General features: G+C 32.4%; 4 protein-coding genes across 7 annotated transcripts in view; 3 read left to right on the top strand and 1 right to left on the bottom strand.

Annotated features, from left to right (window-relative positions):
* Positions 1 to 5,595, top strand: part of LOC101501286 (uncharacterized) — a 10,011-nt gene extending 4,416 nt beyond the window's left edge. For 2 of the 3 annotated variants that reach the window (XM_012715869.3, XM_027334985.2), the window contains 9 exons: positions 1 to 556; positions 955 to 1,506; positions 1,993 to 2,748; positions 3,157 to 3,829; positions 3,950 to 4,113; positions 4,354 to 4,446; positions 4,524 to 4,581; positions 4,687 to 4,842; positions 4,926 to 5,595. The exon at positions 1 to 556 is cut by the window's left edge. In XM_012715869.3, coding sequence (XP_012571323.1) covers positions 1 to 556; positions 955 to 1,506; positions 1,993 to 2,748; positions 3,157 to 3,829; positions 3,950 to 4,113; positions 4,354 to 4,446; positions 4,524 to 4,581; positions 4,687 to 4,842; positions 4,926 to 5,476 — 3,559 coding nt within the window. In that variant the 3' untranslated portion in view covers positions 5,477 to 5,595. Of the gene's footprint in view, positions 557 to 954; positions 1,507 to 1,992; positions 2,749 to 3,156; positions 3,830 to 3,949; positions 4,114 to 4,353; positions 4,447 to 4,523; positions 4,582 to 4,686; positions 4,843 to 4,925 lie in introns of those variants that run through there. The other variant, XM_027334986.2, reaches the window with a different exon arrangement.
* A 3,548-nt stretch (positions 5,596 to 9,143) lies between these two features.
* Positions 9,144 to 11,434, bottom strand: LOC140920526 (uncharacterized). The gene is made up of 4 exons (XM_073368814.1): positions 11,165 to 11,434; positions 10,919 to 11,056; positions 9,816 to 10,465; positions 9,144 to 9,597 (listed from the first exon to the last, which is right to left on the bottom strand). The coding sequence occupies exons 1-4, from the start codon at positions 11,432 to 11,434 to the stop codon at positions 9,144 to 9,146; spliced, it is 1,512 nt and encodes a 503-aa protein (XP_073224915.1).
* A 24,486-nt stretch (positions 11,435 to 35,920) lies between these two features.
* LOC101500967 (disease resistance protein SUMM2) lies at positions 35,921 to 55,668 on the top strand. The gene is made up of 2 exons (XM_012715851.3): positions 35,921 to 36,239; positions 48,693 to 55,668. The coding sequence occupies exon 2, from the start codon at positions 48,745 to 48,747 to the stop codon at positions 49,735 to 49,737; it is 993 nt and encodes a 330-aa protein (XP_012571305.3). The 5' UTR covers positions 35,921 to 36,239; positions 48,693 to 48,744; the 3' UTR covers positions 49,738 to 55,668.
* A 2,254-nt stretch (positions 55,669 to 57,922) lies between these two features.
* On the top strand, positions 57,923 to 70,108 carry LOC101500233 (uncharacterized). Of its 2 annotated transcripts, XM_004500295.4 has the most exons (13): positions 57,923 to 58,057; positions 61,547 to 63,767; positions 63,852 to 64,594; positions 64,993 to 65,544; positions 66,031 to 66,786; positions 67,198 to 67,858; positions 67,979 to 68,142; positions 68,383 to 68,448; positions 68,529 to 68,645; positions 68,746 to 68,805; positions 68,973 to 69,030; positions 69,136 to 69,282; positions 69,366 to 70,108. In XM_004500295.4, the coding sequence occupies exons 2-13, from the start codon at positions 61,547 to 61,549 to the stop codon at positions 69,935 to 69,937; spliced, it is 6,117 nt and encodes a 2,038-aa protein (XP_004500352.1). In that variant the 5' UTR covers positions 57,923 to 58,057; the 3' UTR covers positions 69,938 to 70,108. The 2 variants fall into 2 exon arrangements, with proteins under 2 accessions (XP_004500352.1, XP_004500351.1); XM_004500294.4 differs by having other exon boundaries at positions 61,547 to 64,594.
* The last annotated feature ends 1,981 nt before the right edge of the window (positions 70,109 to 72,089 follow it).

The raw sequence follows: 72,089 nt of genomic DNA, 5'->3' as shown, positions 1-72,089 counted from the left end.
ATTGGAGGAATGTCCGATGTTGATCTCCTTATTTCAACAGAAAAGTTCTCGTAGTCTAGTGTTGTTGGAGAAGTTGGAATTAATTGACTGCAAAAGACTTGAATACATAATAATAAATGAAAGAAAATGGGAGGAATCAAGTGATGATGATAATGATAGCATGAGTCGTGGATCATTGTTTCCAAAATTGAAAGTTCTTTATATTGAAAAGTGTCCTAATTTTGAATTAATACTTCTATTTCTCTCTGCTCATGATCTTCCGGCACTAGAATCTATCACAATGCAAAGTTGTGATAAGTTGAAATACATATTTGGCCAAAATGTCAAACTTGATTCCCTAAATCAAATGAAGCTTGGTAGTTTACCAAATTTTATCGATATTTTCCCCCAAATTTTTTCGTCTATTAAGGAGCCATCTTCCATTTCTAGAGACACTTCCAAGTCACAAACACAATCACTTCCTATCAAAGGCAATATATTTTCATGGATAAGTACTGCATGTACTAAAATACCGCCAACTTCTGACGATGAACAGCAGGATTGCTTAATATCATCGGTAACCCTCTCACCTTCTTTCATGCTATCTTTTGCTGCTTAATTTATAACAAACTTTTTATTCTTATTTTTTATTAGATATTCATTACATCTGTGCATATTAACAATCTTAAATATAAAGTCTACTATTACTATAATAATGAATCACCTATTACGAATAAGTAATAATAATACAATATAATGTGTATATTTTTAGTGTCAATAGTATTAGAAATTAAATACTATTTTATAAAGTAAAAAACTTGATGCATTAAATTAATTATAGATAATGTAAGCCACTCTTTAAGACTTGTATAAGAGAAAATTTCGTATAAAAATGATATATTTACATTTTCTTTAGTTTTATTTTCGCACACTATGAGATTGTTTAACTTCCTTTTTAATTGGTTTACATTATAGGAATCAAGTTCATATTGCCTCAACTATAACATATGGGAACATGTTCAATGTTTTTCAAGACAATCACAAATCTTGTGCAATATTAAAGATATTCAACTGACTAATATTGCGAAGATAAAATCAGTATTTATCTTGTTTATTGTTCCAAGAATGTTGCTGGAAACATTGACAATTGAGAATTGTGATGAATTGAAGCACATCATAATAGACACTGAAGATCATGACAGTTGTAATAATAATTTGGGCAATGTCTTACCGAAATTGAAAAATCTCAATGTTAGAAATTGTGTGGAATTGGAATACATATTTGGACATTATGTTGATGATCATCAAAACCACATTGAGATTCACATTCATCTTCCAGCATTGGAATGTCTCGTGCTTCAGAATCTGCCAAGTTTAGCCGCCATGTGTTCCAAACAATATCACATAACATTTCCACCTTTGAAAGAACTTGAATTCCAAAAATGTGATGATGTTGCTTTCAAATCTATTGGCGATTTCTTAACTCATCATTCGATTACAAGATCTGTAGACCGTACAACCATGAAGGTATCGCTGTTTCCATATATCTTTGTTGTTTGTGAAATTAGTCAATGATTTAAATCTTACTTGCACAAATGACATAAAAACTAATAGCCCTATCAATTACTTAAATCTGTCACTAGCATCCAGCCTTGGTGGCTTAATGCATGATGGTTAACACAAAGTATTCTATATTACTGGCTAATTTGTTAAACTATGTAACTTTTGCAAAAGTGTGAGCACCAACATTATTTTCATATAAAAACAATCGAACCAAGAAATTATTCATTCCTAACTAACTTAACTATTAATTATTTAATGTACAAAATTGATATTATTTTTTATTTATAAATAAAATAATGGATGACGGCCAAAGAATAATTTTATAAAGCTTTTGGTAAAAGGAAATTGTATTGTGTCTGTTAACTTTGTTTAATTTTAGAAATGTTTTTTTATTGAATTTTAGAAACGTTATTATCATAGTGGTAATTTATTTAATGTACGTAAATGTAGGAGTTGAGTGGGAACGTGGAGTATTTTCAGAAATTGGAAATACTTGATTTAAGTGACTCCAAAATAGAATATATCTTTTGGCTCGATGAAATAGATGGACAAGAAATGAATACAGGGTTGACATATATTAGCTTATATAATATGTCTGGTATGACATGTCCTTTTGTGGGTCCCAAAAACTATATTTTCCTCAAAAGTCTTACACAGTTAGTTATAATGCATTGTAAAAAATTGGAAATTGTTTTCTCCACATCTGTATCAAGATGCCTACCACAACTGCAATATTTAACAATAAAAGAATGCAAAGAGTTGAAGCATATTATTGAAGATGATTTGGAGAATAAAAAGTCCTCAAAGTTTCCGTCTACAAACCCATGCTTCCCAAAGTTAGAAGTGCTTTATGTAGTAAACTGCAACAACTTGAAATGTATCTGTCCAAGCTCCATGTGTAAAGACTTTCCTAAATTATATCACATTGATGTTGAAGATTGCGTGCAATTGGAATACATAGTTGGACCCTACAGTGATGATCATCAAAACCACACAGAGATTCACATTCATTTTCTAGCATTGGAATATCTCTATCTTGTCAATCTGCCAAGTTTAGTAGCCATGTGTCCCAAACAATATGGCACAACATTTCCATGTTTGAAACTCCTTAAACTCAATAATTGCTCCAAGGTTGATATTAAATCTATTGGTGATTTCATAACTCGTCATTCGTTAACAAGATCTATGGACGGTGCATCCATGAAGGTATTATCCCTCTTTCCTTATATCTTTGTTTTTTTGTGAAACTATTACATGATCTTAATTGAATAATTGAAGAAAAATGATCAGATATACACACTCACATTACAGTTTAAATGGAATAATACATTATTATGTTTACACCAGCCCATCAATTTTAGGATTATGGAATAAGTGTGAAAGTATGTGTATGATTTGTTGTCTAAACCACATATTGAGTAGTAGTGTATGTTTGTTTTCTTCTTTTGAGATAACTAACTAACTAACTAACGTTTAAGGAAGGGTAATCATGTACTTGGGTCAATTGGTGCTTATCACAATTCCTCTTATCTCATGTGTCTAATTTGAGCTCTATGATACTATTTTGTTACTCTTATTTTAAGTATGCGCTTATTTCCCATTCATTTATTGCAGGAATTGAGTGGGACCATGGAGCATTTTCTCAATGAAGTAAATGAACAGAAGATGAACATAAAGTTAGAAATTATTGAGTTGCATAGTCTGGCTTTGATGACGTCTCTTTTTTTGGGTCCCAAAAACTCTTTTGCTCTCCAAAACCTAACAAACTTATACATAGTGCAATGTGAAAAATTGGAAATAATTTTCTCTAATTCTATTTTAAGATGCCTACCACAATTGCAAAGTCTAATAATAGAAGAATGCAAAGAGTTGAAGCATATCATTGAAGATGATACGGAGAATCAAACGACGTCAAATTCCAATTCCTTGTGTTCAAGAACATGCTTCCCAAAGCTAGAAGCACTTGCTGTAGTAAAGTGCAACAAGTTGAAATCTGTCTTTCCAGTCTCAATATGTAAAGAGCTTCCTGAGTTAAAGGTTCTGATGATAAAAGAAGCAAATGAGCTAGAGGAAATATTCAAAAGTGAATGTGATAATCAGAAAGTGGAGGTTCCAAATCTGAAAATGGTAGCATTTGTTGACCTACCAAGCCTTTGCCAGAACCAAGGAATTCAGTTTCAGGCTGTAGAAAATCGTTTTGTACAGAAATGTCAAAACCTCTCTCTTACTTGTGATTCAACAACCCACAGTAAAATCAAAATCTTTCATATTTTCGATTCCAACTTAGGTACACACTATTATGTGTCTATTTGAACAATTACAAGATATGATTTGCCATATATATTGTTATTAATTAATTTGCTATATCATTTCAAGATGTTAATCTATAATATTTTGCTATATATAGATTATGAAACTATTACAATTTTGGAGAGTCTATTTGAACAATTACAAGAAGAGTATGAAGGCAGTGATACTGGTAGTGAAGGTCCAAGTACAAAAACCACTAAAGATTTTGAAGCTGAGATTGAAGTTGAAGCAGCATCAGAACAAAAGTTGACTTCTTCACAGGTCAATATCAATCTATTTATTCATACCTGAATACAATCACCATGACAATGTCTTTTAATCAAACATGCTATTTATGAAAATGTTCCTATTACAAAAAATCAAAAGTAATTTGCTGGCCATGTAAAATTCGTTAGATATTCCTCTCCAAATATATACTTATTCAATAATGTTCTATTTTCTTAGTTAGCAATGGATGTAATTAATAGCTTAAGATCACTAATGCTTATGTTCTTATTACAGGAGTTTATGAATGAACAATTAATGGATCAACCATGTTTGATGAACCAACAACATCCACTTGGAGAAATTGATACTACCGTAAAACCTTCTCAGGTAAATTATGTAAATATAGTGAAGCTGATATTACAAAGATTATTATTTGAATGTGATAATATCATTGGTAAATATAGGAACAAGATGTTGATGTCATAGACTCTGTGGAAACTACTAAGACTAATAATGATAAAGGTGAAGATTATTTTGATCAATTTTAATTTCTTAAGTTTCCTCATTAGTACCTATCACCATTTTGATTTTGAATTTCAACTATCTTCTCTCTTATCTTTTGTTCAGTTTCTGTAATTGATGATGCTGTCATAAAAGAAAGCTCAATCATTGAAGAACACTTTCCTAAGGATGATGCTACTACAGTTTCAGAATCTAAGCCCTCTCCTAGCAATAGTATTCCTTTGCCTCTTGCATATCAAACTCCTTCAATTCCTTCTGAAGGTATTTTCTCTTTTAATGTTATTTGTAATGATTTTGTTTTAGTTCTCATGAGGCTTAACTTGTCTTTGCTTTATTATGATTAGGGAACCCTTCTCAAATAATGGAAGACTTGAGTTCTCCTTCTCTAGTCACGTGGGAGCTTGAGCAACTAGTCTCCAATAAGCATTTGAATTATGAGAACTTGTCTGTGTTGGCTGATTTCCTTGTTAAAAATCCTTCAGGACTATTAAGGGATACTTCACTAAGTAACAGATACAAGGGTTATGCCTACAACTGTTTAGCTGAGCTATTGAAATTCCTCCAGACTCAAAGTGTATTGGATGTGTTAGGCTCAAGCCACTCTAAATTTGTTGAGTTATTACAAGATGCACGCAGCTTTGGTTTTGATAAGGATTGGTTGGACGGTGTCGAGAGGCGCGCTTTGTTTCCTGAATTGCAAGTATCTCAAGATGCATTTCAAAAACTATTGGATTCTAAGCAACAGGTTACCAAAGAAGTTGAAGTTTTGCGTTTGAAGATAGACATTTTAAGTCAATGTGTGGAAGATCTTAACTATCAATTGACATCATCTGAAGCTGCTTTGGAGAATATCATTCAACAAGAAGCAACTTTAACTGCCCCTATCGGCTACTAGACTATATATTTTTTTCGATGAGAATTTTTTAAAGTTGTGTAATTTTAAAAAGATAATTTAAATTCTTCTATGTAAATTTCATTGTTTGGATGATAAATTTGAAGAACTTTTAAAATAAAGAGATTTTATAAAGTATTTTCTCAAAGTTAAACTTAAAAAATTTTAAATACAATCTTAAAAGTAAAATTTTAAACTTCTCTTTTAATTTTTAAAATGTGAATTTCAAATTGATCCTTCAATTTTTTAAAAATTTACACATTAGAGGACTATCTAATGCAGTCCTAGTTCAAAAGTGGATGTCGTTATTTTTAGTAAACTTTAATATAATAGTGTTCTTTATTTTTTATTATTATAAAATTAAATTTTTATCAAATAAAGGTCCACACTTAATTATTTTTCAAATTAATCCTTATCTCTTGGTAGTGAGACTGTGTGGAGGTGGTACTCCCGAAGATCCTCCAATGGCAGCAACCAAGGAAACATTGAAAGAAGATAAAGACCAGATCGGGGAATATCATATTCAATCCATTACAGCAGAAGAAGAAGTATTAGGAGCTAGAAAACCGGACAACTCTTTTCCTAGTAACTAATTTTCACATTTGCATGTGGATTCTTGGGTTGACTTTAAACTCGTCGTTTGTTGAAACTTCATTTCATGGGTTTGATAATGGGAATTTTGAAGTTGATAGTGAGGAAAATTGTGAGGTTTTACATATAGGAATTATTGAAACTTGCATTCATTTCCTTAAAATTCATTCATTGTGCATGTGTGTGTTGATGATTATAATGTGTTAAGATGTTGAAAAAATGATGGTGGAATATTAGTGGGCTAACTGGTGTTATCTATATTAACAGATATGTCTAAAACAACTCCCTCTAAATATTCTGATTTGGTTTTAACTGAAATTCCTTCTAAAACTTTCCTCTCAACATTTTGTTTAATTCCGTTTGGAACTTCCTTTGATCATTTTATCTTTAATTCTTCCTAAAACTTTCCTCTGAACATTCTATTTAATTATGTCTGGAACTTCCTCTGATCATTCTATGTTTAATTCTACTATAAAAGGGAGAAAGGAAACTCATACCAACAGGACAATGTGTGGCGGCGACACATAAAAGGATGGAACTAATCATTGTGGCGATGAAAAAAAGGGAATTGCGACGTGATGGCGTGGGACACGCAGGTCAAGCAGCGGCGGCGACCAACTACTTGTTTAAGTTTTCTATCCTTGTTTCTTTTTCGTTTAATAAAAAGTAAAGGATAAACAAATAAGAACATGTTCGTTCAAGCAGTGTTCTTTATTTTTTGACTAGTATCTTTTCATGAGTTAAGGAGAATAAATATTTAAATCAAAATATCAATTATTATAAAGAAACATACATAAAAGTGATTGAAAATTCAACCAAGCAATTCATTGCTTTTTGCTCTAAGTGTTTTTTTTGTAAGACTTTTTTTTCCCTCTCCTTTTATATGTGTTATACTCTCTTATTTATAGTTAGAAATTAGGTTAAGTATTTTTAAAAAACAATAACTCTCATTAATACTCATTAAGGTAAATTTTAACATTTTCAAAAATCTACTTTAATTACTTAAGATATGATTTTTAATAATTACAACAAGTCAAATCACAAACTTAATAATTGATTATTTATTGATTTTCGCTTATTTATTTATTTATTTTAAAAGGAATGAAAAGTCCAAAAAAATTATTCTTGTAGATAATAAAAAGAGCGGACAAAATTATGTGTCAACACTCCACTTGAATTTAAAAAAAGTCTTTATGAAATAGCATCAGACGCTAAACAGATGGGTCTTCTGACTTGAATATTTTCATAGTAAGTAAGATTCAAATTCAACAAAAGTGATTTGTAGTCTTGAACTCAATCTCTAATATCAAAACCGCTCACGACCTTTTTCATAGAATGTATTTTCAAAAGCATGTGCATTGATGTCTTGCACATCTATCCCAGTATAATGAACGCTCTAAGATTTCTGTCTCAAAATTTCATAGAAAGCGGCTTCACTTCCACATTCACATGAGTGAGTCTACCAAGAGTACTTCTGTAGCTAGATACTCCACTTCATATAGAGTAAGTAGTATAGATATCATTAAGAGTTTCTATTACGTCATCTTATCTTTGCTTCAGGAATCATGCTTATCTGATTTATACTAGCACGTTCCTTTCATATCACTTCACCATTTGTTATTATCCATTAAATTTCATTCATGGGATCTCCATTCTTTTAGATTTGTTAAAACAATAATTGGGATCTGCAACTTAGATTAACCAACAAAATAGAAAACAAACAATTGCATAGAAAAAACGAAAACGGAGAATGTTCAGAAAACCAGAAAACTGAGATTGATTATCGTTCTCCGTTTTCTGCAGTTTTGTATAAAACAGTTTTTCTTTCTGCAGTTTTCTAAAATCAGTTTTCTCTATCAATGCAAACGAAAATAAGGAAGGATAAGGGAAGAATAACACCAAGAATTTGCGTGTTCGGTCTCAATTGATGAGACCTACGTCACGGGCAAGCAAGCAAGATTAATCCACTATGAATGATTGAATGTTACAAGATTAAAGCCTTCTCAAGATTGATCTCCTAGTATTTTATCACTGCTTATGAACCAACAATACTAGCTTTTCTCTCAATCTTTCTTTTTTTTCTTTAATCTTCTCTCTCCGATTTTCTATGAATCATGAATTGCATATGCCTCACTTAGTTTTTCCACTCTTGCTATTACAACAACACCCACATTGCTATTACCTACATATCATTCCATACATTATGCTGCCAACTCCACTGGCATAAGGAATGGTACTCATTCTTTGTCTTTCCTCATCAGTCTTAGGTGAGTCTTGTATAGACAATTTGTAATTTTGTCCCAAAGGAGTAGTAACTTATCTTGCCTCATGCATTCTATATTTGGTGACAACTTTCTTCAAGTAGGCAGCTTGAGAAAGAAATATTTCCCCTTTTATTCTATTTCTTTTTATATCCATTCCTAAGATCCTTTTGGCTTCTCCAAGTTCTTTCATCTCAAACTCATTTCTAAGATCAGCTTTGAGCCTTTTAATCTGGTCTTTACTTGAGATTGCAATAAGAATATCATCTACATAGAGTAATAGGTAAATTGGAAGAACATTCTTGACTTTTCTGAAAAACTGGAGAATGTTCTTGAGCTGGAGAACGTTCTTGATTTTTCTCTTTTAGAATGTAAACAAAGCTGTCAAAACTGCATCTTTGGAAACCACTTCTAATCATGAAATCATCAAACTTCCTATACTATTGTCTAGGACTTTGCTTCGAGCCATACAATGATTTGTTAAGAAGGCAAACCTTCTTTCTACCGTTAGCAAATTCTTCAGGTTGCTGCATATAAATGGTTTCTTCCAAATCACCATGTAGAAATGCTATTTTGACATCCAACTGCTCTAATTCCAAGTCTTGTTGAGCTACAATTGAAAGTAGAATTCTGATTGAACAGTGTTTTACAATCGGTGCAAATACTTCATTGAAATCAATTCCTTCAAGCTGAGAAAATCCCTTTGCAACTAATCTTGCTTTGAACCTTATCTTCTCTTTACCTTGAATGTCTTCCTTTCTCTTGAACACCCATTTTGATCCAATTACCCTTTGACTCTTAGGAATGTCAACCAAAATTCAGGTTTGATTCTTTTCTAATGATTGCATTTCTTCAATCATAGCTGTCATCCAAGCTTCTTTGTCTTCACCATTAATGGCTTCTCTGTAGTTGTTTGGTTCATCTCTTTGAAGATCTTCAGCAACACTTAACGTATAACAAATTAAATCTGCTTCACCATATCTGATTGGAGGCTTGATAACCTTTCTTTCTTTATCCCTTACCAAGTTGTAATTGACTAAATCTGTTTCTATTGCAACATTGCCATCAAGTGATGTATCAATTATGTCTTCATGATTAATCTCTTGATCTTCAGGTGACTCCACCTCAATCTGAACACTCTCACCATTGTTGTTTGAAGCACTGTTAACTGGAGAACGTTCTGCGTTTCTGCAGTTCTGAAACGAAGAATGTTCTGCGTTTCTGCAGAACTGAAACGGAGAATGTTCTGCGTTTCTGCAATGTCCTTCATTTCTGCAGTTCTGAAACGAAGAATGTTATGCGTTTCTGCATAACTAAAACGGAGACTGTTATTTATCAATCATGGGCATTCTTGTTTCATCAAACCCTACATCTCTTGATATGATGCATTTAGGCAAACCTTGGTAATTCTCCACAACTTGTAACCTTTTACTCCCTTAGGATATCCAATAAAAACACATTTGATTGCTCTAGGATCCTACTTATCTTGCCTTGTGTGAGCAAATGCTAAAGAACCAAATACTTTCAAATTTGAGTAATCAGCTGGTTTGCCATTCCACATCTCAATTTGTGTCTTAAATCCAATAGATGATGAAGGACATCTATTTATCAAATACACTGTTGTAACTGCAGCTTCTCCCCCGAATGTTTTAGGCAGCCCAACACTCAAGATCATACATCTAACCCTTTCCAAGATTGTTCTATTCATCCTTTCAGCAATGCCATTTTGTTGAGGGGTGCCTGCAACTGTTCTATGTCTTTGAATACATAAGTCCCTGAAATACTTATTAAACTGCTCTGAAAGATACTTCAGGCCATTGTCAGTTCTTAAACATTTCAGCTTAGTTTCCTTTTGAGTTTCAATTTGCATATGCCATTCTTTAAATTTCATAAAAGTGTCACTTTTACTTTTAATGACATAGATCCAAACTTTCCTAGAATAATCATCAATTATGGTTAAGAAGTAAGAACAACCAGCATGAGTCTTTGTCCTTGAAGGACCCCACAAATCAGAATGAGTATATTCAAAAGGCCTAGAGGTGTTGTGTTGGTCAACACCAAAACTGCCCCTCTTAGACTTTCCTAGAATACAATGATCACAAAATTCCAATTTTTCAATTTTGTCACCATTAAGCAAATTCTGTTTTGGTAACTCAATTAAGCCACTTTCACTTACATGTCATAACCTCATATGCCATATTCTAGAAGATGAATGCAAATTAGAGCTAGCAACTGAAGCTTGTGCAATTATAGTAGAACTTTCTAAAATATACAAGCCATTTCTTTTAATGCCTTTAACAATGATACCATCTTTATTAATAATAGTCATAATACCATTCTTTATGCTTGTGGAATATCCTAAAATATCAAACATACCAACATAAATTAAATTCCTTTTTAATTCAAGTATGTACCTTACATCATTGAGTAGTAACTCCTTGCCATTGAACATTCTAAATCTAATTGTTCTTTTGCCTTGGACTTTACATGTTTTGTTGTTGCCAAGAAGAACGACTCCACCATCACGAAGATCTATTGATTCAAAATAATCCTTTCTTGGACACATATGAAAAGTACAACCTGAGTCTAATACCCAATTATTTTCACCTTCAGAATTTGAAATCATCAACGCCTCTGTAGATTCATAACCAGCATCAACAAGTGCAACATTTCCTGAATCTTGAGAATTTCTTGATTCATTTATTTCAGGGAAATCTTTCTTGAAATGCCCCTTCTTGTGACAATGAAAACACCTATACTTCCCTTCAGATTTTGACTTTGAATTGGACCTTTGTTTATTTCCATTTGATCATTTCCGTTCAATTCTTCCTCTGGTCACATTCAGAATTTCAGCATTATTATCATTCTTGATCTCAATTCTTTTATAGCTTTCCTTTGTCCGGATAGAGGTATGCACTTCTTCAAGAGTAATTGTTTGTTCTCTTCCAAACATTATAGCATCCTTGAAATGTTCATAAGACATTGGCAGTGCTCTAAGCAAGATCAGAGCTTTGTCTTCATCATCTAGCTTGACTTCTAAATTTTCCAAATCATCAAGGATCTTGTTAAAATCAGCAAGTTGAACCGTGACAGATTTCTCTTCATCCATTTTAAAAGAGAACAAATTGTTGTTTCAAGAAGAGCCTATTTGAAACTGATTTAGTCATGTATAGAGACTCAAGTTTAAGCCATAAGGCCGCTGCTGTTGGTTCCCTTGCAACCTCCCTCAAAGCTTTGTCTCCAAGACACAAGATGATTGTGCTCTTTGCTTTTTCAATCAGTTCTTCCTTTTCTCGTTCATTCATTGTTGCAGGAAGACCCGATTCACCCTTCAATGCATTCACCAAGCCTTGTTGTACTAGAACAACATGCATTTTTATTTTCCATAGACCAAAGTCGTTTGATCCATTAAACTTCTCAATGTCGAATTTTGTGGTTCCAACCATTGTTGCTCCCTTTCCCACAGACAGCGCCAATTGTTAAAACAATAATTGGAATCTGCAACTTAGATTAACCAACAAAACAGAAAACAAACAATTGCAGAGAAAAAACGAAAACGGAGAATGTTCAGAAAAACAGAAAACCAGAAAACGGAGATTGATTATCGTTCTCCGTTTTCTGCAGTTTTGTATAAAACAGTTTTTCTTTCTGCAGTTTTCTAAAACCAGTTTTCTCTATCAATGCAAACGAAAATAAGGAAGGATAAGGAAAGAATAACACCAAGAATTTACGTGTTCAGTCTCAATTGATGAGACCTACGTCACGGGCAAGCAAGCAAGATTAATCCACTATGAATGATTGAATGTTACAAGATTAAAGCCTTCTCAAGATTGATCTCCTAGTATTTTATCACTGTTTATGAACCAGCAATACTAGCTTGTCTCTTAATCTTTCTTTTTTTCTTTAATCTTCTCTCTCTGATTTTCTATGAATCATGAATTGCATATGTCTCACTTAGTTTTTCCACTCTTGCTATTACAACAACACCCACATTGCTATTACCACTACAACTCTACTTAACACCACACTGCTGCAATTATATTACAGCTTTATTTATAGTATACAAGAGCAAACTAACTAACAACCTATCATAACTAACTTGGCCAAAGGTAGTTATAACAATCACTAAAGTTTAACAACCTTTAGTTAGATGATTTGAGGCACACATTGACAAGATCGAATAACCATCATGAGTGACTCATTGATCTATAAGCAATAGTTCCATCCTTTTGGATATGTTTAGGACTTTATCTCTAGCTAATCAATTATTCATAGAATCTCCTAAGTTTTCATCAATGCGTACATATTCCATTCTAACAGCTCTTTTCAAAGTAACTCTTTAATTGTACTGTGCTTACGACGTATCTTTCGTCTTACCATTGTAATAACGGTTCTCAATTTTTACAATAGTTGTGGTACTATCGTTGTGGACCAACACACCTAGCATTGGTTTTTCCCATAAAATGATCTCATCTAGTAAGCATCCCAATCAACGATCTTCTTCATTAGTGGTTGCTAGTGTTATCATTTCAGACTCCATAGTAAACTAAGCCAATATTGTTTGTTTCTTCGATTTTAGCTGTGAATTTTTTCCTCTTCTGTGATAACTAACGTTTAAAGAAGGGTAATGATGTACTTGGATCAATTGGAAGTTTATCATAATTCCTCTTTCTCATGTATCTAATTTGAGCTCTCTGATGCTATTTTGTTACTCTTATTTTATGCATGTGTTTATTTCCCATTCATTTACTGCAAGAATTGAGTGGGAAGATGGAGCATTTTCTCAATGAAGTAAATGAACACACTACGCGAAAAAACGGCTTTTACAGCGCTTTTTTTAAGCCATTTACAGCGCTTTTTCAAAAAAATAAGCGTTGTGGAAACGAGCGCTGTAAATGATACAACAGCGCTTTTATAAAAGCGCTATAAAACATGTAAATACAACGCGCGCTTGTTATGCACATTTTACAGCGCTTCTTCACAAAAAGCGCTGTAATATGCACCCCGTCATATGAGTTATGGGTGTGCATATTACAGCGCTTTCTCACAAAAGCGCTGTAATATGCCCACCCATAATTTCATATATGGGTGTACATATTACAGCGCTTTCTCGAAAAAGCGTTGTGAAAAAAGCGTTGTAATAGGTAGTTAAATTCAATGAAAGCGCATGTGTTTTACAGCGCTTGTGAAAAAAGCGTTGTAATAGGTAGTTAAATTCAATGAAAGCGCATGTGTTTTACAGCGCTTGTGAAAAAAGCGTTGTAATAGGTAGTTAAATTCAATGAAAGCGCATGTGTTTTACAGCGCTTGTGAAAAAAGCGTTGTAATAGGTAGTTAAATTCAATGAAAGCGCATGTGTTTTACAGCGCTTGTGAAAAAAGCGTTGTAATAGGTAGTTAAATTCAATGAAAGCGCATGTGTTTTACAGCGCTTGTGAAAAAAGCGTTGTAATAGGTAGTTAAATTCAATGAAAGCGCATGTGTTTTACAGCGCTTGTGAAAAAAGCGTTGTAATAGGTAGTTAAATTCAATGAAAGCGCATGTGTTTTACAGCGCTTGTGAAAAAAGCGTTGTAATAGGTAGTTAAATTCAATGAAAGCGCATGTGTTTTACAGCGCTTGTGAAAAAAGCGTTGTAATAGGTAGTTAAATTCAATGAAAGCGCATGTGTTTTACAGCGCTTGTGAAAAAAGCGTTGTAATAGGTAGTTAAATTCAATGAAAGCGCATGTGTTTTACAGCGCTTGTGAAAAAAGCGTTGTAATAGGTAGTTAAATTCAATGAAAGCGCATGTGTTTTACAGCGCTTGTGAAAAAAGCGTTGTAATAGGTAGTTAAATTCAATGAAAGCGCATGTGTTTTACAGCGCTTGTGAAAAAAGCGTTGTAATAGGTAGTTAAATTCAATGAAAGCGCATGTGTTTTACAGCGCTTGTGAAAAAAGCGTTGTAATAGGTAGTTAAATTCAATGAAAGCGCATGTGTTTTACAGCGCTTGTGAAAAAAGCGTTGTAATAGGTAGTTAAATTCAATGAAAGCGCATGTGTTTTACAGCGCTTGTGAAAAAAGCGTTGTAATAGGTAGTTAAATTCAATGAAAGCGCATGTGTTTTACAGCGCTTGTGAAAAAAGCGTTGTAATAGGTAGTTAAATTCAATGAAAGCGCATGTGTTTTACAGCGCTTGTGAAAAAAGCGTTGTAATAGGTAGTTAAATTCAATGAAAGCGCATGTGTTTTACAGCGCTTGTGAAAAAAGCGTTGTAATAGGTAGTTAAATTCAATGAAAGCGCATGTGTTTTACAGCGCTTGTGAAAAAAGCGTTGTAATAGGTAGTTAAATTCAATGAAAGCGCATGTGTTTTACAGCGCTTGTGAAAAAAGCGTTGTAATAGGTAGTTAAATTCAATGAAAGCGCATGTGTTTTACAGCGCTTGTGAAAAAAGCGTTGTAATAGGTAGTTAAATTCAATGAAAGCGCATGTGTTTTACAGCGCTTGTGAAAAAAGCGTTGTAATAGGTAGTTAAATTCAATGAAAGCGCATGTGTTTTACAGCGCTTGTGAAAAAAGCGTTGTAATAGGTAGTTAAATTCAATGAAAGCGCATGTGTTTTACAGCGCTTGTGAAAAAAGCGTTGTAATAGGTAGTTAAATTCAATGAAAGCGCATGTGTTTTACAGCGCTTGTGAAAAAAGCGTTGTAATAGGTAGTTAAATTCAATGAAAGCGCATGTGTTTTACAGCGCTTGTGAAAAAAGCGTTGTAATAGGTAGTTAAATTCAATGAAAGCGCATGTGTTTTACAGCGCTTGTGAAAAAAGCGTTGTAATAGGTAGTTAAATTCAATGAAAGCGCATGTGTTTTACAGCGCTTGTGAAAAAAGCGTTGTAATAGGTAGTTAAATTCAATGAAAGCGCATGTGTTTTACAGCGCTTGTGAAAAAAGCGTTGTAATAGGTAGTTAAATTCAATGAAAGCGCATGTGTTTTACAGCGCTTGTGAAAAAAGCGTTGTAATAGGTAGTTAAATTCAATGAAAGCGCATGTGTTTTACAGCGCTTGTGAAAAAAGCGTTGTAATAGGTAGTTAAATTCAATGAAAGCGCATGTGTTTTACAGCGCTTGTGAAAAAAGCGTTGTAATAGGTAGTTAAATTCAATGAAAGCGCATGTGTTTTACAGCGCTTGTGAAAAAAGCGTTGTAATAGGTAGTTAAATTCAATGAAAGCGCATGTGTTTTACAGCGCTTGTGAAAAAAGCGTTGTAATAGGTAGTTAAATTCAATGAAAGCGCATGTGTTTTACAGCGCTTGTGAAAAAAGCGTTGTAATAGGTAGTTAAATTCAATGAAAGCGCATGTGTTTTACAGCGCTTGTGAAAAAAGCGTTGTAATAGGTAGTTAAATTCAATGAAAGCGCATGTGTTTTACAGCGCTTGTGAAAAAAGCGTTGTAATAGGTAGTTAAATTCAATGAAAGCGCATGTGTTTTACAGCGCTTGTGAAAAAAGCGTTGTAATAGGTAGTTAAATTCAATGAAAGCGCATGTGTTTTACAGCGCTTGTGAAAAAAGCGTTGTAATAGGTAGTTAAATTCAATGAAAGCGCATGTGTTTTACAGCGCTTGTGAAAAAAGCGTTGTAATAGGTAGTTAAATTCAATGAAAGCGCATGTGTTTTACAGCGCTTGTGAAAAAAGCGTTGTAATAGGTAGTTAAATTCAATGAAAGCGCATGTGTTTTACAGCGCTTGTGAAAAAAGCGTTGTAATAGGTAGTTAAATTCAATGAAAGCGCATGTGTTTTACAGCGCTTGTGAAAAAAGCGTTGTAATAGGTAGTTAAATTCAATGAAAGCGCATGTGTTTTACAGCGCTTGTGAAAAAAGCGTTGTAATAGGTAGTTAAATTCAATGAAAGCGCATGTGTTTTACAGCGCTTGTGAAAAAAGCGTTGTAATAGGTAGTTAAATTCAATGAAAGCGCATGTGTTTTACAGCGCTTGTGAAAAAAGCGTTGTAATAGGTAGTTAAATTCAATGAAAGCGCATGTGTTTTACAGCGCTTGTGAAAAAAGCGTTGTAATAGGTAGTTAAATTCAATGAAAGCGCATGTGTTTTACAGCGCTTGTGAAAAAAGCGTTGTAATAGGTAGTTAAATTCAATGAAAGCGCATGTGTTTTACAGCGCTTGTGAAAAAAGCGTTGTAATAGGTAGTTAAATTCAATGAAAGCGCATGTGTTTTACAGCGCTTGTGAAAAAAGCGTTGTAATAGGTAGTTAAATTCAATGAAAGCGCATGTGTTTTACAGCGCTTGTGAAAAAAGCGTTGTAATAGGTAGTTAAATTCAATGAAAGCGCATGTGTTTTACAGCGCTTGTGAAAAAAGCGTTGTAATAGGTAGTTAAATTCAATGAAAGCGCATGTGTTTTACAGCGCTTGTGAAAAAAGCGTTGTAATAGGTAGTTAAATTCAATGAAAGCGCATGTGTTTTACAGCGCTTGTGAAAAAAGCGTTGTAATAGGTAGTTAAATTCAATGAAAGCGCATGTGTTTTACAGCGCTTGTGAAAAAAGCGTTGTAATAGGTAGTTAAATTCAATGAAAGCGCATGTGTTTTACAGCGCTTGTGAAAAAAGCGTTGTAATAGGTAGTTAAATTCAATGAAAGCGCATGTGTTTTACAGCGCTTGTGAAAAAAGCGTTGTAATAGGTAGTTAAATTCAATGAAAGCGCATGTGTTTTACAGCGCTTGTGAAAAAAGCGTTGTAATAGGTAGTTAAATTCAATGAAAGCGCATGTGTTTTACAGCGCTTGTGAAAAAAGCGTTGTAATAGGTAGTTAAATTCAATGAAAGCGCATGTGTTTTACAGCGCTTGTGAAAAAAGCGTTGTAATAGGTAGTTAAATTCAATGAAAGCGCATGTGTTTTACAGCGCTTGTGAAAAAAGCGTTGTAATAGGTAGTTAAATTCAATGAAAGCGCATGTGTTTTACAGCGCTTGTGAAAAAAGCGTTGTAATAGGTAGTTAAATTCAATGAAAGCGCATGTGTTTTACAGCGCTTGTGAAAAAAGCGTTGTAATAGGTAGTTAAATTCAATGAAAGCGCATGTGTTTTACAGCGCTTGTGAAAAAAGCGTTGTAATAGGTAGTTAAATTCAATGAAAGCGCATGTGTTTTACAGCGCTTGTGAAAAAAGCGTTGTAATAGGTAGTTAAATTCAATGAAAGCGCATGTGTTTTACAGCGCTTGTGAAAAAAGCGTTGTAATAGGTAGTTAAATTCAATGAAAGCGCATGTGTTTTACAGCGCTTGTGAAAAAAGCGTTGTAATAGGTAGTTAAATTCAATGAAAGCGCATGTGTTTTACAGCGCTTGTGAAAAAAGCGTTGTAATAGGTAGTTAAATTCAATGAAAGCGCATGTGTTTTACAGCGCTTGTGAAAAAAGCGTTGTAATAGGTAGTTAAATTCAATGAAAGCGCATGTGTTTTACAGCGCTTGTGAAAAAAGCGTTGTAATAGGTAGTTAAATTCAATGAAAGCGCATGTGTTTTACAGCGCTTGTGAAAAAAGCGTTGTAATAGGTAGTTAAATTCAATGAAAGCGCATGTGTTTTACAGCGCTTGTGAAAAAAGCGTTGTAATAGGTAGTTAAATTCAATGAAAGCGCATGTGTTTTACAGCGCTTGTGAAAAAAGCGTTGTAATAGGTAGTTAAATTCAATGAAAGCGCATGTGTTTTACAGCGCTTGTGAAAAAAGCGTTGTAATAGGTAGTTAAATTCAATGAAAGCGCATGTGTTTTACAGCGCTTGTGAAAAAAGCGTTGTAATAGGTAGTTAAATTCAATGAAAGCGCATGTGTTTTACAGCGCTTGTGAAAAAAGCGTTGTAATAGGTAGTTAAATTCAATGAAAGCGCATGTGTTTTACAGCGCTTGTGAAAAAAGCGTTGTAATAGGTAGTTAAATTCAATGAAAGCGCATGTGTTTTACAGCGCTTGTGAAAAAAGCGTTGTAATAGGTAGTTAAATTCAATGAAAGCGCATGTGTTTTACAGCGCTTGTGAAAAAAGCGTTGTAATAGGTAGTTAAATTCAATGAAAGCGCATGTGTTTTACAGCGCTTGTGAAAAAAGCGTTGTAATAGGTAGTTAAATTCAATGAAAGCGCATGTGTTTTACAGCGCTTGTGAAAAAAGCGTTGTAATAGGTAGTTAAATTCAATGAAAGCGCATGTGTTTTACAGCGCTTGTGAAAAAAGCGTTGTAATAGGTAGTTAAATTCAATGAAAGCGCATGTGTTTTACAGCGCTTGTGAAAAAAGCGTTGTAATAGGTAGTTAAATTCAATGAAAGCGCATGTGTTTTACAGCGCTTGTGAAAAAAGCGTTGTAATAGGTAGTTAAATTCAATGAAAGCGCATGTGTTTTACAGCGCTTGTGAAAAAAGCGTTGTAATAGGTAGTTAAATTCAATGAAAGCGCATGTGTTTTACAGCGCTTGTGAAAAAAGCGTTGTAATAGGTAGTTAAATTCAATGAAAGCGCATGTGTTTTACAGCGCTTGTGAAAAAAGCGTTGTAATAGGTAGTTAAATTCAATGAAAGCGCATGTGTTTTACAGCGCTTGTGAAAAAAGCGTTGTAATAGGTAGTTAAATTCAATGAAAGCGCATGTGTTTTACAGCGCTTGTGAAAAAAGCGTTGTAATAGGTAGTTAAATTCAATGAAAGCGCATGTGTTTTACAGCGCTTGTGAAAAAAGCGTTGTAATAGGTAGTTAAATTCAATGAAAGCGCATGTGTTTTACAGCGCTTGTGAAAAAAGCGTTGTAATAGGTAGTTAAATTCAATGAAAGCGCATGTGTTTTACAGCGCTTGTGAAAAAAGCGTTGTAATAGGTAGTTAAATTCAATGAAAGCGCATGTGTTTTACAGCGCTTGTGAAAAAAGCGTTGTAATAGGTAGTTAAATTCAATGAAAGCGCATGTGTTTTACAGCGCTTGTGAAAAAAGCGTTGTAATAGGTAGTTAAATTCAATGAAAGCGCATGTGTTTTACAGCGCTTGTGAAAAAAGCGTTGTAATAGGTAGTTAAATTCAATGAAAGCGCATGTGTTTTACAGCGCTTGTGAAAAAAGCGTTGTAATAGGTAGTTAAATTCAATGAAAGCGCATGTGTTTTACAGCGCTTGTGAAAAAAGCGTTGTAATAGGTAGTTAAATTCAATGAAAGCGCATGTGTTTTACAGCGCTTGTGAAAAAAGCGTTGTAATAGGTAGTTAAATTCAATGAAAGCGCATGTGTTTTACAGCGCTTGTGAAAAAAGCGTTGTAATAGGTAGTTAAATTCAATGAAAGCGCATGTGTTTTACAGCGCTTGTGAAAAAAGCGTTGTAATAGGTAGTTAAATTCAATGAAAGCGCATGTGTTTTACAGCGCTTGTGAAAAAAGCGTTGTAATAGGTAGTTAAATTCAATGAAAGCGCATGTGTTTTACAGCGCTTGTGAAAAAAGCGTTGTAATAGGTAGTTAAATTCAATGAAAGCGCATGTGTTTTACAGCGCTTGTGAAAAAAGCGTTGTAATAGGTAGTTAAATTCAATGAAAGCGCATGTGTTTTACAGCGCTTGTGAAAAAAGCGTTGTAATAGGTAGTTAAATTCAATGAAAGCGCATGTGTTTTACAGCGCTTGTGAAAAAAGCGTTGTAATAGGTAGTTAAATTCAATGAAAGCGCATGTGTTTTACAGCGCTTGTGAAAAAAGCGTTGTAATAGGTAGTTAAATTCAATGAAAGCGCATGTGTTTTACAGCGCTTGTGAAAAAAGCGTTGTAATAGGTAGTTAAATTCAATGAAAGCGCATGTGTTTTACAGCGCTTGTGAAAAAAGCGTTGTAATAGGTAGTTAAATTCAATGAAAGCGCATGTGTTTTACAGCGCTTGTGAAAAAAGCGTTGTAATAGGTAGTTAAATTCAATGAAAGCGCATGTGTTTTACAGCGCTTGTGAAAAAAGCGTTGTAATAGGTAGTTAAATTCAATGAAAGCGCATGTGTTTTACAGCGCTTGTGAAAAAAGCGTTGTAATAGGTAGTTAAATTCAATGAAAGCGCATGTGTTTTACAGCGCTTGTGAAAAAAGCGTTGTAATAGGTAGTTAAATTCAATGAAAGCGCATGTGTTTTACAGCGCTTGTGAAAAAAGCGTTGTAATAGGTAGTTAAATTCAATGAAAGCGCATGTGTTTTACAGCGCTTGTGAAAAAAGCGTTGTAATAGGTAGTTAAATTCAATGAAAGCGCATGTGTTTTACAGCGCTTGTGAAAAAAGCGTTGTAATAGGTAGTTAAATTCAATGAAAGCGCATGTGTTTTACAGCGCTTGTGAAAAAAGCGTTGTAATAGGTAGTTAAATTCAATGAAAGCGCATGTGTTTTACAGCGCTTGTGAAAAAAGCGTTGTAATAGGTAGTTAAATTCAATGAAAGCGCATGTGTTTTACAGCGCTTGTGAAAAAAGCGTTGTAATAGGTAGTTAAATTCAATGAAAGCGCATGTGTTTTACAGCGCTTGTGAAAAAAGCGTTGTAATAGGTAGTTAAATTCAATGAAAGCGCATGTGTTTTACAGCGCTTGTGAAAAAAGCGTTGTAATAGGTAGTTAAATTCAATGAAAGCGCATGTGTTTTACAGCGCTTGTGAAAAAAGCGTTGTAATAGGTAGTTAAATTCAATGAAAGCGCATGTGTTTTACAGCGCTTGTGAAAAAAGCGTTGTAATAGGTAGTTAAATTCAATGAAAGCGCATGTGTTTTACAGCGCTTGTGAAAAAAGCGTTGTAATAGGTAGTTAAATTCAATGAAAGCGCATGTGTTTTACAGCGCTTGTGAAAAAAGCGTTGTAATAGGTAGTTAAATTCAATGAAAGCGCATGTGTTTTACAGCGCTTGTGAAAAAAGCGTTGTAATAGGTAGTTAAATTCAATGAAAGCGCATGTGTTTTACAGCGCTTGTGAAAAAAGCGTTGTAATAGGTAGTTAAATTCAATGAAAGCGCATGTGTTTTACAGCGCTTGTGAAAAAAGCGTTGTAATAGGTAGTTAAATTCAATGAAAGCGCATGTGTTTTACAGCGCTTGTGAAAAAAGCGTTGTAATAGGTAGTTAAATTCAATGAAAGCGCATGTGTTTTACAGCGCTTGTGAAAAAAGCGTTGTAATAGGTAGTTAAATTCAATGAAAGCGCATGTGTTTTACAGCGCTTGTGAAAAAAGCGTTGTAATAGGTAGTTAAATTCAATGAAAGCGCATGTGTTTTACAGCGCTTGTGAAAAAAGCGTTGTAATAGGTAGTTAAATTCAATGAAAGCGCATGTGTTTTACAGCGCTTGTGAAAAAAGCGTTGTAATAGGTAGTTAAATTCAATGAAAGCGCATGTGTTTTACAGCGCTTGTGAAAAAAGCGTTGTAATAGGTAGTTAAATTCAATGAAAGCGCATGTGTTTTACAGCGCTTGTGAAAAAAGCGTTGTAATAGGTAGTTAAATTCAATGAAAGCGCATGTGTTTTACAGCGCTTGTGAAAAAAGCGTTGTAATAGGTAGTTAAATTCAATGAAAGCGCATGTGTTTTACAGCGCTTGTGAAAAAAGCGTTGTAATAGGTAGTTAAATTCAATGAAAGCGCATGTGTTTTACAGCGCTTGTGAAAAAAGCGTTGTAATAGGTAGTTAAATTCAATGAAAGCGCATGTGTTTTACAGCGCTTGTGAAAAAAGCGTTGTAATAGGTAGTTAAATTCAATGAAAGCGCATGTGTTTTACAGCGCTTGTGAAAAAAGCGTTGTAATAGGTAGTTAAATTCAATGAAAGCGCATGTGTTTTACAGCGCTTGTGAAAAAAGCGTTGTAATAGGTAGTTAAATTCAATGAAAGCGCATGTGTTTTACAGCGCTTGTGAAAAAAGCGTTGTAATAGGTAGTTAAATTCAATGAAAGCGCATGTGTTTTACAGCGCTTGTGAAAAAAGCGTTGTAATAGGTAGTTAAATTCAATGAAAGCGCATGTGTTTTACAGCGCTTGTGAAAAAAGCGTTGTAATAGGTAGTTAAATTCAATGAAAGCGCATGTGTTTTACAGCGCTTGTGAAAAAAGCGTTGTAATAGGTAGTTAAATTCAATGAAAGCGCATGTGTTTTACAGCGCTTGTGAAAAAAGCGTTGTAATAGGTAGTTAAATTCAATGAAAGCGCATGTGTTTTACAGCGCTTGTGAAAAAAGCGTTGTAATAGGTAGTTAAATTCAATGAAAGCGCATGTGTTTTACAGCGCTTGTGAAAAAAGCGTTGTAATAGGTAGTTAAATTCAATGAAAGCGCATGTGTTTTACAGCGCTTGTGAAAAAAGCGTTGTAATAGGTAGTTAAATTCAATGAAAGCGCATGTGTTTTACAGCGCTTGTGAAAAAAGCGTTGTAATAGGTAGTTAAATTCAATGAAAGCGCATGTGTTTTACAGCGCTTGTGAAAAAAGCGTTGTAATAGGTAGTTAAATTCAATGAAAGCGCATGTGTTTTACAGCGCTTGTGAAAAAAGCGTTGTAATAGGTAGTTAAATTCAATGAAAGCGCATGTGTTTTACAGCGCTTGTGAAAAAAGCGTTGTAATAGGTAGTTAAATTCAATGAAAGCGCATGTGTTTTACAGCGCTTGTGAAAAAAGCGTTGTAATAGGTAGTTAAATTCAATGAAAGCGCATGTGTTTTACAGCGCTTGTGAAAAAAGCGTTGTAATAGGTAGTTAAATTCAATGAAAGCGCATGTGTTTTACAGCGCTTGTGAAAAAAGCGTTGTAATAGGTAGTTAAATTCAATGAAAGCGCATGTGTTTTACAGCGCTTGTGAAAAAAGCGTTGTAATAGGTAGTTAAATTCAATGAAAGCGCATGTGTTTTACAGCGCTTGTGAAAAAAGCGTTGTAATAGGTAGTTAAATTCAATGAAAGCGCATGTGTTTTACAGCGCTTGTGAAAAAAGCGTTGTAATAGGTAGTTAAATTCAATGAAAGCGCATGTGTTTTACAGCGCTTGTGAAAAAAGCGTTGTAATAGGTAGTTAAATTCAATGAAAGCGCATGTGTTTTACAGCGCTTGTGAAAAAAGCGTTGTAATAGGTAGTTAAATTCAATGAAAGCGCATGTGTTTTACAGCGCTTGTGAAAAAAGCGTTGTAATAGGTAGTTAAATTCAATGAAAGCGCATGTGTTTTACAGCGCTTGTGAAAAAAGCGTTGTAATAGGTAGTTAAATTCAATGAAAGCGCATGTGTTTTACAGCGCTTGTGAAAAAAGCGTTGTAATAGGTAGTTAAATTCAATGAAAGCGCATGTGTTTTACAGCGCTTGTGAAAAAAGCGTTGTAATAGGTAGTTAAATTCAATGAAAGCGCATGTGTTTTACAGCGCTTGTGAAAAAAGCGTTGTAATAGGTAGTTAAATTCAATGAAAGCGCATGTGTTTTACAGCGCTTGTGAAAAAAGCGTTGTAATAGGTAGTTAAATTCAATGAAAGCGCATGTGTTTTACAGCGCTTGTGAAAAAAGCGTTGTAATAGGTAGTTAAATTCAATGAAAGCGCATGTGTTTTACAGCGCTTGTGAAAAAAGCGTTGTAATAGGTAGTTAAATTCAATGAAAGCGCATGTGTTTTACAGCGCTTGTGAAAAAAGCGTTGTAATAGGTAGTTAAATTCAATGAAAGCGCATGTGTTTTACAGCGCTTGTGAAAAAAGCGTTGTAATAGGTAGTTAAATTCAATGAAAGCGCATGTGTTTTACAGCGCTTGTGAAAAAAGCGTTGTAATAGGTAGTTAAATTCAATGAAAGCGCATGTGTTTTACAGCGCTTGTGAAAAAAGCGTTGTAATAGGTAGTTAAATTCAATGAAAGCGCATGTGTTTTACAGCGCTTGTGAAAAAAGCGTTGTAATAGGTAGTTAAATTCAATGAAAGCGCATGTGTTTTACAGCGCTTGTGAAAAAAGCGTTGTAATAGGTAGTTAAATTCAATGAAAGCGCATGTGTTTTACAGCGCTTGTGAAAAAAGCGTTGTAATAGGTAGTTAAATTCAATGAAAGCGCATGTGTTTTACAGCGCTTGTGAAAAAAGCGTTGTAATAGGTAGTTAAATTCAATGAAAGCGCATGTGTTTTACAGCGCTTGTGAAAAAAGCGTTGTAATAGGTAGTTAAATTCAATGAAAGCGCATGTGTTTTACAGCGCTTGTGAAAAAAGCGTTGTAATAGGTAGTTAAATTCAATGAAAGCGCATGTGTTTTACAGCGCTTGTGAAAAAAGCGTTGTAATAGGTAGTTAAATTCAATGAAAGCGCATGTGTTTTACAGCGCTTGTGAAAAAAGCGTTGTAATAGGTAGTTAAATTCAATGAAAGCGCATGTGTTTTACAGCGCTTGTGAAAAAAGCGTTGTAATAGGTAGTTAAATTCAATGAAAGCGCATGTGTTTTACAGCGCTTGTGAAAAAAGCGTTGTAATAGGTAGTTAAATTCAATGAAAGCGCATGTGTTTTACAGCGCTTGTGAAAAAAGCGTTGTAATAGGTAGTTAAATTCAATGAAAGCGCATGTGTTTTACAGCGCTTGTGAAAAAAGCGTTGTAATAGGTAGTTAAATTCAATGAAAGCGCATGTGTTTTACAGCGCTTGTGAAAAAAGCGTTGTAATAGGTAGTTAAATTCAATGAAAGCGCATGTGTTTTACAGCGCTTGTGAAAAAAGCGTTGTAATAGGTAGTTAAATTCAATGAAAGCGCATGTGTTTTACAGCGCTTGTGAAAAAAGCGTTGTAATAGGTAGTTAAATTCAATGAAAGCGCATGTGTTTTACAGCGCTTGTGAAAAAAGCGTTGTAATAGGTAGTTAAATTCAATGAAAGCGCATGTGTTTTACAGCGCTTGTGAAAAAAGCGTTGTAATAGGTAGTTAAATTCAATGAAAGCGCATGTGTTTTACAGCGCTTGTGAAAAAAGCGTTGTAATAGGTAGTTAAATTCAATGAAAGCGCATGTGTTTTACAGCGCTTGTGAAAAAAGCGTTGTAATAGGTAGTTAAATTCAATGAAAGCGCATGTGTTTTACAGCGCTTGTGAAAAAAGCGTTGTAATAGGTAGTTAAATTCAATGAAAGCGCATGTGTTTTACAGCGCTTGTGAAAAAAGCGTTGTAATAGGTAGTTAAATTCAATGAAAGCGCATGTGTTTTACAGCGCTTGTGAAAAAAGCGTTGTAATAGGTAGTTAAATTCAATGAAAGCGCATGTGTTTTACAGCGCTTGTGAAAAAAGCGTTGTAATAGGTAGTTAAATTCAATGAAAGCGCATGTGTTTTACAGCGCTTGTGAAAAAAGCGTTGTAATAGGTAGTTAAATTCAATGAAAGCGCATGTGTTTTACAGCGCTTGTGAAAAAAGCGTTGTAATAGGTAGTTAAATTCAATGAAAGCGCATGTGTTTTACAGCGCTTGTGAAAAAAGCGTTGTAATAGGTAGTTAAATTCAATGAAAGCGCATGTGTTTTACAGCGCTTGTGAAAAAAGCGTTGTAATAGGTAGTTAAATTCAATGAAAGCGCATGTGTTTTACAGCGCTTGTGAAAAAAGCGTTGTAATAGGTAGTTAAATTCAATGAAAGCGCATGTGTTTTACAGCGCTTGTGAAAAAAGCGTTGTAATAGGTAGTTAAATTCAATGAAAGCGCATGTGTTTTACAGCGCTTGTGAAAAAAGCGTTGTAATAGGTAGTTAAATTCAATGAAAGCGCATGTGTTTTACAGCGCTTGTGAAAAAAGCGTTGTAATAGGTAGTTAAATTCAATGAAAGCGCATGTGTTTTACAGCGCTTGTGAAAAAAGCGTTGTAATAGGTAGTTAAATTCAATGAAAGCGCATGTGTTTTACAGCGCTTGTGAAAAAAGCGTTGTAATAGGTAGTTAAATTCAATGAAAGCGCATGTGTTTTACAGCGCTTGTGAAAAAAGCGTTGTAATAGGTAGTTAAATTCAATGAAAGCGCATGTGTTTTACAGCGCTTGTGAAAAAAGCGTTGTAATAGGTAGTTAAATTCAATGAAAGCGCATGTGTTTTACAGCGCTTGTGAAAAAAGCGTTGTAATAGGTAGTTAAATTCAATGAAAGCGCATGTGTTTTACAGCGCTTGTGAAAAAAGCGTTGTAATAGGTAGTTAAATTCAATGAAAGCGCATGTGTTTTACAGCGCTTGTGAAAAAAGCGTTGTAATAGGTAGTTAAATTCAATGAAAGCGCATGTGTTTTACAGCGCTTGTGAAAAAAGCGTTGTAATAGGTAGTTAAATTCAATGAAAGCGCATGTGTTTTACAGCGCTTGTGAAAAAAGCGTTGTAATAGGTAGTTAAATTCAATGAAAGCGCATGTGTTTTACAGCGCTTGTGAAAAAAGCGTTGTAATAGGTAGTTAAATTCAATGAAAGCGCATGTGTTTTACAGCGCTTGTGAAAAAAGCGTTGTAATAGGTAGTTAAATTCAATGAAAGCGCATGTGTTTTACAGCGCTTGTGAAAAAAGCGTTGTAATAGGTAGTTAAATTCAATGAAAGCGCATGTGTTTTACAGCGCTTGTGAAAAAAGCGTTGTAATAGGTAGTTAAATTCAATGAAAGCGCATGTGTTTTACAGCGCTTGTGAAAAAAGCGTTGTAATAGGTAGTTAAATTCAATGAAAGCGCATGTGTTTTACAGCGCTTGTGAAAAAAGCGTTGTAATAGGTAGTTAAATTCAATGAAAGCGCATGTGTTTTACAGCGCTTGTGAAAAAAGCGTTGTAATAGGTAGTTAAATTCAATGAAAGCGCATGTGTTTTACAGCGCTTGTGAAAAAAGCGTTGTAATAGGTAGTTAAATTCAATGAAAGCGCATGTGTTTTACATCGCTTGTGAAAAAAGCGTTGTAATAGGTAGTTAAATTCAATGAAAGCGCATGTGTTTTACATCGCTTGTGAAAAAAGCGTTGTAATAGGTAGTTAAATTCAATGAAAGCGCATGTGTTTTACATCGCTTGTGAAAAAAGCGTTGTAATAGGTAGTTAAATTCAATGAAAGCGCATGTGTTTTACAGCGCTTGTGAAAAAAACGCTGTAATAAGTAGTTAAATTCAATGAAAGCGCATGCGTTTTACAGCGCTTGTGAAAAAAGCGTTGTAATAGGTAGTTAAATTCAATGAAAGCGCATGTGTTTTACAGCGCTTGTGAAAAAAGCGCTGTAACTGATTCGCGAAAGCGCTTCCGTTTACAGCGCTTTTTTGACAAGCGCTGTAAAATCCTTATAACGTGATGCGCAAACGTTATATGACCTACTACAGCGCTTGTTTTACAGCGCTTTACATAAAAAGCGCTGTAATAGGTTCCGTTATTTTTAAAATATAATTACAACAGCGCTTGTGTTTAGAAAGCGCTGTAAAATGGGCGCTGTTAAATGTCATTTATGGCGTAGTGACAACAGATGAACATAAAGTTAGAAAAGATTGAGTTACATAATTTGGCTTTGATGACGTCTCTTTTTTGTGGGTCCCAATTTTTTTTTCTCTCCAAAACCTAATAAATATAAATATAGTACAATATGAAAAATTAGAAATAATTTTCTCTACTTATATTTTAAGATTCCTACCACAATTGCATAGTATAATAATAGAATAATGCAAAGAGTTGAAGCATATCATTGAAGATGATACGGAGAATCAAAAGACGTCAAATTCGTTGTATTCAAGAACATGATGACATATCCAACATATGGTAGTGGTGTTAAGCATTATGCAGCAAGCCACTCATCATGCTAATAAGATAAATGCAGTTATGGTTAACACATAAATAGACTACCTGGATTACATCATCTCAAGGGAAAGGGTTTTGATAGACCCACAGAAGATACTTGTTATCCTCAAATGACCAACCCCAACTTTCGTCAAGGCAGTAAGAGGGTGGTTTTTAGAATTGATTGGTTACTACAAGTTGTTTGTGAAGAATTATGGGAAAATATCCAAACCTTTGACAGAGTTAGGAGATTGCAAGTGGGAGTGATCACGACCCATGTCTTGGCTTATGTAATTTTTCTAAACAATTTGCCATCGAACATGATCCTTCTGGAAGAGGAATAAGGGTTGTTTTCGAGCAGGGAGGGCAACCGAGTAAGAAAACTTTTTCATGAAGCAAGTGATCTAAATCACCTATATATAGAGGTGATGAAAGAAGAGTGAAATTCATTACAACTTGAAAAGAATCCAAACATTGAAAGAATTTCAAGAGAGCTAGAAAGATTTCTATGAGTGACATTATTTGGTGTAATTAGGTTTTGGGTAGTGAGAGATTGTGAATGTTTGTAAACACTTTGAGTAAATTTTCCTTTTTCAATATAAAGGTCTGCAGCAGCCCAGAGACGTAGGCAGATTTAGTCGAACTCCGTTATCAATTTTGTGTGTTATTATTCCGCATTTTTACTTTAACTTTAATCTGACCTCGGGAAATTTTGCGTAGTTTTCTTACAACTGGTATCAGAGCCAAGTTTAGAGAACAATCCTAAGGAAGTCATATTTAAGTGAGAGTAATGGCTGCAGACGAAGGAAATGTGAAAATTGAAAAGTTCGACAGTGTGAACATTGGTTTTTGGAAGATGCAAATTGAGGATTATTTGTATTAGAAAACTTGTATCAACCTCTCGCATGAAAGAAACTAGCCCAAATGAAGGAAGATGAATGGAAACTTCTCGACAGGCAAGCCTTTGGTGTTATCCGATTAACGTTATCTCGTAATGTTGTTGTTAACTTTGCAAAGGAAAAAACTACAACAAGTCTTATGTCGACTCTTTTTAGCATGTGTGAAAAGTCGTCATCCTCTTCATTTGATGAGGTGGTTGTTTATGTTACGGATAACATAAGACGTAGCTATAGATCAACATCTCAATGAACTCAATATTGACACAACCCAGTTGAGTTCGATTGGAATCGACTTTGATGAAGAGGTACGAGCATTGATACTTTTGTTTTCCCTATCAGAGAGTTGGAATGCTACTGTCACGACTATGAGTAGCTCATCGTGATCTAAATCTCAATGAAGAGATCTAAAGAAAAGAGTTGGGAGAATTGTCATCCTCTTCAGTATTACATACAAAGTCGAGAGGAAGAAATTCAACTTGAGGAAATGGACGTAGTAAATAAAAAAAAAAAATATGAGGTCCAAATCTAAAAATCATTGTAATTCGAATAACTCAAAATCTATCAAGTGTTGGAATTGTTGAAAAACTAGGCACTGCAAAAATCAATTAAAGAATCAAGATATGAAGGATAAGGCAATGTTGCTTCCACATCAAGAGAAGTCGATGCACTAACACGCTCTTTGGAGAGCAAGGAAGAGTGATCAAAGCATTTGGGCACATGTTTCTAGGTTTTTACTTTGACATTTTAAAAGCTCTTTATAACATAGATTAATTTTTTAGTCTGTTTCTAAACTTTAGGTTGAAAATGAATTTTAATTTTATTATTTGCATATTAACCCCTATTCGTTTTGTAGGTCATAATTTGAGCTATAAATATCGGATTGACGCGTGTGAGTAGGCGTTGGAAAGCTAAAAATCATAGCTACAACTTTTGTGTTAGAATAAAAGTCCAATGACGAACTTTCCTGGGTCTATATTGCATATTACGTAATTTGGGTACTTTTGTAATAATTTTAAGTAGCGGGCCACTTGTTTTAAAGCCCAAAACCAAGTATCATATATTGAGAGTTTTCTTTTTTTTAGAAAGACACGTTTTCGGATTGAGAAACATATAAACAACTTTTATTTTATTTTCATGGAAGACTAATTTTCTCATATTGATCCATTGTTTTATAGTTCTATCAACACCTTGAGGTTTAGTTTATAATGTTAATTTCACGTTATGATTCTATTTCTCTTTATTCGATTATATTGTTATTTTGATTCCTTAATTTGAATCTCCATAGGATTGATTAAATTAGTTTGACAAAATTCAGTTTCTACATTAATTAAATTATAATTTTGAGACGTTTGATCGTTAACTGTAATAAATCGATGATTGTGATTCTTAATCCAATCGAAGAAACCTAATTCACATAGGGTTGATTACGCTTGTTTGATCAATTCTATAGTGAGATACGAATAGAGTCATGATTTAAAAATTAAATTCATTGATAGAATCTGTGATAGTTATGAAACTCTCGAATCAGTGGATTAATTGTTTTCTTAATATGGCCGAATCAAATTCCAAACCCCCCTTAATTTGACTTCTCAATTCGGTTAATATAATCAGAAGTCCTTGCAAAACGACTCAAGTCATTACCCTATGTTATGTTTTATTACTTGTATTTGATGTATCTGCGACAACGGATCAAAAAGTATTTGGTATTAGACTCTGGAGCATCCTTTCATGCTACTTCGTATAAAAAATTATTTGAGAATTATGTCTCTGACAACCTTGGTAAAGTTTACCTTGGTAATGAACAATCTTATGATGTTGTGGGCAAATGTGCAGTGAAGATTAAGTTGAATGGGTATGTATGGGGATTGAAAAATGTTAGATATATTCCTAACCTAAAAAAGAACTTAATCATATAGCCAATGACAGCTACACAACAGTCTTCCACAATGATGATTGGAAGATTTCAAAGGGTGCAATGACGATTTCTCGTGGCAAAAAGAGTGGCACTCTTTACAAAACAACAGAAGCATGACATTTGATTGCAATTGCAGCAAATGAAAATCTCAATCTATGGCATCAAAGACTAGGCTATATGAGTGAGAAACGGATGAAAATTATGCACTTAAAGGGAAAACTTCCAAATCTTCGATGAATAGACATTGACATTTGTGAATATTGTATACTAGGAAAGCAAAAAAGATTTAGCTTTCAGAGAAATGGAAGAACCCCAAAGAAAAAGAAATTTGAGTTGGTCCACTCAGATGTTTGGGGTCTAACAATTGTCTCTTCCATTGGTGGGAAACACTACTTCATGAATTTCATCGATGATCACTCTAGAAATGAATGGATATACTTTCTAAAACATAAGTCAGAAGTATTTGAGACTTTCAAGAAGTGGAAAGTCATGGTAGAAAATGAGATCAAAAAGCTCATAACCGACAATGGTGGTGAATATGAAGACATCAGATTCAAGAAGCTTTGCTATAAGCATGATATCAGAATGGAGAGAACCGTGCCAAGTATGCCTCAACACAATGGTGTAGTTGTGTGATTGAATCGAACGTTGACTGAGAGAGCTAGAAGTTTGCGTATGCAGCCAGACCTACCAAAGCAATTATGGGCAGAAGCAGTCAACGCATCAACTTACTTGATTAACCAAGGTCCATCAGTGCCATTGGAGCATAGAATACCAGAAAAGGTATGGAGCGAAAAAGAGGTAAAACTCTCACATCTTAGAGTTTTCGGTTGCGTAGCTTATGTGCATATTAGTGATCTAGGAACAATGAAAACAAAAGGATGATTCGTAGTAGAGATGTGATCTTCAATGAAAAAGTGATGTACAAGGATAGACATAACACATTCACTAGTGATTCAAATTCATAGTGGGCATGTGTATGCACAAATAGATGATGTTCCAGAAAGTCGTACAATTGAATGTTCTTAATTAGAACATTCAATTGAATCGAGCATCGACCAAGAATCTGACACATAAGAGCATTCTACTCCAGCTCATTCGTTAAGAAGGTCTTCTCGAACTCATATGCCTAATAGGAGGTATAAAGACTACATGTTGTATATGGGTGGAGAAGGTCGGTCTTCTTGAACTCAAGGGCCATTACAATCTTTGTCCATTCCAAATGTTGTGTGGGAGGAGATTAGCATGATCTTTATAACAAACCTACCCAAGTTGTGTGAGTAGTAGCATATCTAAGTTGAGACAACGAGAGATATTGTTAGAACCTTTGTGTTATAGTTACATTCATTGATGTTTATATTCATTTGTTGAACTGTTTAAAGTTGTGAAATAATAACAGAAACGGTTATTAGAAATAGTTTTCTACCATTTTCTCTATGAAGCTTATTACTTGACTCTAAGGTCCTAACGGTACTTGTGAGCCATGTCAACGTTTCAACAGCTACAATCATCCAAACGAATTTTCCTATCAGAAACATGGATTTTATTTACAGGACTGTGACTATAAAAATGCTTAGAATATAAATTATTCTTGTAGTGCTATCTTTTTATTAAGATATTTCATTTGTTGTTTGAAAACAAATTTGAATATAATCACTCAATAGCCTTACTTCATTTCATAAGGTTTGAATTCAATCAAAAACATTAATTTTACAATAAATTTATTTTTAAAATTGTTTTTTTTTTTAACTTAAAATAAAACCCATTGATTTTTTATACAAAACAATTTGCTATTTGTCTTCACAATTGGGTGTTAATAAAGGAAAAAGACTAAAATATTCGGTACTATGAATTTGTTCATTAAAATTCAACTTGGAAGTAGATTACCAATTTGTTGCTAACGAGATCCATGATCCAAAAAAACATAATTGTGTTTTATTGGTGGATTTATTAGCACGTGATATAAAAACTCATTTTCACAAGGTTTGGAGTGTATAAACCAGATATTGAGTTATAGTGTATATTTGTTAGAATAATTTAGTGATTTGTATCTTCTTTTGTTATAACTAACTAAGTCCTCTTCTAGCAATAGTATTCCTTTGCCTCTTGCATTTCAAACTCCTTCAATTCCTTTTGAAGGTATTTCCTCTTTTAATATTATTTGTAATGATTTTGTTTTAGTTTTCAAGAGGCTTAACTTGTCTTTTCTTCGTTATGATTAGGGAACCCTTCTCAAATAATGGAAGACTTGAGTTCTACTTCTCTTGTTACATGGGAGCTTGAGCAACTAGTCTCCAATAAGCATTTCAATTATGAGAACTTGTCTGTGATGACTGATTTCCTTGTAAAGCATCATTCATTTCTTTTAAGAGACAGTTTAGTGAGTAAAAGATACAAGGGTTATGCCTACAACTGTCTAGCTGAGCTATTAAAATTCCAACAAACACAGTGTGTTGGATGTGTTAGGCTCAAGCTACTCTGAATTTGTTGAGTTATTACAAGATATGCACAGATTTGCCTTCGATGATGTTGAAAAGCGTGTTTTGTTTCTTAATTTACAATCCTCTCAAGATCATTGCAAAAAATATTGGATTCTCAACAACGTGTGACTATGGAAGTTGAAGAGAGATACATTTGTAGATAAACATTTTAACTCAATATGTGGGAAATCCTAAGAAACAATTGATATCCTACAATTGACAATCTTAAGAAACAATCTTAAAAAATATATTTATAATACAGAATACTCTACTTGTTTTCATGATAACAAAATCGGTTTGTGGAAACAATTTTAGACAATAATATTTTATTTAAAGTATGAAGTTCTAAGACCAAAAAATTATAAAGGATATTAAAATATATTCACTAATAATTGGTCACAAAGACATGGAAAATTTTGTATTCAAAATTAGTGAAAAAGCACCTCCGATGTACTGTCTCTTATGGTACATGCATTAGACTGCCTCTACCTCTGATAATCTTATCAAGCGTCTAACTCTAAACTATTATATATTCCCTAGAAATGTCAATGCTCGGGGTTAAAAGTCAGCGTCCAAAAAAGTCAACGCTCTAGTAAAAGTCAAAATGCAAAAAAATAACATTTTGAAAAAAGAGAAATGAAGAAAGTTTACAACGACACTAAACTGAAAGTTTACACTATCAAATGTGATGAAGAAAGTTAAAAGAGTAAAGCATTTGGATTAGTAACAATAACTCCAAATGCATCGAGGTATCATACAAGACAATTATTAAAAACCTTGTTACATCTCAAACACATTTGAATTTGTTCAAATGAAAAAATTGCATATTTGGTAACTTATTAGATCCAGATTGCCAATGAAATGGTTTGCTCCAACATCCAAGTTCTTTTTATCTTGGGATGCCTAAAACAAAAAAAAACAAAAAAAAAAAAGGAAGAGATATGAAGAAAAAAGAGAAATGGATCCAAAACTCTAATTTTTTATTTTAAATGGCTGACTCATACAACCTAATCAGTAGACTTAAATATAATTGACACAAAAGATTAATGTGACTGATAGAAGCAAATTTGATAGATCAAAATGGAACGAAAATTAATTAAGGCATCACAATAAAATCAGAAATTTAATTTACATGTAATCAAAATTAATTAATCAATTTAAACTAAAAAATACCACAACAAGACTATAAACCAAAACATCATACTAAAAATACGACCAAACAAAGCCATGACCAACAAGTGTTTTTCTTTTTCCATTCTTAAGAATGTGCAAATAACAAAATGCCTTAAAATCCTTGCAACGTTGCTTCCTTTACACACATGTAGAGCTTCAAACATTCATAATTAAAAGTTTATCGTTTACACATAAAACACTTAAAATTGTGTTATTGCTTTTATGGTCGTGTATTATTTATTTATTTATTTATTTTTATTATTTACACATAATAATCTTTTAATAGGAGTTCAGAAAGTTAAGATCGTTCTTTTCAAATAGAAAGTTGAGTAGGTACACATGGTCCTGGGTTGGAGAGAAATGTGATTTGTTAGAGCTTACCAGCTCATAAACCTTTTGAAGGTTGTTTATTGCTAAATTATACTTTTAGTTCTTTAAGTTTTGTTCAAATTTCACTTAGATCCTTTAAGATTTTTGTTCTTCTAATTTGGTCATTTAAATTATTTTCTGTTTGCAACGTTAACCTTTTATGTTTTAGTTCGTTTGCATAAATACATTTTTTTTATAATTTCATTAAAAAAAAAAGTTGGTAGTATGATGCTGACTTATATTATCCTCATATTCTTCGTTCTCTCATCTTTCAAACCTAAACATAGAAAAATTCAAAGAATCAAAAAAGAGAAACTCATAAAAATCTACATTCCAAATTGGTTGATAATACTAATTTCTAATTTTGACAATTAAAATTGTAGATTCAAATTTGAATGAATTGAAAAATGAAAAAACAGAAAAATGAAGGAATAAGCTTGAAATTAATTTACATAAAACAAGAAATAAAAACATTGAACAACACTAGCAACCATTTTTGTTCATCTAGTTTTATTCTTTTACCGATTAAAATAGTGGACTCAAATTTAACCGTAACAATTAATGTTTTTACTTCTTTACACTTCAACTAGTAAAATATTGTGTTTTCATACGGAGTAATGTGTTATTACTTTATTTTTCTCTTAGGTTATAATTAAAAAAATTAATTAAAAAATAATCTCTTCTTTATGGTGTAGATAAAAGGATTTAATTTATTTGAATTATTAATGTTTAAATAAAATTAAAAATAATAATGAGTTGTAGTATTTTATTTTTGTGCATTTTCAAGAAAAAAAGTATTTGATCAGTAATACACTAGATATTTGCAATTGATATTTTATATATATGTTGATATTTCATTTATGATAAAAATTTGTCCGAAAATATTTATTCACTAGTATTTTTATGTATCAATTATGCGTGTTTTTTTTTTTAATAAATTTCAAAAGTTTAAATAAAAATGAGTTAAAAATATTTGGTGATTTTTGAAATATTCTTTATTTCAAAAATTTCAAATTCTTCAAATTTTTTGAAAATATTAGGGAAAAAAAAAGTATTTGTCGTCTGTTCCTCTTTGAACCCTAACAATAGAAAAGGAAGAAGAACCTAATCGTCCATTGTATGTGTATCGGGTTGTCATGATGATGATGATTTCAAGGAAGGAATCTGTGCGGTGCTTAGCTTACTATCATCGTTCAATAATCTACTTTACTTGTTCTATTAATATTTATATTCTTCTTCTCATCTTCCTACTTTACTTTTTCTCTTTTTCTACCATAAATTTATTATTCCATTCAACATTATTTCCCTTATTCTCTTTCTGCTACTTCATTCAACTAACTGCAAATTTCTTCGTACCACTTCACCATTCTCTCAAAATCAGGTAAATACAATTCAACACACAATCTCATTATTTTTTTTTATTTTTTTTTATTGTTTACTTCTGTTTAATCTTTAGACTAGTCAACGTTTTAACATTAGTTAATTGATTCATGCTTATTCTATTTTTCTCGTTTCACTAGCATTGTAGTTATATATATCTAACATAACATTAAAAGTTCTGATGAAATTCAAGGAACAATTAGAAAGGTTGAAGAAAACTCTATGGCCTCTCTCTCTATATATATCTGAACCAATAAACTAAGCGAGTAAACAAAAATAAGATAACTAAGTTAATCTTCTCATAACAGAAAAACATAAAGTTGTTAAGAGAGGATAATACAATATAGATGGGATTAAAGGTGTACACAAACCTGGAGGTCAACCGAAACCGCCATATTTGAGCACCAAAATGCATGTACATTGGCGGTTGAGATTGGTTTATTGGATTGTCGGTTTCAATTTTCAGTTACATCTGGGTTGATAAGGTTGGTTTCTCTGAAAAGAAACTCATCGGTGTCTGAAATTGATCAAAAATCTAGATAGCTAATCCCAGACAGTGGTACGTCGCAGCCAACCCTGAAAACTGGGATAGCGGGTTGTGAGATACCGCGATTACCTATATTTTTTAGACAAATTACATAAATAATATTATATAAATGATAGCGTTTCAGCAAATGTACTGAATCGTTGCAAGTAATAATAAAATGGTAGTACTGAGTGTCGAACTCAAGGATTGCGTTTTACTATTGAATTATATTTAATTACTAAAATTGAACAAAAGATTTTCAAGTTGATTGAAATAATATTTGAAATTAACAACAGTAATAAAATTGATCATTGTTAATGAGAAAAATGTCAGGGATGAGTTTCACTTCGAATCCAACCTTGGTGTCTAATTTGATCCTAATTACTGAATTCCTTTATTGAATTATTACCGAATTCTTTTTATAATTCCAAAGTAACCCCTAATTCCTTAGTAGATTTAAGATTAGAATTAAGCATTATTGTACATGAATTCTCTTTTTAAACTACTACATTTGCAACTAATTTAATTGATTTCATGACCTGCATCTATGTCTAGACTACAAATTCATGAATTTCTCATCTCAAGCATTCGTAAAGTCTATTTTCGTTTCTAAATACAAATCGTAGAACATTTTAGTGTTGATCAAGCAATAAAAAACATTAAGCACATAGATGTAATTCAATAAACTCATTCATATAATTAGAAATCAAATCAGAAAAATAAGGGTTTCATCTGGTTACACTCATCCCTAACAAATAGGGTTTAGTTACTCATGACAGAGATAAAAAAAGATAGAGATTAAAGAAGAATTACAAGAAGGATTCATGAATGATTCTTGATAAAACTGCTCCAATGGCGTTAGTAACGACCGTCTTTGAGTTTCTATGCTAGGGCACAAGTCTCCCCACTTCCCAATAGTCAAAAAGATACCTAAATAGTGAAAAATTGCATTTTTATGAATGTTGATGCGTGTCGCGCCCCCCAGGTGTAGGATTTGCGCTTCGAGCGTGCCTGGACAGTGCTGAACGGTTGGAAAGCGCCTTAGGCGCGAATGGAGCGCTTCAGGTGCACAACATATGTTGTCTGACGTATGTTGCATTTTACTCCTCTTTCGAGTCTGAATTTGGTTTCGGTGTCTTCATGAAAGTTGTAGTTATGGATCTTAGCTTTCATTTGAACTTGGTGTGACTCCAATTGGACATCTACAACTCCAGATATGGCTGAAATACTCCACGTATGTCATGTTGATTTCTCACCAAAATTCAGCACTGCACTAAAACAAAGTAACAATGCAAAACTACGAAAATCTCTACTTAATTAAGCAAATAAGAACATAAACACTTCATTAAATCAAAGAAATAAAATCAACAAAATATATCAAATAACTCATTAAATTAACTAATGGTTAAAGATAAATAAGACTAAAATCAATAAAATATTATGCATATGATGAAGAGTCATCACAACCCCAAACTTAATATATTGCTTGTCCTCAAGCAACAATTAATTTTAGATTTGGTGCAGTTAAAACTAACCTTAAACTCAATTTCTCAAATAAAATCAAACTCAATTCTCAAAGTTTCAGCTACTACAAAACATTCATCATACTCTATGGTTACTTACAAAAAACAACACAATTTGTACACTTTAGCATTCATTCATCAAGTTCAACTCTGTCTTCAAACAATCTCACCAAAATTTCACTCAACTGTTTAGAAAGAGTTATGAATTTGTCACTCAAATTCTAGAAATGCATCATGCTACCATAGGCTTGAAAAAATTCTAGTTAGCAATCACAATTCAGTAAACACATATATTTTTGGAGGACTTTCGGGTTGTAATGGGGCTTAGGTAAGGGTATGACATTTTGAGATAGTAGGCTTTACTACTTGAAGTTAGACATATATTTCCAAATTATTCTACCATTTTTTTTCTTCAACTTTTCATTCTAGAGATTCTCAAACATTGACAAAAGAACAAAGAATATATTATTTATCAAAGTACACAAATTGATTTTTTTTGCTTCTTTTTTTTTTTTGTGAGAATCACCACCCCTATCTTAAAAGGTTGCTCTCCCATGAGCAACCCAAAACTTAGAATTTTACCAAGGCAAGATAAAAAAAAAATTATACCTAACTCCAAGTAAGGTGATTTAATTAAAGTCAGATATTTGGCTTGTAATGTGGCTAGTAACCGAAATAAAAGGGCAAGGATCAAAGGGGATAGCAAAGGGTAAAATAGGGTAGTTAGAAAGGCTCAAACGACCAAACAAAATTGCCTCAATATATGCATAAATCACAAGTGATGCAAGTCAGAATTAGTGCAAGTTCTGAAGGGACAACACATGTCTGGATAATCACACAACAAAGAACTTAAGTGTTTAGGCTCAAAAGCTCACAACTAGGATAATAAGAAAGAGTATGAACTATCTAAATGATGCCAAACGTGCCACTACAAAATTTATTTAGTTTTTTTTTTTTTTTATAAAAAAAAATGCGAGTGAGACTTCGACAACCAATGAGTAATCAACAATGCATGAATTAGTGAAACTTATCGAATTGAGCAATGATATGAGCAAAGAAATATAGTTTAAATTTCAAACTCCCAAACATAAAACTTAATATCAAATGCAAGTTGTTAATAATTCTTCATCATAGTGCACGTTTACACACAATTAGAAAGAAGCAAATTCAAATAACAAAAATAAGATTGCAAAAAAATAAAGTTACCTCTACCTGAGGGTTGCCTCCCACGAAGCGCTTCTTTAAAGTCATTAGCTTGACGTCTCAACTATTGTCAAGGTGACATATATGACAGGAAGAACACATCATCCTTCTTCTTCTTTTTGTTTGGTAGAAACTCCATGAACTTGAGAAATAAAAGATGTTGCTTCCACGTCCTTCTCAATTGGACATTGATGAACAAGGCATAGATTGAATCTCGAATTTTATCAATCTCTTCTTTTTTCTTTTCCTCGTTCGTCTTTTCCTCTTACTTATCTTCTTCAACCACAACAATGAAATTATTTTCAATCTTCAACTTCTCCTTCATCATCTCAAACTTAACCACTTGCTCAAATAACCTTTCACATTGACTTTCAAATCTTTCAATTGAAACCATGGTATTCTTCATGAATTCAACCAAAACGTCCATAATGTGAAAGTCTTTATCATCTGATTCTTTGAATAGAATTTTAGGAGGTAGAATTTGTTCCCAATAGATCCTTTTAATATAACACTCGTCGTTTTATGTAACTTTGAGAAAAAATCTTCATATTATATTAGTTCATCAAGGTCATCTGAACAATGTTCATTCTTATGTGCTTCTCCGCAAAAGTCACACCTAAAAGGCTTCCACGGAGGGATCTAATGGTGATATTTTAAAAATGTATAGCTCAAGATTTGCCCCTCAATCATGCGACATATACCCGATATAAGACAAGTATCACACTCTTCATATAATTGTAGTAGAATATCATCATTACAATCTTCAATGCTCTACCACGAATAGTTATCTCAAAAAAAGAAGAGACAAACCACTAGACATGACATTAGCAAGTTCAACAAATAAAAAATAAAAGAAAACTTTTTTTTCTAAAAAAAATAATTAAATAAAAAAAATAAAAATTTTATTACAGAGCAAAAAATTGCAATTAAGTAAATAAATTAAATTCAATAGTGATATGGCAATCTCCGGCAGCGGCGCCAAAAACTTGATAGCGTTTCAGCAAGTGTACTGAATCGTTGCAAGTAATAATAAAACGGTAGTACCGAGTATCGAACTCAAGGATTGCGTTTTACTATTGAATTATATTTAATTACTAAAATTGAACAAAAGGTTTCCAAGTTGATTGAAATAATAATTGAAATTAACAACAATAATAAAATTGATCCTTGATAATGGGAAAAATGTCAGGGATGATTTTCACTTCGAATCCAACCTTGGTGTCTAATTTGATCATAATTATTGAATTCCTTTAATGAATTATTACCGAATTCTCTTTATTATTCTTGCCCTAATGTCTTAGTGACAGAACATTTAATTCCAAACTAACCCCTAATTCCTTAGTAGATTTAACATTGGAATTAAGCATTACCGTATAAAAATTCTCTTGTAAACTATTGTTTTGCAACTAATTTAATTAGTTTCATGACCTGCATCTATCCATATACTACAAATTCATGAATTTCTCATCTCAAGCATTCGTAAAGTCCACTTCTGTTTCAAAATACAAATTGTAGAACATTTTAATGTTGATCAAGCAATAAAAAGCATTAAGCACATAGATGAGAAAAATAATTCAATAAACTCATTCATATAACTAGAAATCAAATCAGAAAAATAAGGGTTTCATCTGATTACACTCATCCCTAACAAATAGGGTTTAGTTACTCATGACAGAGATAAAAAAGATAAGGATTAAAGAAGAATTACAAGAATGATTCATGAATGATTCTTGATAAAACTGCTTCAATGATGTTAGAAACGACCGTCTTTGAGTTTCTATGTTAGGGAACAAGTCTCCCAACTTCTCAAGAGTCAAAAAGATGCCTAAACAGTAAATAATTGCATTTTTACGAATGCTGATGCGCGTCGCCCCAGGCGCAGGATTTGCGCTCCGGACATGCCTGGACAGTGCTGAAAGGTTGGAAATGCGCCTCAAGCGCAGTTGGCGCGCTTCAGGCACACAACATTTGTTGTCTGACATATTTTGCATTTTACGCCTTTTTCGAGTCTGAATTGGGTTCTGGTGTCTTTATGAAAATTGTAGATATGAATCTTCGCTTTCATTTGCACTTGGTTTGACTCCAATTGGACATCTACAACTCCATATATGGCTAAAATGCTTCACATAGGTCATGTTGATTTCTCACCAAAATTCAGCACTGCACTAAAACAAAGTAACAACGCAAAACTACGAAAAATCTCTACTTAATTAAGCAAATAAGAACATAAACATTTCATTAAATCAAAGAACTAAAATCAACAAAATATATCAAATAATTCATTAAATTAACTAATGGTTAAAGATAAATAAGATTAAAATCAATAAAAATTATGCATATGATGAAGAGTCATCAATAAACATACAAAAATAAATAATATTTCAAACTCATAAACATTCATAAATAGTAATAATAAATTTCTAATCTTAATCAAAACATACATTTAAATACTAAATATCATTATCTTTTTCAACATAGAGTAATAAAATAACAAAATACTAAAATGCATGTGTAAAATATATCATATTTTGAATGCATGGTCAAAGAATAATAAATCATATTTTGAATTCTAATACTCCTCCTTAACCTGGAGCATACATATCATATGCACCAAACTTGTTACATATAGATTCAACTCGAGGACCCCTAAGTGGCCTAGTGAACATGTCAACTAATTGATCATTTGAACCCAAAAAATTAGTTGTGATTTCTCCAGAAAGAACTTTGTTTCTTAAAAAATGACAATCGATCTTTATGTGCTTTGTTCTCTCATGGAAGACCAAATTAGAAGCAATATGAAGTGCAACTTGATTATCACAAATTAGTTTCATTACATTCGACATCTCCTAACATGAGTTTCTTGAGTAACTGTTTAAGCCATGTAAGTTCACAAGCCATTACAGTCATAGCACGACATTCTGCTTCTGCACTCGATCTTGCGACTATGTTTTGCTTCTTGATTTGTCACGTATCGCGTTCAGTTTGTCCACAAAAATGGAGTCGCTACTAATTTTATTTTATTATATTTTTAGAATGAAAAATTACTGTTGAATTGGATTTGTTGGACTGATGTTATCAAAGTTCAAATTGTCTACTCCTCGATATTTTTTGTCTATTATTCTCTCTATTTTTTTTACGCCTATTATTCTCTCTGGTTTTTTTATTCAATCGTCCTCCTCCTTTTTTGTCCTCTATGTGTCAATTATTTATACTTTTTGGGCGTAGGTTACAAAAGACAAGGAAATAATTGTGAATTGATCATCATTTTTTATTATTATTCATCAATTTCTTTTCATTCAATTGATCACCATTATACTGATTTTTATTACCATCAATTCATTTCTTTTCGATTTAGTTTCCTTTTCATTCAATTAGTCACCATTATATTGATTTTTATAATCATCAATCTATTTCTTTTCGGTTTCTTTTCATTCAATTGACAACTATCATTTTGATTTTTATTACTATAAATTCTTTTCAGTTTCTTTTCATTCAATTATATATTTTTTTTCTTTCTTTTTTATGTTTTAGAAAAGAGTGAAATGTCTGAACAAGAATTAGAGGCAAACAAGAACCAGAAACACTCATGATTGTCTAAAGTTTATAACCCTAATTATTTATTTTTATTTATTATATTTTCTAATTATATATATATATATATATATACAAAGTCTAAAAAGTTAGCAGACAAAATTCGAACCCCGATATCAAGTTACGTCCACAAGGACATAACACCCAGAAGTGGATCTTCTATATGATGGTGACCATGCCCAATCAGCATCAGAGTAGCCAACAACTTAAGTGTTACCATTGACTTCATATAGTAATCCTTTGTGTGGTGCATTCTTCATGTACCTAAGAATATGAATCACAACATTCCAGTGACTATCACGTGGAGCATTCCAAAGTTGACTGATTATACTTACAACAAATGTAATATCAGGTCTAGTAACTGTAAGATAATTAAGTTTGCCAACAAGTCATGGATATCTACCAGGGTCTTGCAATGGCTCCCCCTATCCTGGTAAGAGCTTGGCATTTAGATCCATAGGAGTATCACGTGGACGAAAATCAAGCATGCATATTTCTTCAAGTATATGAAGGGCATATTTTCCTTGAGTAATTAATATACATGTCTTAGACTGAACAACCTCAATCCCCAAAAAATATTTTAGTAGTCCCAAATCTTTAGTCTGAAAGTTTTGAGACAAATGTTGTTTGAGCTAATAAATGCCAACCTAGTCATTACATGTGATTATTATGTCATCAACATAGACAAGCAGGTAGATGTAAGTGATTGGTGAAGAGTGCAAGAAGAAAACTGAGTAATTAGCTTCACATCTAGTCATACCATACTTCTAGAGCACGATACTAAACCTCTCAAACCAAGAACGATGAGATTGTTTCATGCCATATAGAGATCGACATAATTGACATACCAAGTGAGAGGTACCGCTAATAGTGAAGCCTGATGGTTGTGCCATATACACTTCCTCTTGTAACTCTCCATGTAGGAAGGCATTTTTTGCCTAATTGAAGGAGTGGTTAATGATGAATAGGAGTTATGGCAAGAAAAAGTCGAAGATATGCAGTTTTGGAAACTGGAGAAAAGGTATCCCATGGTCAAAACCGAAGATCTATGTGTATCCTTTTATCATAAGATGAGCTTTTAAGCGATCAATCTTTCCATCAGACCCAACTTTTACTATATAGACCCAGTGAAACCCTACTATTAGGTAAATGTACTAAATAGCATGTCCCATTGGAGTGCAAAACAGTCATTTCATCTATCATTGCTTGTCGCCAGCCAGGATCAGACATAATTTCACTTGTAGTTTTTAGAATAGACACATAATCCAAGAAAGCCACAAAAGCATAATAGGATTTAGATAATTGATTATAATTCTTATGACAAGCATAAATAGGATTAGGATTTCAAGATGACCTTTGACCTTTACGTAGAGCAATGGATAACTCTTGTTTAGGATGTAGAAAGTGCAAGTCAGGAATAGTATTGGATTAGTCTTGAGGAGCAGGTGAGCCTCCGTTGGTAGGTGTGTATGGTGGTGCTAGAGTTAGGGGTGGGTGTAATGGGGAGATTAAGGACCTCTTGAAAGAGAGATTCTACTTGACCAGAACCATTAAACTCTTTTGTAGTAGAGAGAAAGAAAGGGCAGATCTCGAAGAAACTGATTTTGGTAGAGGCAAAGTATCTTCGAAGATCTAGGGAATAGCACTGACAACCTTTCTTCAGATAAGAGTAGCCAAGAAAAAGACATTTAAGGGATTTTGCAGCCAACTTATCTTTCCCTGGAGTAAGGTCATGAATAAAACATGTGCACCCGAAGATGCAAAGTGGTAGCAAGATGTGAGAATTGCATCTCCCAAAAAACGAGGAGGTACATTATTGTGAAGGAGCATGGTATGAGTCGTTTCCACCAAGTGTCAATTCTTTCTCTCAATGAACCATTTTGTCGAGGGTATGAGCACACAAAGTTTGATGGAGGATACCCTGTGAATTAAAAAAAGAATGAAAAGACATAGACACATATTCGTGAGAGTTATCACTTTGCATTATATTTATCTGAGTACCAAATTGTGTGTTAGCAAAAGGTTTAAAAATTTGAGAAAACATCTGAGCGGTTTTCATTAAAAATATTCAAGTGCATCGAGAAAAATTATCAATAAAACTAACAAAATATTAAAAACCCAAACATGAAACAACATAACTCAAACTCCAAATATCATAATGAACTGAAGCAAAAGGAAACACAACTCGTTTATTGACTTTGTCAGGAAATAAACTCCTAGTATGTTTCTTGAACTAATAAGACTCACACTTTAAGGTAGACACTTTTGACAAACTCGAGACCATAAGATGCAACTTTTGAAGACTAGGATGGCCCAAATGTTGATGGATAATATGTGGAGACTCGACGGAAGAACATGCAATAGACGTTGTAGGAGCTGAAAGGTAATATAGACCTTGAGACTCATGCCTTACTCCAATCGTCATCCAGTACTTTGATCTTACATAAGAACAAATCCATTAACAAATGTAACAAAGTAAGGTAGGGTATGAGTGAGTATACTGATGGATATTAACTTAAATGGAAAACTAGGGACATAAATCACATAGTCCAAATAGAGTGAGGGTAGGGGGTTTGCTCGACATACCATGACATGTGGCTTGTGACTGACCCATCAGACAAAGTAATACTAGGTAGTGTGTCCATAAAAGTCAAACATGAGAAAATAAATTTATTACCATACGTATGATCAGAGGCACTTGAGTCAAGTATCCAAGGTCCAAGTGTAACAAGGGCTATAGGATTACCACTCTAAGCAACAGAGGCAACTTGTGTGGTAGCTTGCATTTGCGCCTTTAGCTTTATGTACTCATTATACTCTGTGGTAGAAAGTGTGACTTGATCACTTGTGTCAAAGGCTTCAATTTGAGCAACATTGACGACTCTAGGTTACAATTGATTACCTTTGGTGTGAAATTGTGCTTCAACATGGCCAAAATGGTTGCAATAGTTAAATAGAGTTCGACCACGATTATGTCCATGTCCTCATCTTCTATCACCTTATTGATAAGAATTAGATACGGGTGTAGTATATTCAACTACCACATTGAGAGACATAAAGGGCCGAAAGACGCAGTAATTGTTCACAAACAATTTCATATGAGGGAATGATAGCGCTAGATAAGATTTGGTTGCGAACTAAGTCAAGATCTAGTGTAAGACCCGTAAGGGCTAGAACCATAAAAAAATTTCCACGTTGTTCAGCATGTGTTTCGGCATTGTCAGTATAAGGCATAAGTGCATCAAAATCAACAATCAAACTATCAAGGTTACCTATGTAGTTGTGCATATCCATTTCTTGTTTCTTCAGGGAAATAAGATTATAGACTACAATGTATAAACAATGAATGTAATTGGAGTAAGTCTTATTTGTCTTTGCCCAAACATCATAATAAGTTTTAAACAAGCGAAACTGAGATTGAAGTTTGATATCGATTGAAAATCAAAAAACGCTGCATAGAGAGGCATCAATTTGTTTTCTTTTGACTTGATCCTTATAAGTGACATCCTTGGAATGTTTGAGCAAATGGTCTTTACGACCTTGTCCTTGAAACCAAAGCCCAACAACAGCTACCCATCCTGTGTAATTGGCAAAAACTACCAATTTTTTGCAAGGAATCAAAGGAAGTGTAGTGAAACTAAAAAAGGAAGGAGAGACAGCAGCAGATCCGGTGTTGGACATTATAATCAACGTTGGGCAAAATTGAAGAAAAAATGTTGAAAAATTACCAAAAGTTGAAAATGGACCTCAGAATGTGTCGTAAGGCCCTGAGCAACGATTATCGTTGAAAAGTTGGTGGCTAGATGTGTGCCACGCACTGTCACACGTGGGGTTGGTGGAGGCGCGTAGATCCCACGTGCAAATAAGGAGACGACAAGTATGTTAGAGTTTGAAGGCACAAAAAAAAAGTCATTGTTCTTGTTGGAGGATTGCGCGACGATATGCGGTGGTGGGTTGCACTAGAACAGTATACGCACAATTGGAATGGTAAAGCACAACTGGAACATATAATTTTGAAGAGGAAAAAAAATGGAAGGGTTATGGCATAATTGGAAAAAGGAGAGCAGTCCTAGGACGAACCACTACTCATACCATATAAAATATATTTTATGTGTTTCTTGCGTGTCTCAAACAAGATCACACATCTTCTATATAAAATAAGGTTACAATAATTACTACAAATACTAGGAACTTGTATTTGACTAGGAGTTCTACCAATGGACTTAGGAAACTGTACAGTAAAAGATGATCATCATCTTCAACATAGTCTTTTTCCTCTTCTTCCTCCTCCTCATCTGCATCAACTTCAATATATTCTTTGTTTTCCTCCTCCTCCCCATCATCTTCAACATAAATAGGTTCAATTTCTACAACATCTTTTTTTACGACAACTTCTTGTGTTATTTCCTTAGATTCACTTGCAGCTGCCTTTTCTTTTTTTGAACGCCTAGTGTAGACCGACAACTCATAATTAGCCCTACTTGCATAGGCAACATTAGTCCAAGTTAGATTATCACCAACATAAACTAATTCTTCAATAGGTTCACCATCTTCCCCCAAGTCTCCCACTTCAAATTCAGTGATATAATCATCATCATCATTCAAGACAATTTGATCAATAACATCACGACAATAATAACGCTCTTTTAGAGCCTGGTTATACTTAACGAAAACAAGTCTTCCAACCTCTTATGCTCAAATCTACTTCTCTTCTTGGAACGAATCTATGTATTATGATTTAAAATGTTAGTTTACTATATTAATATGAACCTATATTGTAGAATACTTTATAACTTAATAACAAGTTTTAACTTACATGCTCAAAAGTATTCCAATTGCGTTCACATCCTGAAGAATTGCATGTCAAACACAATACTTTAATGGCCAATACTTGCAAAAGTGAAGTTTGTGCTCCATAAATATTGCACCACTCAGCTGCAATGAAACAATCATTTTCATTATTTTTATACATAAGTTGTTGTGTGCTAAAACTTTTATGATGAAAAGAAATGAACTTTCAATTACCAGGAGCTAATGTTGCCCTTTGTCTTATTGCTCCACCCAATGCTAAGAGGCAATTTGCAATCTTATATTTTGTTCACCAATCTCATCAACAAAATTGTCCAATAGCTCAAATATCTTAATCCTAGTCTTCACTAAGGTAGAAGCATCAATACTTTTCACAAACATTGTTTCCATTGTAGAATTCAGCAAGAAATTTATCAAAGTCCTATTTTTTTTGTTTATCCAACCATCTGACATACTTCAGCATCCGAATTTTGTGTGTTTCTCTTTGTGACCATTCAACAAGTCCTTTGTATATTCCAACTCTTTTTCAAGGAGTGTAACCTTTAACTCATGATAGCTTGGAGGTTTGAAATGAAGACCGTAGCTTCCAACATCAACTTGAAGTTTTTTGATCTTGAAACATTAATAGCAATTCCATTTGTATAAAAAGAAAGAGCAAAGTATTGTACCAATGGAACTTTTTTTATCAAAGTACAATCACTAATCTGTTTAAATAGACTATGTTATAGCTAATGGGCTTAATATGTATTAATAGAACCGTTATATATATATGCCTAACTTTGATCTAATAAAACTTATTTAGATGGAGAGTTTCATGGCTGATTTGGTGAAGCCATACATAGAGAAATTGATTAATGGGGGCATTGGTAGAATCAAGTTATATATGTTGCTTCACATGCATCGCTAAGGATTTCGAAGAAGAAAAAGCTAGGTTGGTACCAGAAAGGAAAACTATCAAGGAACGTGTTGAAGTGGCAACCAGTAGAGGAGAAGATATTGAAAGTAATGTTGTTTCTTGGGAAGAAGAAGCTGATAAGCTCATTCAAGAAGACACCAAAACAAAACAAAAAAGTTGTTTTGGATTTTGTCCTAATTGCATATGGCGATATATAAGGGGAAAGGAACTAGCAAATAAGAAGGAGCGTATTAAAAAATTAATGGAAACTGGAAAGGAACTTTCGATTGGACTCCCTGCTCGTCTTCCAGGTGTTGAAAGCAATCAACCTCAACTCTATATTTCTTTTAAAAGCAGAGAATCCATATACGATGAGCTTTTGGATGCACTGAAAGATGACAACAATTATATAATTGGGTTGCTTGGAATGGGGGGCACAGGAAAAACTACATTAGCCAAAAAAGCTGGTAACGAAATTAAGCAATCCAAACAATTTACTTATGCCATCTTTACGACAGTGTCAAAATCTCCTGATATTAAAAAGATTCAAGATGATATTGTTGGACCATTGGGATTGAATTTGAATGACGATAATGAATCAGACCGACCCAGAAAACTATGGAAAAGATTGACTAATGGTGAGAAGATTCTTCTAATATTGGATGATGTGTGGGGAGATCTCGATTTTAAGGAAATGGGGATTCCATATAGTGACGATAAAAAAGGTTGCAGAGTTCTTGTAACCACACGCCAAATGCCGGTATGCGACATAATGGGATGCAATAAGACAATACAACTGGAGACTTTAACTGAAGAAGATGCATGGAACATGTTCAAAAGGCATGTTGATCTATGCAACAATGCATCCAAAAGTTTGCTCGGTAAGGCTCATAAAATTGCAAATGAATGCAAAAGATTATCAATTGCAATTGTTGTTACGCCGGTAGTTTGAAAAGACAAAAATGCCCAAAACAGTGGAATGCTGCCTTAATTTCCTTACAGAAACATATGTTAATGCACGAGGATGATGACGATGAACAAGATAAAATTTATCGACGCTTGAAGTTTAGCTATGATTACATGAAGAATGAAAAGGCCAAGAGACTATTCCTCTTGTGTTCTGTATTTCAAGAAGATGAAAATATTCCTATTGAAAGGTTAACCAAATTTGGCATAGGAGCAGGAATTTTTGGTGAAGATTATCATAGCTACGAATATGCTCGAAGTCTAGTAGATAAATCCAAAACTAAACTCCTAGATTCTTGTTTATTATTGAAAGCTGATGATCAAGAGAGTGTAAAAATGCATGACTTGGTTCGTGATGCAGCCCAAAAGATAGCAAACAAAGAGATTCAAAGAATAAATCTTTCTAATAGAAGTGAAAAGGCATTGGTTGAAAAGGAAAATAATATTAAATATTTGTCATGCCAAGGAAAGTTAATGAACGTTCTTTCTTGCAAGTTTGGTGGTTATGAGCTTGAAATTCTAATTGTCTACATGAAGGCGCTGCGACGATGTGAAAGTAGAATTCCCAAATACATTTTTTGAAAATAATACAGGTCTTCGAGTTTTTCATTTATGTGGTGATGATAGAATTTTGTATAATTCAACTTTATCATTCCCACAATCAATTCAATCATTGAATAATATACGATCGTTGCTTTTTACGAATGTCAATTTAGGTGACATCCCTATTTTGGAAAGCATGCATAGTCTTGAGACACTTGATTTGGTTCATTGTAAAATTAATGAATTGTCGCATAGAATTACAAAACTACAGAAGCTTAGATTGTTGAAGTTGGAATCTTGTGAAATTTTAAGGAATAATCCATTTGATGTGATTAAAGGATGCTCGTTACTTGAAGAGTTATATTTCTTAGACAGTTTTGATGTTTCTTGTCAAGAAATAAGTTTCCCTAAATTGCAAAAGTTTCCCTACTATAAACAGGTAGATCTATAGAGTGAAGTTTGAGAGTAACTCAAAGTCTCCGAGGTATAAAGCCAGATTAGTGGTGAAAGGGTTCTGTCAAAGACAAAGTGTTGATTTTAATGAGATTTTCTCACATGTGATAAAAATGTCATCGATTAGAACCGTGTTAAGTTTGACAACTACTCTTGACTTAGAGGTAGAGTAAATGGATGTAAATATGACCTTTATTCATGGTGATTTGGAGGAAGAAATTTACATGAAGCAACCTGATGGTTTTTTTATTGAAGGCAAGGAAGACCATGTGTGTAGACTGAGAAAGAGTCTATACGGTTTGAAGCGAGCTCCAAGGCAGTGGTACAATAAGCATGTCACCATTGTGTATTTGTTTTAGAAAATTTTCTAACGATAATTTCATTATCTTGTTATTATATGTTGATGATATGCTTATTGTTGGGAAAAATATTTCCAAGATTGAGAAGTTAAAGAAGCAATTGGACGAGTCCTTTGCCATGAAATCCATGGGAGATACTAAAGAAATTCTTAGCATAAGAATTATGCGTGACAAAAAGGAGAAAAAAAACTTTGGATGTCACAAGAACACTATATTGAGAAAGTGTTGCAAAAATTTCAAATGGAAAACTCTAAGGTTGTAAGTACTCAATTTGATACTCATTTTAAGTTGAATTTTAAACAAAGTTCTTCTAGTGAAGGTGAGAAAAGAGACATGAAACAAGTTCCTTATGCGTCTGTTGTGGGTAGTTTGATGTATACAATGGTGTGTACAAGGCCATATATTACACATACTATTGACACAATCAATAGATTTTTGTCAAATCTAGATAGAGAGCATTGGAATGTTGTAAAATAGATTTTGAGATATTTTCATTGTGACACTCTAAACCCCAAAATAACTTATATAATAATTTATACTAGATTTATTAGAACGAAATTCGCAGCGGATAAAGAAAATTTATTTCTAAGAAAATAAAAACTTTTGTAACTAATTTAGGATATCACGTTTCTCAAAAATCAAAAGGAACAGTTTATACTTTTTTCCTCCTATAAAACAGGGCAATCTCCATAGACTTGATTTAACTATAATTTCTTAATTTAATTCCAAAAACTTATTAGTACTTATAAGATTTTCATACAAAAGTCATTTCTAATTAAATAAGTAAAATTAAAACTCTTAATTTCCAATATCATCTATTAGAGTGGAGTTTCTCTCAAATTTGAACTTCAAAACTCATTATGCAGTAATAACTGCGATATCGCAAATGCAAGGCCAAACCAGTCAAACAAAAACAACGAATGAGGTGAGTTTTGAAATCATGTTGATAGTATAATATAAGTATGAAGAACGCACAAACAATCACAATAGACCGTATCATAATCATATTACGGTATATTAAAATATTCAAGAAAATAATATCATATTATAACATCAAAGTCACTCAACTGAAATAATTATCTCATTATAATATGCACCAAATCATCTAAGAGATACAATTATTACTTTTGAAACACATCAATCACAACAAAAAAAATCACAAGGAAATGCAATGCTATGAATGAGTTTATACTCTACTTTACAATGTGGTACCATTATAACTCTGAAGTACTTGGTTAGGAAGCTTGATACTATGTCATCCCCCAGTGGACGAACAATTCAAATTTGACCATATCCTCATAGATCCCCTCAACTCAACCTGAGACATATATACGCGACAATCGAAGTAAACTCGTGTTGCATGGTAGCTCTCGACTTTTGGAGTGCTATCTCCAAGTCACCAAGGAATTCCCACCCAAATACCTCCAAGGTCTAACAATATTTCCTTAAGTCTCAATAATAGACCACCACGATCAGACTTAATTCAATTATACTTCCCCGAAATCACTAGGCTTGTCAGACCCTACCTATATGATGACAAAATAATCTCCACTTCAAAAATTCTCAATATTATTTTCTCCCATTATTGGCCTACGATACTCCATTAAGACCCTCATCTCAAACACAAATTGAAATTAGCAATATTTCATCAACGATGGAGTTACTTCAATATTCTCATCACAAATTTATAACATCACTATCATTAATCATACATCACCATCATCACATAAATTCATCACAAATTTATAACATCACAATACATCATCATCATCACATAAAATTATCACAATGCATCCATCTTTTAATATCACATCACATAAACTCATCTAATCAAACATATACATAAAACTCATTCGACACCCAATATCACAATAATATTAAATACCACACATTTAAAGAAATTCAATTAATCAACACCTTACAAGTATTTTTATTCCACATTTTAATCTCAAAATTTTCATATTTGCATGTTAATTAATTTATCACTCAAAGAGCCGCTGCCGTACGTAGCGATCCCCGGATGAATCGTTGGAAAATACGATTTTCCCGTTCATCTCACAATATATGATACTCATGAATTCAAACGCTACCTCACCCCCTTACCTTATTTCGATGCTTTCACACATAAATACGACTACACTAGCAAACAACCTTTGTTCTTTGACTCTTTGTCTTTCAATTCATCTAACTTGACAATTTATAGATAAATGTTAAAAATAAATTATGAGAAAATACACTAAAAACTAAATTTCGAAATTCAGTTAAGGAAACTTACCATAAATCAGAAAACCAATTAGTGGATAATATAGCCATTATTCATACGGTCGTTTTGGCGTTGGTTTCACTCAAATTGTACTTACATGAAGAAGAACGGTGCAAAATAACTAATTCCATAAACGGAGAAGTCATATATTTTAGAGAGAAATTTAGATAGTTAAGAGAAAGTGAGTTTTTTGACTAATTAATTAAATGAGCGAAATAACATCATGAAATTTGAACAAAAATAGTGAAAGTTTTCTAGAACAGTTATCAATCACCGATGCCAAATGATAGTCTTGTTTTGTTTCCTCTCCCTTCTACGGCGGCTGCAAGTAGCTCCCTTTTTAATTTATTTTATTTTATTAACACAATTAGGGTTGACATAATGGGCTTGCTAAACCCATTGGTCCTTTATTTATTTTATGTTTTACTATTATTATTTTTATTTTGCTAAAACAAAATTAATATTTATTTAATCTCATTTTTAATATTCCTCTAAACATTATTTAATTTTCAAAACATTACTAATATTTCATAACTAATATATGATAAATTAGAGTAATTAAAATAATTAATCTTTTAAAAAAAATACATATTACTAACAATTGAAACTCTCATATTCAAAATAATAACTATAATTATATCTATTTTTCAAAACACTCAAATACTACCATCACCATCATTAGAGAATACCCAAAATCACAAAATAAATTAACATAACATCATCACTTTATATTAATTACTAATTCATAATAAAATTATATAAAGTCACAATGCCATAACAAGTATATAAAAATAAAGAAAATCAAACATAATATTACCACTATCCCAAGATAATTATTTATAAAATGAATAATAAAAATAAGATATATTTAGAATAATTAAATATAATTAAATGCACATTTAATATTAGTCAAACACACAAGAAAATATCACATTAATTACCAACTCGCATATACACGTAAAATTGCTTAAATCTTATTCTCTAAAATATTTACACTTAAATACTATTATTTTTAGAAAAATATATAAAATAATAAAATATAATATTTGTTATTTATATTACTCATTTAGTCAAATATGTACAATATTAACACATCATAGAAAACACACATATAAAGTAAATTAATCAACCTATATTCTAAAATAATTTTTACACCAAATTAATTATCTAAAATTCTATTTCATTAAGAAAATATTTATTATAAAACTTGGGGTGTTACATTCATGGTACTACATGTATGAAGCTTTGTTTTGGAGGTGACAAATTTATTTTGGTGGGGTACTCCGACTCAAATATGACTGAAGATATTGATTCGAGGAAGTCCACTTCAGGCTACATGATTAAATTTGTAAGGGGAGTGTGGCTTGATAATTTAGATTACAAAAATGTGTAACATTGTCTACAAATGAGGCAGAGTTCATTGTCATTACCGAAACATGCAAATAGTTGATTTGGTTGATGAAATTATCGCAGGAGTTTGAGTTTATTCTGACAAATATGTATTATTTGTCGATAGTCAAAGTGATATTCATCTTGATAAGAATTTGACATTTCATAGTAGATCCAAACACATTGATGTAATGTATCATTTGATACGTGATTTTTGGTAGCTAAGTTGTTGGAGTTGGCTAAAGTCTATACTGATTATAATGGTTTTGATATGATGACTAAAACATTACAAAGAGGGAAGTTTGAAACTTATTGTGATATCGTCGGTTTGGTGATGGAGAAGGGTCCAAATATTGCAGCTCATTATGTGTCTCATTTATTCAAGTGGAGAAAGGTCTTATTAGAGTTGTAAGAGATAATATTTTGAATAAAAAAAGGCAGTCACCAAAAGAGAAAAGAAAAGAGTAAACTCTATTCTCGATTTTGTCAAATAAGTCTAAGAAAAAACATTAATTGTGCATTCGTTAACCATTGGATCAAGCTGGTTTTTGGACAACATGTTTGCAACATAGAGAGGTAGAAACAGTTGGATCAACCAAAAGATGTCTAGAGAGGTAGAAATAATGCTCACAAAGTAGCACGTTTTTGTGGTGTTTTTCATCTTATTTTTCATTTGTAAGCTTTAGTGTTTTACACACAACTTGCGCATTATTTTTAGATTTTTTTGTACCCTTATTTGATTATAGTTGATCTATTTCTTTGGTATGGACGACCCGTGGTTTTTACTCTTACATTGAGGGGTTTTCCACGTTTAAATATTAGTTCTTTACACGCTTTTATTTGATCAATTTGCTACCATTTATTTGTTGTTGTTCTTCATGGATTCTTGCAAGTTGGAGAAATTTTATATCAGTTGCATATTGCTTGTTATCGTGTTTCTGTATTTATTCCCATTAACTACCACACTACTAAATAAATATTATATACGGTTTTTTGTAAGAGACAATTGAATTACAATTTGTTCAACAAAAATTGATGTATTTGGTTCATAAATAGATCAACTTTATTGACCAAATTATAATCTAATTGTCTATTATAAAAAGACTGTAGAGAGTAGTATGTAGATGTAGAACTTTTTAAATTATTGATATTTCAAATAAGAAAGAGAAAAACACAAAAAATTAATATTTATATTTGAAAATAATATATTTAAATGTACTTTCGACGCTATATTTTAAATTAAATGGAATTTTAGCTCTGCTTTTTAAAATTTAGGATTTTAATCTATATGTTTCATAATTTTTACCTGCGACCTTGTTTAAAGATTATTTTTTACGACATGTTATATTTTATTAGTGATGTTGAATTATATTTAATGATGTGATAGGGATGATTTAGATTAATGATGAAAATATGTTTTACATTTGTTCAATTAAATTGAAAAACTTGTAACAAATTTTCTCATCAGCTATTTTTGGTCTGAATGAAACAATGTTACATTATCAAATATAATTATGTTATAAAAATATGTCTCACACTTTGCCTAAAAAAGATGTTAACTTGAGTTGTGGCAAAAAAATCCTAAAAACATGAAACAATGGGTGTAAAATACTAAATTTAGAAATTATGAGAAAATACCTAAATTTAGATTTTTTTTTTTATAAACAAAATTTATTAAAGAGTGTACAAAGGTACACCCACAATTTATAAAAGACCTTATAATAATTCATTGAATATTTACAAAAGATCTTACATTTAAATTTCTCTAATGGCATTAATAAAGATTGAAGCCGTAACCTCTTAGATTAAATATCTATCTTTTTACCATTAAACTAAATGATTGAAATGTGCCAAATCATATACTTCTAAATTTACTAGAAGACAAAAAAAATGTACATTTAAGCCAAGATAATATTAGTTACCCTTTTTTTTTACTAAAAAAAGAAATATTCATTCATTTAAATTGATAGAAATTGCATCAATTAAAAGCATTACAGTTCAAAGTCGCTAAATTGAAAAAAATGAATTTGTGAATAAACTTACAACACCCAAATTAATAACATAAAACGACAAATGTATATAAATATGATAAATATGATATGTCTGAAATCTCCATGTCTATGAAACTGGAACACTGATGACACTAAAATCATCAATTAAATTTATCCTTGATCTAACTTGATCACTAAATAACACCACTTCAAAATGAGAATCCAAAAAGCCTCGCCAAATCAATAACCAACAAAAATTTTCCATTCTTAAGAATGTGCAAATAACAAAATGCCTTAAAATCATTGCAATGTCTTAAGAATTTTTCGTTCACATAAAACACTTGAAATCATGCTCTTGCTTCTATGGTTGTGTTTGCTTTATTTTTTATTGTTTACGCATAATATTCTTCTAACACGAGTTAAGATCATCTCTAAAGTTAAAATCCTTTTCTTCGAATAGATAGGTGAGTTAGTATCCATGCTCCTTGGTGTGACTTGTCTGAGGTTACCAGTTCATAAACTTTTTTTTTGTACATTTTATTTTTTATTATAATTTTATTTTTAAATTTTATTTTGTAGTTTAATTTTATTTTTAAATTATTCTGTTGCTAATGATGGTTAAAAAAACTGCAATGAAAAATAAAAATAAAAAATGTGAATATACACGAAACGAAAATCAAATGATAAACATATGTGTTGGTCAAAATTTGTGGTTTATTATTATTATTATTATTATTATTATTATTATTATTATTATTATTATTATTATTATTATTATTATTATTATTATTATTATTATTATTTATTTTCATCTCTTCTTTATTTGTTATTTAAAACAAAATTAAACTTACATGAATACATTTTTTTTTAAATAATTTACAAAAACGAATACAAACTAACACTAGATAAAAAAAATAAAAAACCTTGCTAATTTACATACACAAAATAAAAGTAACTACTTGTTGGAAAAAGAAGTAAGTATTTGTAGTGTGTTCCTGTATTGAACCCTAACCAAAGAAGAAGGAAGAATCCTAATCCCCCATTTTGTGTGTATCAGGTTGACGTAATGAAGATGATGTCAAGGAAGGAATCAGTGCGGTGCTTAGCTTACTATCATCATTCAATGATCTACTTTACTTGTTCTATTAATATTTATATTCTTCTTCTCATCTTCCTACTTTACTTTTTCTCTTTTTCTACCATAAATTTATTATTCCATTCAACATTATTTCCCTTATTCTCTTTCTGCTACTTCATTCAACTAACTGCAAATTTCTTCATACCACTTCACCATTCTCTCAAAATCAGGTAAATATAATTCAACACACAATCTCATTATTTTGTTTTATTTTATTGTTTACTTCTGTTTAATTTTTAGACTAGTCAACGTTTTAACATTAGTTAATTGATTCATGCTTATTCTATTTTTCTCGATTCACTAGCATTGTAGTTATATATATCTAACATAACCTTAAAAGTTCTGATGAAATTCAAGGAACAATTAGAAAGGTTGAAGATAGCTCTTCTTGAGATATCAAGGAATAATAATGTTGAATTACAAAGAAAGGAGGATGAATGGCCTCTCTCTCTATATATATAGCAAAACCAATACACTAAGCAAGTAAACAAAAATAAGATAACTATCTTAATCTTCTCATAACAGAAAAACAGAAAGTTATTAAGAGAGGATAATACAATATAGGTGGGAGTCCAACTGAAACCGCCATATCTGAACACCAAAATGCATGTATACTGGCAGTTGAGATTGGTTTATAGGATTGTCGGTTTCAATTTTTAGTTACATATGAGTGGAGAAGCCCGACTTCGGGCTCTGAAAAGAAACCCATCGGTGTCTGAAACCAATCGAAAATCTAGGTAGCTAATGCCAAACAGCGGTGCATCGCAGCCAACCTCGAAAACCGGAATAGTGGGTTTTGAGATACTGCGATTACCTCTATTTTTTGGATAAATTACATAAATAATACTATATAAACATGCAAAATTAAACAATGTTTCAAACTCATAAACATTCATAAATAGTAATAAAAAACCTCTAATCTTAATCAAAACATTCATTTAAATACTAAATATCAAAAGTCTCAAAAGTCTTCCCGAGGTAATTAATTATGCGTCGGAGGATTGCACGACGGTATGTGGTAGTGGGTTGCACTAGAACAATATACACACAATTGGAATGGTAAAGCACAACTGGAACACATAATTTTGAAGAGGAAAACAAATGGAAGGGTTATGACATAATTGGAAAAAGGAGAACAGCCCTAGGATGAACCACTACTCATACCACATAAAATATGTTTTATGTGTTTCTTGTGTGTCTCAAACAAGATTACACATCTTCTATTTAAAATAAGGTTACAATAATTACTACAAATACTAGGAACTTGTATTTGACTAGGAGTTCTACCAATGAACTTAGGAAATTGTACAGTAAAAGAATAATAAATCATACTTTGAATTCCAACATCAAGTTATAGGAATCAAAGATGATCATCATCTTCAACATAGTCTTTTTCCTCTTCTTCGTCCTCCTCATCCCCATCAACTTCAATATATTCTTTGTTTTCCTCCTCCTTCCCATCATCTTTAACATAAATAGGTTCAGTTTCTACAACATCTTCTTTTACCACAACTTCTTGTGCTATTTCCTTAGATGCACTTGCAGCTGCCTTTTCTATTTATGCCCGCCTAGTGTAGACCGACAACTCATAATTATCCCTACTTGCATTGACAACATTAGTCTAAGTTAGATTATCACCGACATAAACTAATTCTTCAATAGGTTCACCATTTTCCCCCAAGTCTCCCACTTCAAATTCAGTGATATAATCATCATCATCATTCAAGACAATTTGATCAATAACATCACGACAATCATAGCGCTCTTTTAGAGCCTGGTTATACTTAACGAAAACAAGTCTTCCAACCTCTTATGCTCAAATCTACTTCTCTTCTTGAAATGAATCTATGTATTATAATTTAAAATGTTATTTTACTATATTAATATGAACCTATATTGTAGAATACTTTATAACTTAATAACAAGTTTTAACTTACATGCTCAAAATTACTCCAATTGCGATCACGTTCTAAAGAACTGCATGTCAAACACAACACTTTAATGGCCAATACTTGCAAAAGTGAAGTTTGTGCTCCATAAATCTTGCACCACTCAGCTGCAATGAAACAATCATTTTCATTATTTTTATACATAAGTTGTTGTGTGCTAAAAGTTTTATGAAGAAAAGAAATGAACTTTCAATTACTAGGAGCTAATGTTGCCCTTTGTCTTATTGCTCCTCCCAATCCTAAGAGGCAATTTGCAATCTTATATTTTGTTCACCAATCTCATCAACAAAATTGTCCAATAGCTTAAATATCTTAATCCTAGTCTTCACGTAGGCAGAAGCATCAATACTTTTCACAAACATTGTTCCCGTTGTAGAATTCACCAAGAATTTATCGAAGTCCTATTATTTTTGTTTGTCCAACCATCTGACATACTTGAGCATACGAATTTTGTGTGTTGCTCTTGATGACCATTCAACAAGCCCTTTGTATATTCCAACTCTTTTTCAAGGAGTGTAACCGTTTTGCTCTTGCTTCTTTGTCACAAAAATCATTTATGCTTGTTTGCCTCTTGCATTTCCTCAATTTTTGTTTTCCTTTTTTCATGAACATTGAATCCAGTGGAACTTTTGTCTTCTTGGAAACCAAAAAAAGGGGCCTCAGTTGCTCTTTTTCCACTTCGAATTCTCCTTATTTCAGCTTTATCGTCATTAACATCATCATCAATTTCACATCCACCTCATTTAATATTCCATCTTTTAGTACTTGTTTCTCATCATATTATGCATGTAACAATAGCTTACAATCTGGTGGCATGTTTATGCAGCTTTTTACATCTCTCTTTAATCCTAACTGATGTTGTATTGCTATAGTAATTCCCCCTGTAGTTTCAAATTGACATAAATCACATATCACACTCTTCCTATTATTCTTGTCTTTTACACTATTAAACAAACATGCTAGGTCAACATTAGCACCAATTGGTTTAAACATTACATAAGCAACATTACTATTACTTTGTGGGGTTGCAAACAATGTTGTCATGGTTGTTAGCAAAACAAGTAGAGAAAGAAAGGAAATAGAAAATAAGAGAGAAAGAAGGAAGGATGTAACTAACAAAAGAAAAGAAAAACTAAAGAAAAAAAAAAATAGAAAAAAGGAAGGAAGTAAGAAAAAATTGCTATTTGGATATGATTTATAATTTCGATCTACACTCCATTTTTAAACATGATCAAATTTCATAATTTAGTTTATCGATTTCAAAGATAAATTAGGTATTACAAAATCTCTTTAAAAAACCTTAAACTTAAATATTGAAATGAATTTTTTTTTGAACTTTCTCGAACATTATTTTTGAACAAATTTAAAAGGTTTCTTTTGAATGGACGAGATTAATTATCAACCTTTTTAATTTCCAATACACAATAAAATATATTGTGAAAAATGTATCTACACTATTTCAAAAATAATAAAAGTACAATCACTAATCTGTTTAAATAGACTATCTTATCTACACTATTTCAAAAATAATAAAAGTACAATCACTAATCTGTTTAAATAGACTATCTTATCTACACTATTTCAAAAATAATAAAAGTACAATCACTAATCTGTTTAAATAGACTATCTTATAGGTAATGGGCTTAATATGTATTAATAGAATTGTTATATATATATATGCCTAACTTTGATCTAATAAAATTTATTTAGATGGAGAGTTTCATGCCTGATTTGGCGAAGTCATACGTAGAGAAATTGATTAAAGGGGCGTTGGTAGAATCAAGTTATATATGTTGCTTCACATGCATCGCTAAGGATTTCGAAGAAGAAAAGGCTAGGTTGGTATCAGAAAGCAAAACTATCAAGGAACGTGTTGAAGTGGCAACCAATAGAGGAGAAGATATTCAAAGTAATGTTGATTATTGGGAAAAAGAAGCTGATAAGCTCATTCAAGAAGACACCAAAACAAACCAAAAATGTTGTTTTGGATTTTGTCCTAATTGCATATGGCGATATATAAGGGGAAAGGAACTAGCAAATAAAAAGGATCGTATTAAAGAATTAATGAAAACTGGAAAGGAACTTTCAATTGGACTCCCTGCTCGTCTTCCAGGTGTTGAAAGCAATCAACCTCAATTCTATATTTCTTTTAAAAGCAGAGAATCCATATACAATGAGCTTTTGGATGCACTGAAAGATGACAACAATTATATAATCGGGTTGCAAGGAATGGGGGGCACAGGAAAAACTACATTAGCCATAAAAGTGGGTAACGAACTTGAGCAATCCAAACAATTTACTAAAGCCATCATTACGACAGTGTCAAATTCTCCTGATATTAAAAAGATTCAAGATGATATTGCTGGACCCTTGGGATTGAATTTGAATGACGATAGTGAATCAGACCGACCCAAAAAACTATGGAAAAGATTGACTCAAGGTGAGAAGATTCTTCTAATATTGGATGATGTGTGGGGAGATCTCGATTTTAAGGAAATAGGGATTCCATATAATGACAATAACAAAGGTTGCAGAGTTCTTGTAACCACACGCCAAATATCGGTATGCAACAGAATGGGATGCAATAAGACGATACAACTGGAGCTTTTATCTGAAGAAGATGCATGGAACATGTTCAAAAGGCATGCTGGTCTATGCAGCAATTCATCCAAAAGTTTGCTCGGTAAGGCTCATAAAATTGCAAATGAATGCAAAAGATTACCAATTGCAATTGCTGCTATTGCCAGTAGTTTGAAAGGAGAACAACGTCCGGAAGAGTGGGATGCCGCCTTAAAATCCTTGCAGAAACATATGTCCATGCGCGGTGGTGATGATGGTGATGAACTAGATAAAATTTATAAATGCTTGAAGTTTAGTTACGATAATATGAAGAATGAAAAGGCCAAGAGACTATTCCTGTTGTGTTCTGTATTTCAAGAAGATGAAAATATTCCTATAGAAAGGTTAACCAGATTTGGCATAGGAGCAGGAATTTTTGGTGAAGATTATGATAGCTACGAAGATGCACGAAGTCAAGTAGTTATATCCAAAAATAAACTGTTAGATTCTTGTTTATTATTGAAAGCCAATCAAGAAGAGAGTGTGAAAATGCACGACTTGGTTCGTGATGCTGCCCAAAGAATAGCAAAGAAAAAGATTCAAACAATAAATATTTCTAATAAAAATGAAAAGGCATTGGTTGAAAGGGAAAATAATATTAAATATTTGTTATGCCAAGGCAAGTTAATGGACGTTCTTTCTTGCAAGTTTGGTGGTTATGAGCTTGAAATTCTAATTGTCTACATGCATGAGGATGGAGGTTGGGACAATGTGAATGTAGAATTCCCAAATACATTTTTTGGAAATAATACAGGCCTTCGTGTTTTTCATATATTGTTTGATTTTAATTTTTATAAACCAACTTTACCATTCATACAATCAATCCAGTCGTTGAAGAATATTCGATCATTTCTTTTTGAGAATGTCAATTTGGGTGACATCTCTATTTTGGGAAACATGCATAGTCTTGAGACACTTGATTTGGTTAGTTGTAAAATTAATGAATTGCCACATGGAATTACAAAACTAGAGAAGCTAAGATTGTTGAATTTGGACTCTTGTGAAATTCTAAGGAATAATCCATTTGAAGTGATTAAAGGATGCTCATTACTTGAAGAGTTGTATTTCTTATACAGTTTTAATATTTTTTGCCAAGAAATAAGTTTTCCTAAATTGAAAATTTTTCATATCAAGGATAATTTTACATCAAGGCATTCACCATTAATTAAGTGTGTGTCTGTTATATATTTTGAAAGGGTTCTATCTGAATCAACCCTCAAGTACTGTATGCAAACAGCTGAGGTTCTTCAACTAAGAAGAATCGAAAAGGGATGGAGAAATCTCATGCCTGAGATTGTTCCTGTAGATCAAGGTATGAATAATTTAGTTGAGCTTCTTTTACATTGGATTTCACAATTACAATTCCTTATTGACACTAAGCTATGTGATTCTCAAGTACCAAATGTGTACTCCAAATTGGTTATACTAGATCTTTATAAATTAGAAAATTTGGAAGAATTGTGCAATGGTCATGTTTCCTTTGACTCTTTTGGGAGTTTAGAGAAGCTATCGATCAAGGCTTGTGAACATTTGCAAAGCTTATTTAAGTGCAATCTTAACCTTTGCAATCTAAAGAGCATTTTATTGGAGGAATGTCCGATGTTGATCTCCTTATTTCAACAGAAAAGTTCTCGTAGTCTAGTGTTGTTGGAGAAGTTGGAATTAATTGACTGCAAAAGACTTGAATACATAATAATAAATGAAAGAAAATGGGAGGAATCAAGTGATGATGATAATGATAGCATGAGTCGTGGATCATTGTTTCCAAAATTGAAAGTTCTTTATATTGAAAAGTGTCCTAATTTTGAATTAATACTTCCATTTCTCTCTGCTCATGATCTTCCGGCACTAGAATCTATCACAATGCAAAGTTGTGATAAGTTGAAATACATATTTGGCCAAAATGTCAAACTTGATTCCCTAAATCAAATGAAGCTTGGTAGTTTACCAAATTTTATCGATATTTTCCCCCAAATTTTTTCGTCTATTAAGGAGCCATCTTCCATTTCTAGAGACACTTCCAAGTCACAAACACAATCACTTCCTATCAAAGGCAATATATTTTCATGGATAAGTACTGCATGTACTAAAATACCGCCAACTTCTGACGATGAACAGCAGGATTGCTTAATATCATCGGTAACCCTCTCACCTTCTTTCATGCTATCTTTTGCTGCTTAATTTATAACAAACTTTTTATTCTTATTTTTTATTAGATATTCATTACATCTGTGCATATTAACAATCTTAAATATAAAGTCTACTATTACTATAATAATGAATCACCTATTACGAATAAGTAATAATAATACAATATAATGTGTATATTTTTAGTGTCAATAGTATTAGAAATTAAATACTATTTTATAAAGTAAAAAACTTGATGCATTAAATTAATTATAGATAATGTAAGCCACTCTTTAAGACTTATATAAGAGAAAATTTCGTATAAAAATGATATATTTACATTTTCTTTAGTTTTATTTTCGCACACTATGAGATTGTTTAACTTCTTTTTTAATTGGTTTACATTATAGGAATCAAGTTCATATTGCCTCAACTATAACATATGGGAACATGTTCAATGTTTTTCAAGACAATCACAAATCTTGTGCAATATTAAAGATATTCAACTGACTAATATTGCGAAGATAAAATCAGTATTTATCTTGTTTATTGTTCCAAGAATGTTGCTGGAAACATTGACAATTGAGAATTGTGATGAATTGAAGCACATCATAATAGACACTGAAGATCATGACAGTTGTAATAATAATTTGGGCAATGTCTTACCGAAATTGAAAAATCTCAATGTTAGAAATTGTGTGGAATTGGAATACATATTTGGACATTATGTTGATGATCATCAAAACCACATTGAGATTCACATTCATCTTCCAGCATTGGAATGTCTCGTGCTTCAGAATCTGCCAAGTTTAGCCGCCATGTGTTCCAAACAATATCACATAACATTTCCACCTTTGAAAGAACTTGAATTCCAAAAATGTGATGATGTTGCTTTCAAATCTATTGGCGATTTCTTAACTCATCATTCGATTACAAGATCTGTAGACCGTACAACCATGAAGGTATCGCTGTTTCCATATATCTTTGTTGTTTGTGAAATTAGTCAATGATTTAAATCTTACTTGAACAAATGACATAAAAACTAATAGCCCTATCAATTACTTAAATCTGTCACTAGCATCCAGCCTTGGTGGCTTAATGCATGATGGTTAACACAAAGTATTCTATATTACTGGCTAATTTGTTAAACTATGTAACTTTTGCAAAAGTGTGAGCACCAACATTATTTTCATATAAAAACAATCGAACCAAGAAATTATTCATTCCTAACTAACTTAACTATTAATTATTTAATGTACAAAATTGATATTATTTTTTATTTATAAATAAAATAATGGATGACGGCCAAAGAATAATTTTATAAAGCTTTTGGTAAAAGGAAATTGTATTGTGTCTGTTAACTTTGTTTAATTTTAGAAATGTTTTTTTATTGAATTTTAGAAACGTTATTATCATAGTGGTAATTTATTTAATGTACGTAAATGTAGGAGTTGAGTGGGAACGTGGAGTATTTTCAGAAATTGGAAATACTTGATTTAAGTGACTCCAAAATAGGATATATCTTTTGGCTCGATGAAATAGATGGACAAGAAATGAATACAGGGTTGACATATATTAGCTTATATAATATGTCTGGTATGACATGTCCTTTTGTGGGTCCCAAAAACTATATTTTCCTCAAAAGTCTTACACAGTTAGTTATAATGCATTGTAAAAAATTGGAAATTGTTTTCTCCACATCTGTATCAAGATGCCTACCACAACTGCAATATTTAACAATAAAAGAATGCAAAGAGTTGAAGCATATTATTGAAGATGATTTGGAGAATAAAAAGTCCTCAAAGTTTCCGTCTACAAACCCATGCTTCCCAAAGTTAGAATTGCTTTATGTAGTAAACTGCAACAACTTGAAATGTATCTGTCCAAGCTCCATGTGTAAAGACTTTCCTAAATTATATCACATTGATGTTGAAGATTGCGTGCAATTGGAATACATAGTTGGACCCTACAGTGATGATCATCAAAACCACACAGAGATTCACATTCATTTTCTAGCATTGGAATATCTCTATCTTGTCAATCTGCCAAGTTTAGTAGCCATGTGTCCCAAACAATATGGCACAACATTTCCATGTTTGAAACTCCTTAAACTCAATAATTGCTCCAAGGTTGATATTAAATCTATTGGTGATTTCATAACTCCTCATTCGTTAACAAGATCTATGGACGGTGCATCCATGAAGGTATTATCCCTCTTTCCTTATATCTTTGTTTTTTTGTGAAACTATTCCATGATCTTAATTGAGTAATTGAAGGATAATGATCAGATATACACACTCACATTACTGTTTACATGGAATAACTTAAACATTATTATGCTTACACTAGCCCATCAATTTTAGGATTATGGAATAAGTGTGAAAGTATGTGTAAGATTTGTTGTCTAAACCACATATTGAGTAGTAGTGTATGTTTGTTTTCTTCTTTTGTGATAACTAACTAACTAACTAACGTTTAAGGAAGGGTAATCATGTACTTGGGTCAATTGGTGCTTATCACAATTCCTCTTATCTCATGTGTCTAATTTGAGCTCTATGTACTATTTTGTTACTCTTATTTTAAGTATGCGCTTATTTCCCATTCATTTATTGCAGGAATTGAGTGGGAAGATGGATCATGTAAATGAAAAGCAGATGAACATAAAGTTAGAAAATATTAAGTTGCATACTCTGGCTTTGATGACGTCTCTTTTTTTGGGTCCCAAAAACTCTTTTGCTCTCCAAAACCTAAGAAACATAAATATAGTGCAATGTGAAAAATTGGAAATAATTTTTTCTAATTCTATTTTAAGATGCCTACCACAATTGCAAAGTCTAATAATAGAAGAATGCAAAGAGTTGAAGCATATCATTGAAGATGATACGGAGAATCAAAAGACGTCAAATTCCAATTCCTTGTGTTCAAGAACATGCTTTCCAAAGCTAGAAGCACTTGCTGTAGTAAAGTGCAACAAGTTGAAATCTGTCTTTCCAGTCTCAATATGTAAAGAGCTTCCTGAGTTAAAGGTTCTGATGATAAAAGAAGCAAATGAGCTAGAGGAAATATTCAAAAGTGAATGTGATAATCAGAAAGTGGAGGTTCCAAATCTGAAAATTGTAGCATTTGTTAACCTACCAAGCCTTTGCCAGAACCAAGGAATTCAATTTCAGGCTGTAGAGAATCGTTTTGTACAGAACTGTCAAAACCTCTCTCTCACTTGTGATTCAACAACCGACAGTAAAATCAATATCTTCCATATTTCCTATTCCAACTTAGGTACACACTATTATGTGTCTATTTGAACTATTACAAGATATGATTTGCCATATATATTGTTATTAATTAATTTGCTATATCATTTCAAGATGTTAATCTATAATATTTTGCTATATATAGATTATGAAACTTGTTTAATTTTGGAGAGTCTATTTGCACAATTACAAGAAGAGTATGAAGGCAGTGATACTGGTAGTGAAGGTCCAAGTACAAAAACCACTAAAGATTTTGCAGCTGAGATTGAAGTTGAAGCAGCATCAGAACACAAGCTGACTTTTTCACAGGTCAATATCAATCTATTTATTCATACCTGAATACAATCACCACGACAATGTCTTTTAATCAAACATGCTATTTATGAAAATGTTCCTATTACAAAAAATCAGAAGTAATTTGCTGGCCATGTAAAATTCGTTAGATATTCCTCTCCAAATATATAATTATTCAATAATGTTCTAAGGCCTTAGTTAGTAATGGATGTAATTAATAGCTTAAGATCACTAATGCTTGTGTTCTTATTACAGGAGTTGATGAATGAACAATTAATGGATCCACTTGGAGAAATTGATAATACCGTGAAACCTTCTCAGGTAAATTATGTAATACATGCAGTACCACCTCACTGTTTACAAATATACTACAACTTATTTTACATTTTCATGCTACACAGTTTTTGAAAGAAATAGAGGACAGTTCTACATCCGAAAAATGTGTAGCAGCAACTTTGTCCACCATTTCAGAAACAAAGAATGACTCACCTATACAATTAGTTGCTTCTAAACAAAAGGCATTTCCTCTATATATTTTGCTTGTATTCTTTTTGACTCTTTTTCAATATAGGAATTGAGTTATACTACCAACTTAAACATCATTTTAATTTTAAACAGGATACCGAGATAAGTGTTGAAGAAGGAACTACATTAACACCCTCAACTCATTTAATATTAGTAAGTTCATCATGGGTTTCAGACATTTATTCTTTGGTTTTCATTATTTTTATTCTTTCTATTATGAAGTCAGGATCTTCCTAATTAAAATATATATTGGTAAATATAGTGAAGCTGATATTACAAATATTATTATTTGAATGTGATAATATCATTGGTAAATATAGGAACAAGATGTTGATGTCATAGACTCTGTGGAAACTACTAAGACTAATAATGATAAAGGTGAAGATTATTTGGATCAATTTTAATTTCTCAAGTTACCTCATTAGTACCTATCACCATTTTGATTTTGAATTTCAACTCTCTTCTCTCTTATCTTTTGTTCAGTTTCTGTAATTGATGATGCTGTCATGAAAGTAAGCTCCATCATTGAGAAACACTTTCCTAAGGATGATGTTACTACAGTTTCAGAATCTAAGCCCTCTCCTAGCAATAGTATTCCTTTGTCTCTTGCATTTCAAACTCCTTCTGAAGGTATTTTCTCTTTTACTGTTATTTGTAATGATTTTGTTTTAGTTCTCAAGAGGCTTAACTTGTCTTTTCTTCATTATGATTAGGGAACCCTTCTCAAATAGTGCAAGACTTGAGTTCTACTTCTCTAGTCACTTGGGAGCTTGAGCAACTAGTCTCCAATAAGCATTTGAATTATGAGAACTTGTCTGTGTTGACTGATTTCCTTGTAAAGCATCCTTCAGTTCTTTTAAGAGACAGTTCAGTGAGTAACAGATACAAGGGTTATGCCTACAACTGTCTAGCTGAGCTATTAAAATTCCTCCAAACACATAGTGTGTTGGATGTGTTAGGCTCAAGCCACTCTGAATTTGTTGAGTTATTACAAGATATGCGCAGATTTGCCTTTGATAAGGATTGGTTGGATGATGTTGAAAAGCGTGCTTTGTTTCCTAATTTACAATTCTCTCAAGATGCATTGCAAAAACTATTGGATTCCCAACAACGTGTCACTAAGGAAGTTGAAGAGATACGTTTGAAGATAAACATTTTTACTCAACATGTGGGAGATCTTAAGAAACAATTGGCATCTTATGAAGCATTTTTGGAGACTATCATGCAAGAGAAGGCAAAAGTTTTAGAAACCAAGGCTGCTTTAAGTTCACCTATTGGCTATTAGAATATTTTTCCTTGCATTCTTTTACTGTTGCATGCGTCTTTTATCCTTAAATGTTGTTTATCTCTCGGTAGTTTCTTCTTTTCTCATTCGAAATACTATCTTATTATTATGTTTGTGTATTTTAAAATTATTGTTGATCATTGTATTTATTTTATGTTGATGGAGTATTAATTTCTTCTTTTATTTTATATAATAAGGTGAAGAAATGCTTATCATTACAAGTCTTTATTTATATATAAATAATTATCATAAGTTATATTAATTTTTAGTATGTATTAACATTGCAAAAATTTGAACTCTATGGCTGATTTGAATAACGTAACTCAACATTTGATATTGGTAACCTATGAAACTAGATATTGGTTTGCGCTTTGCGCGATAACATTTGATATATTAAATTAAGATTAAATTATACTTTAATTTTATAAATATTAATATTTGAATTTAGAAGCAAAGAAAATCACTAGATAATAGTTGTTGAATGATATATTAGAAGTAGAGAAAATTTATATTATAAAAGTGAGGTAAGCTTTGTATCATGCACAAAAAATTTGTTGACCATTGAATTAATAAGTTGTATCATTAGATCAAATGAGATATTACTACACTTAATGATCTAATGGTGGAAAATAAATTTATGCATGGTGCAAGATGGTTTTATCTATGTACATTAGAGAAAACTAAAAAGTAATCATCTTTAGTATGTTGTTTATTGTAATTTTCTTTCATATTTTTTGGATATGTTCAAGATAATTGATAATGATTTAAAAAAATCGAAGTTAAAATATTTATCTTTTACTAATTAATTTTGGCTTCGTATTTTATAAACATATACTAAAAGTTTTATTATATTAATATACTAAAAAATTTTATCATCTTTTGAAATCTATTTAAATAAAATAGACAGTGTATTTCAAGAATTACGTAAAAGTTTGCATAAATCAAATTACTTCAAGATATGTTATTGTTTGTTTGCTCATATTTGACATTCAACCAACTAATACTTTTCTAAGATCGAAAAAGTTACAAGTCTTTTATTAGATAACCTTTTGAAAGTTTCCAAGGAAAAATATATAATAGACCCTTTAGTAAAACAATTTGAAATGAAATTTGAGTTGTAAATATTAAAATATAGAAAAAATAAAATATCAAAGTTGAAATAGTTTAGATAAAAATTGGTATGTCGTTGAAGAAAAATTAATCAGTACTATGCAATCTCATGGATAACCATATCGAGACAAATGATATTACAAATTATTTTAGATCACCCTTTTAAAATATCTGTTATGAAAATAATTTCGGTTACATTCAACCATTTAGCATATACATAATAAAATACATAATATTGTAGTGATAAAGAATAGACATTTGTGTTGCTCCCAAATAGTCCAGGTAAATTGTGGCAAACAAATGATAAAGAAAAGAATTTTGAATTTGTATTGTAATGTACCGGTGAAAAAGAGTGAAGAAATACATCATTATTCATGATCAACACACGACCCATCTTTTGAAATCAAAAAATAAAATAAAATAAAATTTGAAAAGAGAACATACACTATGACGATATTAGAACATGTGATACGTCTATCTCATAGACATGAATTATCTATTATTCTTCATCTAAGGAAATCTAAAGATGAGGTAAGAAATTTCTGTTTTGCTGAAATTTAAGGAATGTGCATTGGTGTTAGAAACATGTTTCAAGTTTCAACATATATCCGACAAATACATTGAATGACACATAATATACTATGTAATTAAATATTAACACAATTTGGACCCAAAACAACTATGTATTTGGACCAAATATCAACAACAACAATTGACCAGAAATATATCAAAGCATATAAATAGAATTCAAACTCAAAGATATAAATTAAAAAAAAAAGTAAAAAATTTTACATTTTTTGTTTATCTAAAAGGAAAAAAGTTTGAAAGCATCGTGCAAAAAGAGTTACATAAGAATTAATCATTATGTCATTGTCTTCCTATTTCAAGATATAAAATAACTTCCACTAGTTATAATATGTATCTATTTCTTGAGAATCCGTTAAAATGACTTGATATATTAATTAAGAGTTAAAATCATAGGAAGAACCGTTATCAATAATGATGGAGGAGCAATAAGTGTCAAATAATTCGGTGGAAGAGT

Source organism: Cicer arietinum, chromosome 5 (assembly GCF_000331145.2).
Source record: "Cicer arietinum cultivar CDC Frontier isolate Library 1 chromosome 5, Cicar.CDCFrontier_v2.0, whole genome shotgun sequence".
NCBI classification, from domain to species: domain Eukaryota; kingdom Viridiplantae; phylum Streptophyta; class Magnoliopsida; order Fabales; family Fabaceae; genus Cicer; species Cicer arietinum.
The sequence above is the reverse complement of the archived record's forward strand: the minus strand, read 5'-3'. Positions and strand labels throughout refer to the sequence as shown.

Coding starts and splice junctions, on each gene's coding strand:
- LOC101500967 (XM_012715851.3), top strand. CDS start 48,745: ATGGGGGCATTGGTAGAATCAAGTTATATATGTTGCTTCACATGCATC.
- LOC101500233 (XM_004500294.4), top strand. CDS start 61,547: ATGGAGAGTTTCATGCCTGATTTGGCGAAGTCATACGTAGAGAAATTG. Junction 68,143..68,382: donor ACAAGCTGACTTTTTCACAG/GTCAATATCAAT, acceptor TTCTTATTACAG/GAGTTGATGAATGAACAATT. Junction 68,646..68,745: donor TAGTTGCTTCTAAACAAAAG/GCATTTCCTCTA, acceptor AATTTTAAACAG/GATACCGAGATAAGTGTTGA.
- LOC140920526 (XM_073368814.1), bottom strand. CDS start 11,434: ATGGATGAAGAGAAATCTGTCACGGTTCAACTTGCTGATTTTAACAAG. Junction 11,057..11,164: donor ATAATGCTGAAATTCTGAAT/GTGACCAGAGGA, acceptor TGTCACAAGAAG/GGGCATTTCAAGAAAGATTT. Junction 10,466..10,918: donor CTGAAGGTGAAAATAATTGG/GTATTAGACTCA, acceptor TTACCAAAACAG/AATTTGCTTAATGGTGACAA.